The sequence below is a fragment of the Macrotis lagotis genome, chromosome 4, assembly GCF_037893015.1.
Source record: "Macrotis lagotis isolate mMagLag1 chromosome 4, bilby.v1.9.chrom.fasta, whole genome shotgun sequence".
Taxonomy (NCBI): Eukaryota; Metazoa; Chordata; class Mammalia; order Peramelemorphia; family Peramelidae; genus Macrotis; species Macrotis lagotis.
In genome coordinates, this window is record NC_133661.1 from 207,020,430 (window position 1) to 207,092,518 (window position 72,089).

General features: G+C 38.1%; 1 protein-coding gene across 1 annotated transcript; it reads right to left on the reverse strand.

Annotated features, from left to right (window-relative positions):
* Window positions 1-10,049: 10,049 nt before the first annotated feature.
* Window positions 10,050-44,751, reverse strand: SLC30A4 (solute carrier family 30 member 4). Its single transcript, XM_074235336.1, has 7 exons — window positions 44,345-44,751; window positions 39,723-39,869; window positions 25,506-25,659; window positions 24,080-24,293; window positions 22,039-22,144; window positions 18,063-18,197; window positions 10,050-14,472 (listed from the first exon to the last, which is right to left on the reverse strand). The coding sequence occupies exons 1-7, from the start codon at window positions 44,730-44,732 to the stop codon at window positions 14,318-14,320; spliced, it is 1,299 nt and encodes a 432-aa protein (XP_074091437.1). The 5' UTR covers window positions 44,733-44,751; the 3' UTR covers window positions 10,050-14,317.
* Between the last annotated feature and the right edge of the window lie 27,338 nt (window positions 44,752-72,089).

Consider the following 72,089-nt stretch of genomic DNA (forward strand, 5'->3'; position numbering starts at 1 on the left):
GTCTTCCTTAGAATGATTCCCTTATTAAAGGGTTGACTTAGAGGTGGGATTTGAACCTTTATTCTATGCTCTTCCCGCTATATTATAGAGAATAAATTCCTTATACTTGTTGAGTTACTTTTCAGTTGCATCTGATTCTGTTTGTTTGGTTTGTTTTTTTTTTGTTTTGGCAGAGATACTTGAATATTTTGCCATTTCCTTCTCCAGTTTATCTTACAGATGAGAAAAACAGGATTTAGTACCTTGCCTGAGGTCAAACAGCTAATAAGTGTCTGAGGCCCTATTTGAACTCAGAAAGGTGAAGCTGTTCTGACTTCGGACTTGGCACTCTTCTGTACCACATAGCTGCCATATCCTTGCTGTAGATAACAAATTAAGTCATTTATTTTTCTTAGACCTCAGTTTCCTCTTATGTAAAATGATGGAGTTCAATTGTATGGCTTGAGCTGCCTTACAACTCTAAATCTATTAACTTGTAGTATGTGAGATGCTTGAAAGCAAGGACTGTTTTTGCTTTTTATTTGGTCTCCTACTGCTAAGCAAAGTGATAGGCATATAGTAATTGTATAATAAATACTTGTTGATTGCTTATTAACATTTACAATAATAATAGCTGACATTTGAAATCTTCTACTATACTATTTCCTAACATCTCAAAATATTCCCTATGTTCTAGGAAAATTATTTTTCCAACTTTTCTCTAGCCCTGTCTTGGCTTTTCCCATTTCTTTCTATTGGGGGAAATCTCTAGTATCAATTGGTTTAACTCCATCTCCATTTATTGAAATCCTTATCTTGAAAAAAAAAGAAAAAAGAAATTCATCTCTTTATTCAAAGCCCACAGGGCAACTAGGTGGCCTAGTCAATAGAGTATGAGGTCAAGAATTCAGAAAGACTCATCTTCATGAGTTCAAATCAGACTCAGACATTTATTAGTTGGCTGACCTATACAAGTCATTTTTTCCCTCAGTTTCCTCATCTGTAAAATGAGCTGAAGAAAGAAATGACAAATCACTCTAGTATCTTTGCCAAGAAAAACCCAAATAGGATGACGAAGAGTCAGACATGATTAAAAATGACTAAAAAATAATTCAAATCCCATCTCAGGTATTAAGGGGATGAGGTGACATGATAAAAACCTATATTTTAAACTGAGTTTTCTTCCTCCTGAGATTTTTGGTACTTTTAGACTTTTTTCATCTAGTTCTTTCATTTAGTTTGATATGGATTTTTCCCTGAAGCTAGGCTTCAAAGATATCTGGGACTTCCACCATATTGGGAAATTGACATTTTAGAAGCCTCGGGTCTTCTTTCCCAAGTAACTTTTGGAGGAAAAAGAGGAAACCCAGTTGGATGCCAGTTCCCTTTCCTACAGGTTCAGTGCAGATACACATGCTAGAGATTAACTGAAGCATTAACAGAAATCATTAGGGACAATACCCTTTGGGTCATCTCTTTCTCAATATAAATTCCCTCAAATATGTTTAATTAGTCCATCATATCTTAAGGTTGAAACATCTCATGTCATACAGTTGTCCATTCTCTGAAACATCTTCTGATGTAGTCCTGTGCTCCTCTCTGGAGACCTCTCCTCTTAGGCATACTGGAATGAGTAGGGCTGCAGAGAAGCTTCTAGTGGATTTGCTTCTCCAGGTCATTTGCAAAGATCCCCTTTTCTATTAAAATTCTCTGACAAACTAGATCTTAAAACAATTATTATTATTATGACAATAACCAGTTTTCCTTGATAATTTCTTGCAAGATGCTGTTCAAGCTCTTTTTTAGATTATGGCTTTCAGGTAGTCTAATAATTCTTAAATAATCTCTTCTGGATCTATTTTCTGAGTCAGTTGTTTTCCAATGAAATATTGCATGTTTTCTTTTATTTTTACATTCTTTTGATTTTGCTTAATTGATTCTTGTCTCAGAGTCATTATCTTCCACTTGCCCAATTTTAATTTTTAAGGAATTATTTTCTTTATCTAGCTTTTGTACATCCTTTCCCATATGGCCAATTCTACTTTTAAGGAGTTATTTTCTTTTTATGTCATTGCTCCTTTTTTCATGATTCTTTTGTATAACTCTCTTTTCCCAGTTTTTCTTCTATCTCTCTTATTTCATTTTTAAAATCTTTTTTGAGCTCTTTCAGGAGGACTCTTTTGGGTTTGAGACTAATTCATATTTCTCTTTAAGGCTCCTCATTCAGGCATATTGATATTGTTGTCCTCTGATCTTTCCTGTCAGTATTAGCTTTCTATGGTCAAGGTTTTTTTTTGTTGTTGTTGTTTTGATCATTTTCCAGTTTATTTCATGACTTTCACAGTTGATCTCTGCTCCTGGGCTGTTACAGAAAGCACTGTCCCAAGCTTATTGCACTTGGGGCGGGGCATAGGGGAATAACAGGGGGTCTGATCACTGACAGTCTACCCCAGGGTCTCTAGGGCTGGTAGTTCTCAGCTATGCTGGGGCCACCTTGCCTAGTCTAACCAGTTGCCCTGGGGCCTCCAGGCTCATCTCCTAGCCTGCTGACATAAGCTGGGTTCAGTCCTTGATTACTGATCTGTACTGGGGTTAGGGGTCTCCTGCTAAAATGCACAAACACCACCTGTGCTCAAATACTGTGCTCTCTTTTTACCCAAATGAAACGGACCTTTCCTGTATTCCTTCTATCTTACATTGGTCTGGAAAATTGTTTCACACCCCCCCCCAATCCTTTTATAAGTGCTGTAATCCCAGAATTCATTTTTGAGATGTTTCAAGGGAAATTGAAGAGAGATCCCAGGTAACTTCTTGGTTTTTTTCCATCATTTTGGCTCCGTCTCCCTTTCCTTCTCCTGATAATTTTCTTTTACACACTTCAGCAAGTGATAGCCAACTAAGAGCACTTAATTATTGAGTCATTTTTTATTATTTATTATTGAGTCATTTTTCAGTTTGTATCCAACTCTTCATGATCAGATATAGAGTTTCCTTGGCAAAAATACTGAATTGGTTTACAATTTCCTTTCTCCACATCAGTTTACAGGTGAGGAAACTGAGACGAACAGGGTTAAGTGACTTTCCCAAGGTTATACAGCTTGTAAATGTATGAAGGAAATTGGAACTCATGAAAATGAGTCTTCCTAATTTTAAGTCCAATATTCTATTCACTATGCCCCTAATATGCTCAATAAACACATTGATTCTCTTGGGTAGAATCTTACCCTTAAACTGTATGTCTACAAAAATGTCAATACTATGTTGAGTAACAATTATAAATCTGCCTCATTTTGCTATAGTGACATTTGCCGGAAATTCCTTGCTGAATGGTGACTATACACTTAATATTTATACCCTTCTTGTATTTTTGCCAAAAGGTAACTAGATGGCTCAGTGAATAGAGCACTGGACCTAGAGTCAGAAAAACCTGAGTTCTTAGCTGTGTGACCCTGGGTAAATCACTTAACCTCTGTCTTAATTCATTAGAAAAGGAAATGAGAAACCATTCCAGTACCTTTGCCAAGAAAATTCCCTGATGTGTTATAACCATGGAATCAAGAAAATAAGGACATTACTGAAGAAGAACAATAGTTAAGGGAAAACATGTTTTTTAGAAGGACCTACAGAACATATATCATGTCCCTTTCCCCTTTTGTCTTCCATTATTTTAGCTCACTGGAAGAAGGCAGAACTGCCAGAAAGGTTCCCCCCACCCCGATTTCTTAATGTGGCCTGGTAGACTGGTTATTGCATTGGAATGATGGAGTCAGGACTTGAAGACATTATAGTAGCAGGAAAATTGAGTAGGGTCCAGATCATAAATCTATGGATCAATGTATGTAGCATATCAGAACTCTGAGGCTAATGGGTTTGGGGTGCTGAGTGAGCAGGGATTAAAATCCCCCTGTTAATTCTTAAGGTTCTTAAGCTTGCTGGTTTCTTCTCCTATGAAGGCAGTTGTATTTGTTCTTTGGGGATTTTGTGAGAGGATTGGAGAAAATATCTAGTCCTCCATATTCCTGGACATATGACCTGAACTGTTCCTCCACAAATACTGTTGAAAATTATTTGGTAGGGGGGTCATAACTGCCCTGAAAGACTGGCCATGTCTCAAGAGGGATGTTGGTAGCTTTCACAACAGGAGACAGTGAAGAAGTGTAAAAGAACAAAGGTAAGTGTGGTTGAGATGGAGATAGACCCTCCAATTGGCCATTTTGGGAGAGGATGTGATAAAGACCTACATTCTTAATCTAAGATGGTCACTCACTTCAGGAAACTCTGATCCTCCTTTTGGAAACTAACTTGAAACAGTCACCTGCCAGTTGCCTCTGAGCTCCTTGAATCTTGTTGTTCAGTGAGATCTGACTCTTCGTGACCCCATTTGGGGCCATTTCTTTCTCCAGTTCATTTTACAGATGAGGAAACTGAGGCAAACAGGGTTGAGTGACTTGTCTAGGGTCACCCACTAGGAAGTGTGTATGAGGCCAGATGAATCTTCCTGACACAGGATCTGGTGCTGCATCCACTGTGCCACTTCACTGTCCTCCTTGAATCCAAAATTGTGTTAATTTCATCCAACTCCATTAAAGTTTAATTTTGGCAGAATGAATAGCTACATAGTTCAGATAAAGCAAATAGAGAAAACATGGAGACATTCCAAATATGATTAAGACCTTAGTCATTCTAATCGGGTAGAAGTACAGTCTGGATATAGGACACTGAAAGAAATGTATGTGACTTTCCTACAGATACAGGAAGTATGTCAAAGTATTCTTTAGAACCTGCATCCCAAATGATGCTAAAATGAAACTGCATGGTTCCCAAATACTTAAAAATAGTTTCTCTTCTTAGGTCCATAATTCATTTAAAAAAATTGGCACTTAAAAATATGAAGTTTTAGGAGTAGTGGGATTTTCCCCCCACTGGACTTTTTCTCTCAGGAAAAATGTTTGACTATTTGCTAAGAATTGTGATAAATTTTTTTAAATTAGAGGTTAAGTTAGATTGTCTGTGAGATTGTGCCAAGGCAATAAACATGTATTAAACATTTACTATAAAAAGTATTATGCCAGATGCTAGGGATCCTAAAAATAAAACAACCCTTGCCTTTATGGGTGTGTGTGTGTGTGTGTGTGTGTGTGTGTGTGTGTGTGTGTGATATAATATGTACAAGTAGGGATAATAAATAGTAATAGGGTAATATGAGGAAAGAGAAAACACTAAAAGATTGGGGGGATTAGGAAAAATTTAAGGAGGTGTTAATTGAACTGAAAAGAATCTGAAAAACAGCATGGTGAGCACAATAAACAGAAATAGAAAATGGAAGATTGAGTTCAGAAAACTGATTAATAATTTGCTTTGGCTATGGCTTAAAGCACCTGAAGGATAAGACTATGAAATAAGGCCATAAAGGTGTGGCTAGATTGTGAAAGGTCTTAAATGCAAGGCTGAGTTGTTGAGATTTTATCCTAGGGAGTCTTGACAACTGAGCAGGGGAAAGATGTGATGAGGATCAGGGCAAAGTAAAGATCATTTTAGTAGTTTATGAATTCATTTGGAGAGACTGGGGGCAGGGAGGACAATCAAATGGCTATTAAAGAAGTCCAGATGAGAGATAAGGACCTCAACTAGTATGGCCTTGTGAATGAAAAGAACTAATTTGAGATGGCAAAGGCAGAATTGATAGGAGATTGGATACAAGGATGAGGGAGAAGGCAGAACTAAGATCAAACAAGGTGACTGGAAGAATGGGTATATTGGATGAGGAAGAGATTGAAGTTCCTTATTCAACATTAAGAGTTGAATTTGAGGAATCAAAACAGTAGATAATTGGAAATTGGAGTGAAGTTTAAGGGAAGAGTTAGGGCTGGATATATAGATTTTTGAGTCATTTCCATTTGTCATTCAGTTATTTCAGTTGGGTCTGAAACTCCTTATGGCACAGAGATACTAGAGCAGTTTGTCATTTCTATCTTCAGTTCATTTTACAGATGAGGAAATTGAGGAAAAGGAATGAGGTGATTTATATAGCTAGTAAATATCTGAGACCTTATTTGAATGCTGGAAGTTGACTTCAGGCCTAGTGCTCTATCCATTGAGCCACCTAGTTGCCTCCATTACTTACAGAGATTTAATAATTGAACTTAAGGAAGAAGATAAGAACAAAAAAGGTGAGAAGAAACAAGAACTGAGGGCAGAGATTTTAGGAATACAGTTATCCTATATCATAGAAGGATTAGGAATACATTACCACTGTGATCTGGAAAATCTAGGTAAAATTTTTTTGTCTCTCCCTTTGGACCAGAGAAGTCTAAATTATCATTGTATTAAAAGAAAAAATATGCTGATGTTATACAATACTATATATTTTATGCATTTTTGAGTTTCTAAACTTTTTTTCTGTTGTCTGTTGGCCTTCATGTGTCATCTGTGGCTTCTGTAATACCTTTCCAAAATTCTCATTTCTTTTTTTTCTTTCTGGTTTTTTCAAGGCAATGGAGTTATTTGTCCAAGATCACACAACTAGGCAATTATTAAGTATCTGAGACCAGATTTGAATTCAGGTCCTGACTCCAGGGCTGGTATTCTATCCATTGAGCCACCTAACTGCCTTCTCATTTAATTTCTTGTGCCAACTCACAATGTATCAAAACTGTAATGGGGAAAGTTGCAATGTGGAAGGAATAACTGCAAATTTACTAGTATTCAGGAGATAAATGATGATTATCCAACAAACAATGATGATCTGAAGGAATGGCCAGAGAAGCAGGAAGAAAATCAGGAGATCTAGAAGCCAAGGTGGGGGGGGGGGGGAGGGATAGTATCAGGAAGACAGGGAAGAGGTCAAAAAGAACAAAAAATGCAAGGAGTATTGGGATATGTAGTTAGTACTTAAGAATCAATGATAGCTTTTGAAGAAATAGTTTCAGTGGAGTGGTGATGTTGGAACCCAAAATTTGGATTTGAATGTAGATGCTTCTTTTTAGAAGTTTGACAATGAAAGGCAAGAGGAAATCTAGGTCAATCTCTTGAAAGGATGCCATAATCAAGTGAAAAACTGATGCAAGAAGCATAATAATCAAATAGGGAAGGATAATTGGACAGCTACACAGTGGTGAATACAGTGGAGAGAAAATGAATTTGTAGAGGACCTAGTCAGCATGGTTTTAATAACTTCCTCTAGCAACATTTAGCAGCTGAGCAGCTACATCAGCATAGGTTAAAGGTTGAAGATGGCAGGACAAGAATGGCAAAAGGTTAAGGTAAGTAATTAGAGGATGAAAGACAGGTTAATTATAGAACCAAGTCTATGAAGGGGGGAAAGCCAGGTCAAATCAGGAATGACAGATGGGGAGAAAGGGAGGATTGGAGAAACAGGAGGTTACACCAATGATACAGAAATAGGTTCAAGAGATGTGAGAGGGAGAGATGAAATCAATGGACATTGCAGTCAGAATTCAAGGTCACCAAGGTGGAAGTTCTGTGCAGCCACCTCTAAGGGAGTAGGGTAGAGCTATGTCACAGGGGCTGAGGGATCAGATGATTGGGAGGCCAGGGTGTTTGAGGCACATCAACATTAATGCTGAAGCCTCCCTGTGGTTGACGGTAGGGGTTTGGATGGAGAAGACTGTGAAGAAAATACTGACACTCAAGAAGCAGATGGCAGTCCCAAGGATCTGCACAGGATGCAGCAAACCTCACAGAAAAGGTTTGTTAGCGGAAAGCCACTCTGGGAGGAGTACAGCAATACAAAGTACCCCGACTCTGGAATATAAAGAACTGGGTTCAAATCCCAGCTCCACCTTTAAGATCGTTGGCACATTACAAACTTCCTGGGCCTCATTGGTCATTTTAAAATAAGTTTAGATCTGAAAGAAAGCTTGAGATCTAGACTCAATACCCTAAGAGGTAATGGGGAGCAAGAAGTCAGATTTTCCTCTTGGTGTGCAAAGGGGAAGGGAAAGAGAAGACCCAAGAGACCCAGAAAGGCTGACCAAAGCGAATATATGTTGCTCAAAAATCTACATTTCCCAGTGAGTGCAAGAAGATGGAAAGAAGAGGAAGATAACCAAGATAAAGGGCAATTGATTAATGACAACTCAGAATTGTGAAATGGGCGGGAAGATAATGGATGAGGGAGTAGTTCAGGGAGAAAACTTGGAAAAGGGGAACTATTCTTCCTTTTTGATGACTCAATCAGAGATTTGGGTAGCAGAAGACAGGAATTTGCTAAGCTTAGGACCAGTTGACCATTGAATGCAACTATCAAGATGATAACTGGAATCAGGCCTCCAGTCCTAGCTAAAATGTAGTTGTCATTCTCCCTCACACTCTCAGTGAAGGGGTGGTGACACTGGCATTTGGGACCATGTATCCCTACCCAAGGATTACTTAGTTGGTGTGGATAGAGCACTAGCCCTGGAGTCAGGAGGACCTAGGTTCAAATTTGGCCTCAGACATTTAATAATTGCCTAGCTGTGTGAACTTGTGCAAGTCGTTTAACCCCATTGCCTTGCAAAAAAAAAATACAGCTGGGAAGGTTTCTTTGATCTGTGAGAGGCTATGATTTTCTGGACAGGAGGTTGTATCTCAAACTCACTTCATGCAGCAGGTAACTGGATAGTAGTTGCACAAGGTCTCTTTCCTGCACTAATGCTGAAATAAATAATTTGTTGTAAGTAATTCAGTCTTGATGTGATGGGACAATGCTGCTTTCCCTAAAAAGGAATTAATTTAGCTGGAAAAGAATAACAAGGAAGATATCTAGTTAGGAAATGCATAAACTCTAGGGTGGATCCCCTTGTTGAAATGTCAAAATTATGTGACTGGATAAGCTCACTATCTTGCCCAATCCCTGTTTCAATAGGGAAGAGTATAAAAAAAAATATGGAAAAATTCAAGTCTTCCACTCCTGTGTTTTAGTCTATCTTTATTCTATCTCAGTAGGAAATTAAAAGGTTTAATAAAATAGCTATGGTAATTCTAGTAATAGGACAGTGAAAAGAAAACCCTTGGAAACTACAGAAGTTTATTAAATGCTAGCTGAACTTCAGAGAAAAAGCAGCTAACACAAGAATAAAGCCCAGTTTGGAAGTTGGTGTTACTGTTTGGAACTGTATGCTGATAAACTGTATCTAGAATCAAAGTCACCATATCATGGTGAAAAACATATTAAGAACACAAATGAGATGTTTCTATACAGAGGTAGTATATAAGGAAAGATGCTTATATTAGATATCCATGAAAATAACAAAAAGTCATATTGCCCAAGATCAAAAATTGGCTTCCAGTCTTTAAAAAAAGATTCCCTGTTTATTAGAACTTAATTTGGTGCAAAACCACCTGTATAGTCACTTTGTTATAGTTTACCCTACTTGAAGGACTTACGATTTCTAGTTGTCACATTTAAAAAGTCAAAGAAAGCAATATTTACTAAATAATTTTTTAAAAATGCAAGTTTTCATCTTTAGAACCCCATACAATATATGCCTTTAGAAAAATATAGGGTTCAACTATTTTTAGTCATCAAGCTATTCAGTATTAATATTCAACATAACCCAGGGATAAAAGATTTTTTGATAAGAATTCAAATCAGTTTTCTATCTCATTGCAAGTTCAGACTTGAAATCTCAATTATTTTTACGTGTTGAAAAACCCTCAAATACTTAAATGTGTTCTTCAGCACTTGCTTCTTCATATAGACACTTAAAATGGTTAAGAGTCCACCTGTCAGGAACATTACACTTCAATTTCATTCTTATCCCTCTGAGTTTCTAGAGCCACAAAGAAACAAACAATTCCTATGCAATTTTACGGATAGCCATAAAATGATTATCCAAAATTAACCCCCAAATGGATTCTTCATAATCAGTGGTAGTTTGAAATTGCTAACTAAATGTCTAAGAAGGTGCTGAAGTATAGAGGTTACTGACAGAATTAAAAAATAAAAGAATATGCCTTAAGGTTGCCAATAAATGATTGAGCAATGAATGAGAATATGTAATGAATAAAGACGAGAGAATTCTAAGTTTTTTTTATAAGAGATTGTTGGCTGTTTAATAAAGGAAACATTGTTTTGCCATGTGTTTTATTTTAATAAATGTTTAGGAAATTACAGTTTAAAAATTTCAAATACAGTAAATATATTCCATACTTTGATCTCCAATTACATGGACAAATCCCTATTTGAAATAAATCCTTCTATAACCAATTATGTGCAAAATACCCAGTTTTTGAAAGGGTCTACAGAAAAGTATAAACACAGTTCCATCAAACTGTGATATGGCTTAATGTTATAATTTTAAAATGAAGCAGAAGCTTCCCAAAGCCACTATACCTCTCTCACCTATAAAGGTCCCCATATGAACATTCTAATTTTGTGTTGTGATAAATTTATTTAAAATGAACTAAAATATTCTAATTTAGCACTGTCACAAAAGCAGAGAAATTCTCTCAAATAGTTATCAATCTTACCAAAATGAGACAGCTCAAATTTATTGGTCCTAATTATACATCTGCAACAGTATGTGGAAAATCTGGCTTGATAAAACCATTTAATTCAGACTGGCTAAGTTTGAGGGCCTGCAAAACCTCAAAGAGATCCCCTAAGTCTTTCTCTAGCTCATGTCAGGTTCCCCAAACGACCAGTATTTTACACAATGGAATCTGAACATTCTGTAAGAATCTGGAAGTAATGGCTGGCTAGAGTCATGAGGCAGGCCTGCAATAGGAATGAAGTGGATTTTGTTTATGTATGCATAATTTGAAAACCAGACTTCATTCCTTTTTACAACTGTGTGGACTTTTGTTTTTAAAAAAAAGTCCCATGATAAAGCTCACAGCCTTATCTGAGGAGGTACCTCTGTCCAGTTAGGACTGACGCTCATTTGGCTCTTCTGGAGGTCAAGTGCAATTAAATAGTTAATAATTGACATTCACCCCTTAGTCTTGATTGTCCTGCATGTCAGAAATAAGTTTGAGTTCAAAACCTTAATTGTCTAATACCAATCAAGTGCTCAAGTTTTTTAAGAAGGATTTTCTCCCCAATTTTTGATCCATGCTCACTATTTCAACAGATTAATGAGTCTTGTCATGGAAAACTCCCTCCATTCATGCATCTCAGTGTTAATTTATAGTTTTAGAGAGTTGCCTGAAGGCAGTGAAAGTTATGACTAGAATGTGGTCCTAGAACCATGTTGCCTCTCATTAAGAACCACCAATAAATACATTGGGGTAACGGGAGCTTGGAAAATCAAATGTCTTTATAATTGAGTAATTCTGAACCAGTTGTCTTCCAAATAAACATACATTGGTTGGTTGTTTTCTAAAAATAACTCTTCACCTTGTTTTAACCCTGAAGGAACTCTACAATCTGTCAACCCCAACTACACTGACACTATTGAGAAAGGGTACTATTCAGTGTGGGTTGGGATCAGAACAAAATTCCACCTAATCTGAAAATACATTTCTGATTGCAGAGTTACAGCTGCAAAAGACATTAATGATAAGGAAATTTCTTCTCCTATTCTTCAGTCTCAGAAAGGGCTTAGATTTTGTCCATATCTATCCTATGAGAAAACCCACAGAGGACATGAATACACACCTGGGGGTCTTGGAGGACCAGGCAAGAACTCCATGAGAAAGAAAATGTTGAGGAGCATAAAAGGGATACCAGAAAACTTCTGAAGATGGTGGCTTTCAAAAAGTCCATACATCCATAGAATGGAAAAGCCAATTCAGTGATATGACAAAGAAGCAATATTCTGTGCAGTTCTTCAAAACATCATGTAGTTTTACATGAAAAATGACTACAGCATGCTAGTCATAAGAACATTTTCAGAAATTACAGCAGTCCTGTCCTTCAAAGTCCTTTGAAATATGCCCCGCTAATACTTCAGATGCACCTCCATTTTACATTCCAAGTAAAAAAAGCATCAGTGAAACAAGATTTTACTGTTTTGAACTACAAAAACTATGTTCAAAGATAGTTTCAAATCTCAGGATATGCAATAAATTAGACTGAATAAAGGTTCTATCTAAGGCAATTTTCTCAAAACTGTGTGGATCCAAGGTAGCCACTCTATTGCAAGGCAATAAAGACTAGTCTGAATTGTATATTATCTGACCTGGGGGAGGGATGTTTAGTGTCTATACACCGCCCTATTCAAATAAATTCCCCAACAGTCTGATGTAAGTTCCTGGATACCTCCCTTAAGTCACTTACTTTCTAAAGGAAGCTTTTCTATGTTAGAAAAAGATTCCTTCCCATGTTATAAATCAATAAAATGCATTGTCCTTGTATATAAAAAAAGTTACAGAAAAATTTAGGCAGGCTCTGATTTAGGCAGTATCAAGATTCAGATTTACAAAGCAAAGTAGGTGCTTTCCAATTTTACAAAAGTTCACAATAAAATTCTTTTATATAGCAAGACCCTTGAATGTAATTTGTTAAGTCCTGCATGCCTCATTCAAGAGCAAACCTACCATGAAAAACCTGATACTTCTAAGTAGATTAAAAGGAAGACTAAGATTAAACAGTACAAGCAAAGGACAGAGATGTCACCATATTTTATCAAATGCAAGTGGAAACACCATGCAGCACGTACTTGTAATCCCCAAATACACAACTGTCCAGTCAAATACTCTCTGGGTACCACTTCTATATGCAGGATTACCCCCATATTGTACAGTTAATTTCTATAGACAGGTCTCATATCCTGAGATCTTCTGCCCCTACCATATTTTGGAATGAGTTTTCATTTTTGTTCCAACAGGAAATCTCTATTGACCAGGATTCATTAGGAGCTGATTACTTTAGAACCTGGTTTCCTGAGAAGAGAAGATAGTACTTCTCCCAAATGAAACTGGATTTCGAACGTAGCTTCTCATAGACCAGTTGCTTAGCACAGTACCTGAACAGAGCAGGTGCTGGATAAATGGTTATTTCCTTTTCTAGTTCCTTCCAGTAGTTAAAAGTTTGGTCATCTGTGGTTGCCTCCGTGATCCAATTTGAGCAAACAATAACCCTCACCTTCAACTTTTGTTTTAAACAGTGCAGTCTACAAGTCATACTCAAACTTGCCTTTAGTTTCATAATCTTCAATGCTTCCTTTTTGCAGACACAAGAATAACAACTATCATTCGAGTGCTTCCAAAATCATGTAACTTGGCTGTGATCTTCACAAAGTATTTTTTCCCACAGCATTCATTTTGGCATTTTGCTGAGGTTCCACCAAAGCACAGTTTCAAGGTTATTTATCTACCATGGAGAATCCCTGATTTTTAACATATTGGCCCAATATGGGTAGACTCAAATTTTAGGAATGTGGTTATTAATCTGCGTAGTAGCTACATCTCACAAAGGTTATAGACTATTAGAGAAGTTACATAATTTCCTGTGTTTAAGTAGGCAGGAGTCAAATAAATAGGATATATATAATGAAAGGGTCTAAAAGGGGTAGTGAATTATGGGTTCAGTTTTTACCTCTGGCCAAATTTATTAATTCACTTAACTACTTTCAGTACCAGCCTCCTATACCTTATTTCAAACAAGTCACACTTTAAAACTATAATTTCCTTAATGCAGATCACTGGAAATACTTCATAAATGATTTTAACAATAATAACCAACAAATCATATTTAAGTATGTTTTGCTCTGCTTTGGAAGATGACAAATAATTAAAATGCATTATACCTTGAGACTCAAAGCCCTGTTTCTAACATCTGGAAAAAATAAAGTTATAAGGCAAAAACAGACCAATGACATTCTGAATTATTTATAAAGGAAAACGTTTATGACACTCTTGGGAATATGTGTTTGCTTCTAATTCTTGATATTTTCCAGAGCTTCCTAAAACCTTGAGGATTTTTTTTAGTGACCCCAGTTCATCCTACTGAGCCAACATAGCTTTAAAAATTCAGTGCTTTAACCTTTTTTGATGCTCAAAGTAATTTGGCTTTTATTTTAAAAAATTTAAGTACTGAATTCTGGCTTCTTCTTTAAAAGCCTATGTGTCCTACATGATACAGTTAACAAAGAGAATCTTTAAGCTTTGTCTACGAGGTATCTGCAGATTCACATCTCATTCTGTAAACAATATTTTGGTAACATCCCTGTCTGAAAATCATCATAAAAATGATCATTTAATGTTGACCTTTCCCAAGCTACATGTGTCCAGGCTCCTCTAGCTCCTCTAAGGGTCTACAAAGGAGTCCTCATGCGGTCCTTCTTGACTCGGGCTCAGCCTTCAGGGATCCCCCATTGCTCATTCATATGGTCACTTATTGCTGCTCACTAGTGTTGTGTGATAAATAAGGCTGTAGCTCCCAAATTGTGGTTTAGGCACTGGCGCTTCGACAACTGCCACAAGTTTTGCTCACTTCTCGTCTGTAGCTCTGAAGCTGAACCGAGCATTTATAGACCCCAAACGTGTTTATCAGCAGGTGCCTGGCCCTGGACTGTACTTCTTCCCATTCAGATGAACTGCCTGGTGCTGCAACAGTAAAAAAAAGGAAAAGTTACTAGGATCACTTGATAATGATTAGTGACACCTTAAGGAATGAGTATATAGGGGAGACAAAAAGTTGAAGATGACCAACTCTGCTCTCTGGAGGAAGCATGCTTTGTTAACAGGAAAGTACTACATACCGTGGTAGTAGAAAAAGATTTTTTTTCAAACCTTAAAGTGTTATCTAAAATAACAGCTACTATTATCTTTTTATCTAGCCAATTATCTCCAAAAAATAAAACTGGGAACATTTAACCATTTTGACTGACTCCTCTTACTCTTCTCCTTCCAATGCTTGGACTATGTGAAAAGGATAGGAGATTCAGAACTGGAAAGGGCCTTGAGGTCACTGAATCCAATTCCCTCCTTTAAAGGAATAGAAGTCAGATTTTCCTGATTCCAAGTCCAATATTTTTATCTACTATGCCACACTGCCTCTGAGGCACAGTCAAAAGGTCACCTTAGGGCATGAATCTGCATCCATGAGACTGACTTTCATATTTTCACCTGATAAATTATATCACTGCAGATTACCTACATTTAAAAAACATATAAATTGCATGTGGTTTTTAAATCAATTTAGATAGGAAAGACTATATTCAAACAGTCAAGAAATCATCACCTTATCATTACAATTTCTTCTCATTCTAAATTAGATTTCAGATCAATGGTACTCTTCCTGTCAGTGTATAATGTACTGAAATTGCAAAACTCCACCAAAAATAATTTCAAATTGAGATCTAGGGGCTCCCCATTTTTATTCTGAACTTACTGCCAAGTAAGATAAGCACTTCCACATGCAAAGTGCATCAAAAAACATAATATATGCAGTTGTAAGCCTGTATCACCTAGAACTTGCTTCTCCTCTTCAAAAAAAAAAAAAAACCAGAGGCAGCTAGATGGCACAGTAGACAGAACACCTGCCCTGGAGTCAGGAAAACCTGAGTTCAAATCTGACCTCAGACACTTAACAAGTGCCTAGCTGTGTGATCTTGGGAAAGTCACTTAACCCCATTGCCTTGCAAAAAAAAAAATGAATAAACTATATCAAAAATAAAACAAATTTAACACTCAAAAAATATTTTATCTATTTGTTTTTCCAACTACATGAAACAGTAGTTTTAAACCAATCATTTTTGCAAGGCTTTGAGTTTTATACTTTTCTCCTTCCCTCCCCTTGTTGAAAGTATTTCAATAATACTTTGATAGCTATCATCATCACTTTCTTAATGATATGCTTTCTGTATTTCAATAAATGCTTCCATGACTTTTTTTTAAAAGTCTTCTCTATTTTGGTAACCCATCCACCATCACTATTCCCACTCTGAGAGTAACAAAAAAATAAAACCCTGAAAGGAAGCAAAAGGGGTAAAATAGAGAAATAACAACTATAACTGAAAACATCTCAACCTTGAATTTATCACTGAGAGGAGGTGGGACTTGTTTCCTCACTGTTCTCTCCCTTCTTTTCCAATCTATAGTCAGTTTCAATATAGTGATTATCTGAAAATTTTAGATTTGATGATATAGAAATTCAGGGCAAACATATCCAAGATGTGCTCATTTTCATCATCAGATTTAAAAACAGTAATATTTCTTGTTACATTGACTTGTACTAAGTGTTCTATTACAATCTAAATATTTCATCCATCTGCCAGGAGCCTTGCTCCCCCACTCTACTCTCTCAAATTTGTCTAGAGTGGTTTACAGGTTGTCTCTTCCATTAGTCTGTGAGCTCCTTAAGATCTGGGTCTTTGTCTTTTTTCTTCCCAGGGCTTCGCAAAATCAAGGTACACAACTGGGCAAATATCAACTGCTCAAGGATAGGCTGAGCTAATATAATAAAAATGGTAATTCTACCTAAATTAAACTACTTATTTAGTGCCTTACTAAAGAAAATTCCAAAAGATTACTTTGATGAGTTAAAAAAAATTCTAAGTAAATTCATATGGAGAAATAAAAGTCAAGAATTTCTAGGGATTTAACAAAAAAAAGTACAAAAGAAGGTGGCTTAGCCTTAACAGAGCTAAAATTATATTTTAAAGTATCAGTCATCAAAATTGTCTGGCATTGGCAAAGAAACAGAGTGGTGGATCAGTGGAATAGACTAGGTGCAAAAGAGATACCAAGAAATTATTATAGTAATCTGCTGTTTGATAAACTCAGCTAATAGGATTGAAAATACTCTCTTCGATAAAAACTGTTGGGAAAATTGGAAGTTATTATGGCAGAAACTTGGATTAGACCAATACCTCACATCCTATACCAAGATAAGATCAAAATGGATATAGGATTTAGACATAAAAGACAATATTATAAGCAAACTAGATTAAGGAATAGTTTATGCAAAGAGAAGCAGTTTATGACCAAGGAAGAGATGGAGATCATTAAAAACAACTAGAAAATTTTGATTACATTAAATTAAAAAGCTTTTGCAAAGACAAAACCACTGTAACCAAGATCAAGAGAAATATAGTAAACCGGGAAATACTTTTTACAAAAGATTAATTTCTAAATATATATAGAGAACTGTCAAATTTATAAAAAAGAACAAGTCATTCCCTAATTGACAAATGGTCAAAGGATATGCAGACACATGATGAGGATATGCAGAGGCAGATGAGGAAATCAAAGCTATCCATAGTCATGAAAAACTTCTCTAAATCATTACTGATTCGAGAAATGCAAATTAAAGCATCTCTGAGGTACCACCTCACACCTCTCAAACTGGCCAATATGACCAGAAATGATAATGATCATTGTTGGAAGGGTGTGGGAAATCTGGGACACTATTACATTATTGGTGGAGCTGTGAACTCATCCAACCTTTATGGAGAGAAATTTGGAATTTAAATGTGCATACCCTTTGATCCAGCAATACCACTACTGGGTCTATACCCTAAAGAGATCATGATTAAAGGGTGAAAACATCATTTGTACAAAAATATTCATGGCACCTCTGTTTGTGGTGGCAAAAAATTGAAAATTGAGTAAATGTCCATCAATTGAGGAATGGCTGAACAAATTGTAGTATATGTATGTGATGGAACACTATTGTTCTTTAGAAACCAGAGGGGATGGGAATTCAGAGACTTGCTCATTCCATCAGTACAACAATCAAGGAAAATTTGGGGGTATCTGTAATGGAGAATACTATCTGTATACAGAAAAAAAATTGTGGAGCTTGAACAAAGATCAAAGACTATTATCTTTAATTTAAAAAACATACAAGCAAACAAGCAAAATCTTATGTAATTTTGCTATCTCTTATATATATATATATATATATATATATATATATATATTTTTTTCCCCCTTAAGGATATTATTTCCTCTCTCAACACATTCAATTTAGTTCAATGTATATAACATGGAAACAATGTAAAGACTAACAGACTGACTTCTTTGGGGTTGGGGGGAAGGGAAGTGAGATTAGGGGAAAAATTGTAAAATTCATAAATAAGACATGTCTGAAAAAAAAATCAAGGTACACAGTGGGCGCTTCACAAATGCTACATGACAGCTATCCAACTATAAGAATCAGAAAACCCTCTTATATCATGGGAGCAACTCACCTAGTTGTAAATGGACAATGGCAGATGTTTTTCCTGAAGTGAGTGACCAAAGATTTATATCTTCGACTGAATGAACACCATCTATTTTCATCAAAGCTTCTTTGATATAGTCTATATTCAAATGACTTGGAACCCCTAAAAAAGTTCAGAATGTTTTATAAGTAGTTAGATTGTGAGGGACATGCCCCCCCCCACACACACACATACATAATAAAGTTACAAGAAAGACTGGGAAAGAAAATTTAGAGATACTCTGCATGAATTAGAAATGACAGTTACACTGGCTTTGATAAAACATGAAAAGCATTTGAAAGTCACCCAGAAAATTTACATAGTCATGCTTGATTTGAAAGAAATCAAAGAAGCAACAGTGGCTCCAAAACAAGTTGATGTTTTTTAAAATGTCCTAGATTGCTTACATATTGAAGCTTACAATTTACCATTAAACCTAACACAGTATTTCAAATATTTATTAAGAGCTAGAATCAAAGTTTAGACAAGATAGTTTCTGCTCCTGTTTTATGGTCTAGTTGGGGGAATTTTAACATAAATAACTATCAAACAAAACATTAAATGTGTAATAAACATGCAATTAAAGTTCTAGGTAAAGTCCAAGAAAAAGGTCATTGCCAAGGGGCTAGAGTGAAAGGAGAAATCAGGGAAGACTTCATGGAAGAGGTGAAATTTGAGTGAGAACCCTTAATAGATGGGTCAGGGAGTAGTCCTAATTTTGGTTGCATGGAGCAGTATGAGATGAACTGTATTAGTGATCATGGAAGATCACTGGACATTCGTTGCCTCTACTTCTTGTCCTCTTCCTCTTGGCTAAACCCTCTGCAATATAGCTTCAGAACCCACTCAGCCAAAACTGTTCTTTCCAAAGTTACCAAGGATCTCAATTACCAAAATTAATGGCCTTTTCTCAATCCTCATCCTTTTGGACTTCTCCGCAGCACTTGGCAATACTGATCATCCTCTTCCGGACATTCTCTCCCAGCTTTTCCCTTGGTTTTCCTTCTACCTGACTTGTTCTTTCTCAAGTCTCCTTTCCTAGATCATTATCATGCTCATTACCTGGATATCCCCAAAGACTGTTCTGAACCCTCTTGTTTTCTGTCACCTCTTGTAAGAGACCTCATCAGCTCCCATAGGTTTGATGACCATCTCTATGTGGGTGACTCTTATTTTTACACTTCTAGCCCTGGAGTATCCTTAGCTCCAGTCTCACATTATCAAATGTCCACTGGCTATTTCCAAAGGAATCGTCTATCACAACATCTCAAATTTGACATGACTGACACATAAAAGAGTTTGCAACAGATCCAATCAATCGTCAAGTCTTGTCTAAATCTGTTTTTATGATGTTTCTTAGATACGCCACCTTTTCTCTTCTCAGAGTCATTGCCCTGTTTTATGCACTCATAAACCCCTTGCCCAGTAGGGTCCCCTCCTTATCATCTCTCTTAATTCCAATCTACCCTCCATACAACTATCAAAAATTTTCCCTCTGACTTAATAAGACCCAGCAGCAACCTGTTGCCTATCAGTTTACTGAATATTAATCCCTCTGTTGGGTATTTGAAGCACTTCCACATTAGCTACTTGGCTGTTCCTCACAGGATCCTCCAACATTCATCTTTATGTCTGCAAATGGCTGTCCTTCCTCTTCTTGGAATGCCTGGTTTTCTTCAAAACTAGAATCATGTACCATCTTCAGGAGACCTTTCCTCATTCTTCTAGCAGCTAGAAGAATTCATTCTTCCTGAATAAGCACCATGCTAAGTGGTGAGAACATAAACAGAAAAGTCGGTCCCTGTCCTCAAGGACATTCAATAGGGGAGAGAAGATACATGGAAGGTTTCGGCTGTAAGTCAGATGGAAAAGTCCCATGGCTCTTGGGGGTATAGTGGCAAAGCAAACAAATGCTTCTTTTTTCAAGGTCACTGTTCCCAGGGCTCTTTGGTTCAGGGTGCTGGGCTGTGTCCATCATCAGGTCTGAAGGGATGGTGGTCAAGATGGGGAAGGGGGTCTGACATGCTCAGCAGGTGCTGCCTCCTGTCCCTCCCTCGAGGTCCCTCTTCCAAGGTAACTTTGTACCTATTTTCCATGGATTCTGGATATGCCCCAAAATGTGAATGCTTTTGCCATAATTAGAATGTAAACTCCTTTTTCGCCAAAGCCTAGTACAGGTCTTGGCCAATCCTGTGTTTGATGTCACATAGGAATCTGAATTTTCAACAAACAAGAGGAAATTTGTAGAATCTGGTGTGCTGTATGTACATCAGGAAGACCCATGTTCAAATTCCATTTTGGAGAATTACTTAGGTTTATAACCCTGGGGAAATCACTTAATCTTTCTCAGCTTCAGTTTCCTGAACTATAACGTGGGGATAACTCCCTGGGTTAGTGTGAGGGCTAAATGAGCTATGCACAGGACCTTGCAAACATAAAAAGTGTTATATAAATCCCATTTTATTTTAAATTATCACTTCCATTTTCATTGGGAGAGTTGGTAAAACATTAGAGCTGATCTGCCACAACCAAACTCTGGTCTAGGTGCAATTTTAGACTTTGGCTTCTCCTGAAGCTTTAATAAATGTAGCTCTTTAATTTTTTTCTCCCCCTCACTTGCCAAATTATCTCTAAATAAAGGTCTTTAACTACTTCTTTTTAACCCTGAAGTTTATGAGTGGGTTGGATATATCTTGGCACTTGCCAAGGAATCTCTAAACTTTTGGGAAGCAAATTAAATTAGCAAAGAGGTTCCTTGTCTCTAGTGCTTTGGTTTATGTTATATGTACAATTATTTCATTCTGAAACAATATGAAGATCCTTCAGCAAAGGTTCTGGATTCAAAGATACAATATTGACACTGTGTATAAAACAAGGGGGGGAAGGTGGCACAGTGGATAGATCACCAGCCCTAGAATCAGGACTTGAGTTCAAATCTTGCAGCAAGGAGGCACAATGGATAGTGTGCTGGGCCTGAAGGAAGACTCATCTTCCTGAGTTTGAATCCAGCCTCAAATATTACTAGTTGTGTGACTCTAGGTATTTAACCCTTTCTGCCTCAGTTTCCTCATCTGTAAAATGAGCTGGAGAAGGAAATGGCAAACCACTCCAGTATCTTTGCCAAAAAATCCCAAAAATAGGTCATTAAGAGTCAGATGTGACCAAAAAAAAAAAACCGAATAAGTGCATTGTATCAAACTATCTGCCTTCTACTGGGTAACAGCAAGTTACATTACAGCAAGCTGTAATGTAAGTTCTTCACCTACAACTAGCCTGATGAAAAGCTGCTCCAAATTTAACTGGGGAGGGGGGCAGTTAGGCAGCACAGTAGATAAAGTACTAGCCCTGGAGTCAGGAGGACCTGAGTTCAAATCCAGTCTCAGACACTTAATACTGCCTTAGCTGTGTGACCTTGGACAAGTCACTTAACCCACTGTCATGCAAAAATAAAAAATAAACAAATTTAATTATGTTGGCATTCAAATGATAGTCTGTCATGGAGCCTCAAACTGAATCCTCTCCAGTTTAAAGGATCCTAGAGATCCTGCCTTGATGTCATATCCTCTGAAAATCCAGGGAACCCATCCATGCCAAAAGGAGGCAACAGAAGAAAACTTCAATGGAGGGTTTTGTACACACAGTACTATTAGAATACAGGCTCTCTGATACTGGCTATCTTTCCCAGTGAGTGACAAAGAAAATAAAAGATCAGTAAAAGTGTTAATCAAATAGAATTTTACCAAGTAGTAGCCCTAGATCACTATGGGCAACTTAGGATTTGACCCATTCGTATTTGGCACAGTAACTTTCTCCCCAGGTGTCCAAAAGTTGCGAATCATCTCTTCTGAAATTACAACAGCCTAATCATCCTCCACAAAAGGATGTCAGGGTGCCAAACTTTGAAAAGTGCCCACTAAGGGTCAGATGACCATGCACATAAATGGGAGTTTAACATTGATCTTACCTTCCAATATAATAACCGTCGTGTCCCAAATGATTCGAAATGTTGTAAAAGCCACAAGTAATGAGAATATGTAAGTGCAAATGGGATCAGCAATCTTGTATTCTGGCTGAAAGGGAACATCAAGATTTATTACAAAATGTAGACACCTTTTCTTAAAGAAAAAAATATATTTCCATTTTTAAATGAACAAGATGCCAGAAGCTATAAAAATACACAAAATGGAAAGGAATTCAAGGTCATTCAATGCTGATATCTTGGGCAATGCAGCATTCAAACTACTCCAAACAAAATCCATTCAAGACATATCTCCAAATAAGGAGAGCATCCGTTCTACTTCTGGTAACATGTTCCAAAATCTCACAATAATAATAATAAAATTAAAGTTTCTCTGATGGAAATTTAAGTGCATTATCTTTGTCTTCCCATAACAGCATCAAAATAGTTGTTCATCATAAACCATAACTGGGGCAGCTAGGCGGTGGAGTAAATAGAGGTCTTGGAGTTGGGAAGAGCTGAGGTCAAACCCAGCCTCAAACACGTACTAGCTGTGTGGCCCTAGGCAAGTCAATTATCCCCAAAGGCCTCAAAAAAAAAAAGTCATATTAGAAGAAAAAGCCAAACCAACTTATAGACTAAGAGAAAGAGAGAGAACGGTGTCATGGAGAGTTGACCTAGAATTGAATTAAAGTCCTGTCTCTAAATAGATATCCTATGATCTTGAGCTCTAGGCAAATATAGATTAGATTATAAATTATAAGATTATATTATAAATTGGGAAGCTAAGGTGGTGCAATGGATACAGCATCAGGCCTGGAGTCTGGAAGACATGAGTTCAAATGTGATCTCAGAAACTTATTAACTGCCTAGCTGTGTGACCCTGGGTAAGTCACTTAACCCCACTGCCTTGCAAAATTAACAAAAGATTATATTATAAATTAACAAGATTATAAATTAAAGAATCATTGTCAATCTGTATTGGCAGAAGTCATTTTCACTAGGAGTCATCAATTCCAATGAAATCACTGGTCCAGGCCCCCTAATTTTCCCTCCCCAAATCATCTCAATTTCTGTACAATTCTCTCTTCCTAGTAGAGGAACCGACATTAACTAAATCCAAATTCTTTTAGCTTTTGCCTTATGGACAAAAACATGAAGGTGTAAGAGGAAATATTCATGGGAACTGAAAAAATGGCAAACAGCCAGAATGTCTGGGATGTAGAATATAAAGGAGAATACAGATAAGATTCATTTACCAGTATTAACTGGTTCCTAGAAAATGTTAGGCTACTCCATAAAAACAGTATTTTAAGGGACAATAGGCCAAAGAATAGGACATAAGAGTTTAATGACCTAACACTGAGGGGTTTAGTAATACATGGACAGCAATATTTGGGAGCTGCATTGTTTGGAAAAAATCTTATGATGGACACTGCTAAAAGGGAAAAAAATCCAAATAGTAAAAGAAGCTAATAGTAAAAATCTTAAATTATAAGCTAAGAAATTTGCATTTTAGATAGTAGTAATGAGGGAAGTCACTGAAGGGCATGAATATCATATTTTCCATATCTCACCTGATGGACATGACTGGTTCCTATGCCAATCACCCATATTGCTTTTCCTTCTCAAGTGAATTATCTTGTTTATATACAGCTTTTTCTTAATAGCCTGAAAGTTCTTTAACAATTTAAATCTAATTTTTCAAATCTCATTTGGCATCACTGAAAAAATGTACACCCTGTGGGGGTGGGAAAATGTTTATCTTTATTCATATTTAGGGAACTGTTAATATTATACTCAATGGCAAAATAACATATTTTAACACTAATATGAAAATTCAAATATAAAAATAAACCTGTTGGGGCAGCTAAGTGGCACAGTGGATAGAGCACTGGCCCTGGAGTCAGGAGTACCTGAGTTCAAATCCAGCCTCAGACACTTAATAATTACCTAGCTGTGTGGCCTTGGGCAAGCCACTTAAACCCCATTTGCCTTACAAAAAACCTAAAATAAAGAAATAAACAAAAATAAACCTGAGAGTTACCTTGAATCGAATGATGTAGGCAGCTACCAGCACCCCAATACTTTGCACCAAGTCTCCCAGGGCATGAACAAATGCTGCCCTCACTGCAAGACTGCCAGATCCTTGGTTATGCCCATGCCCATGCCCATGCCCAGGACCTGTGGTAGGAGAGTTTGCTGGAGGGGAGTGGGAATGGGAGTGATGATGACCAGACTGATTCAACAGAAATCCCATTCTGTTTAAAGAAAAAAATTTTTTTAAGAGAAAAAAGGTCAACTTTAGTTATTAATCTCTTATTAAGGGAACGCACAAAAAAACAATGTTACATTAATGCCTATGATATTAGACAACGACCAAAACATTAGTGAGTTTGCATATTCAAACTAAGAATTTTTTTTCTTATAGTAGCCTTCTATATAGTACATTCTATCACTAACAAGAAAGAGGAATTAGCAGGGAATATCACCTAACCTCAGATACTCCCCAAATGAGCCTGAAAGCTGGAGTCCCACCAGTAAGTCTAGACGTGAGGTTGATCCGGCATTGCTATTTTCAGTCTCTGCTTTCTCAGTCATTTCAGTGGCTTCAAAGATGGCTGAGATTGAAAGAAAAGCCTGAAACCTGTTGAACCCTCTTTTATTTCTGCCTCTTAGTTCTTCAGGAATTGGGGGTGTTGTGGACTGGAGCAAGAGTATTGCATTTAGGGTTGGAAGACAGGAGAAGAGGATATCCACTGCTACTCCTGCCCCTTCCTACAATCAATCACCTGTCGCTGGCAGGCACCTTAAGTGACAAGAACATTTGAAAAAATATATGGCTAGGCATGAGGCCACTGTATATTCTAATAGGTGAGATGTATACAGGCTAAGAAAAAAATAGGAAAGGAAGACAAATAGGGAGGTAGAAGACAAATGAAAAGGATGAGGTCTGGGGCAGCTAGGTGGCACAGTGGATGGAGCACCGGCCCTGGAGTCAGGAGTACCTGAGTTCAAATCCTAGCTCAGACACTTAATAATTACCTAGCTGTGTGGCCTTGGGCAAGGCACTTAACCCAATTTGCCTTGCAAAATTCTTAAAAAAAAAAAAAGGATGAGGTGGAAGAAAAGGAGTGGCAAGACCATAGGAAAAATGTTAAGGAGGAGAAAGAATGAAATGACAAAGGATGACAGCATACAATTTGGCAAATTCAATCTTTTTTGACACCCCTTTATGAACTACATTATAAGATATTCAAGACCAATTTCCTGATTATTTTGATTTAATTAAACATGTCTGAATTTGAATTCAACACTCCAGAGATTCTGTAACAGTTTTATTATCATTTTCTGGAAAAATTAGCAATGAACAATTTCAAAATAAAAAATCCAAACAGTTACTGACCATTTCTAAATTTTAAGATGTGGCATTTAAAATATTTAACAGAAGAAAAATAATAAATAAAGCTTACATAACATTAACAGCAACTCCAATGGCTGCAGTTATGAGCATTATATCTCCATTAATTTCATAGTTCATATGGATGGTTCTTTGCACAGCTTCATACAAGAGGAATCCCATAAGTATATAGACCAACAGAACACTAATGATAGCTGACAAGACCTCTGCAAAGAAAAAAAAAGTTTACATTGGCATATTATAGCGAAGTAAAATTTATAAAATTGTATTAACAGTCTTTTGTTTCAAAGACATACTGTAACATGTAGTAGGGAGGGCATTAGTTTGGGAATAAAAGGGTTGAATTAGAATCTTAGTTTTTTTTCCTTTTAAAAAATTTGTTAATATTTTTTTACATGATTTAATTTTTCCAAAATAATCTTTCCCCATCCCCTCCCAGAAAGCCATCTCTTATAGAAATGAACAAAATGGCAACAGAAGTTCAGCAAAGAACACACAGAAACACACACAAGAGGTCCACAATGGGGGAATAGAGATGGGGAAAAGGTGCCCTTCATTCTCTTCCTTGAGCCAAGCTTCATCATTCTAACCAGCTTTGTCTTTTATTAACTCAGATTCCTCATCTATAAATGAGGTCTAAATCAGATTATAATATAATTGAAATATTTAATGAAATAATTAAAAATATAGGGATCAGTGGCCCCCATCTCTCTTAAGTTTGACACCAATGACCCAGATCATCTCTAAGGTTCTATATCAAATGCTCATTCCTGAAAGGCCCGCTCATCCTTCCCCCCCTTCCCTATCTTCTTCCTATATAGTTAAACTTCAGTCTTTTGAAATTGTGGCTCTGGGGTTGTCATGCAATCAAAATCAAACTTGCCTGAAGCTTTGGATGAAAGTCTATTCTTTTGTTGTTGGGGCTCAAAAAAATCTTTGCCAAAAATATTGCCAGGGCACTATGATCAATCTTCTTTCCTACTGAAACTATGTGCAAGGTAATTTTCTAAGCTAGAAAGTCAAAAACAAAAACTACAAAAACAATCAAAAACTCATTTATGCCTTAAACTCTCTGCCTCAGTTTCCTCATCTGTACAATAAGAATAATAACACTTTCCTCCCAGGTATATTGCTACGATCAAATGAGAAAAATCATTGTAATGTGTTATAAAAATGCTATCTATTATTATTGTTGATATTGACATAGACCTGTAGTCTAAACATATACAGAAGTACAAAACAAATACCTAAGAACAAAATTTAAAAAATAAAAAAAAAGAACAAAGTTGAGTTAGGGATATCAAGTAGCAAGGATTTGAACATTTTCCAAATGTTCATGGTATAGTCAAGATTATGATGTAGTAAAAAGACCCAGGAATTCTAGTCTCCACCTGAAGGTGGCCTAGTGATTCTGTATGGCTCCTTCCTGCTCTAAAACACTAGGATGGACACCACTATAGAGTCATGGAACATGGCCAAGACCTTCTAGAGACCATTGTTTGGTACCTGTAGGAGTCAGGTTGTTTATTTTTTGCAAGGCAATGGGGTTAAGTGACTTGCCCAAGGTCACACAGCTAGGCAATTATGTGACTGAGACAAGATTTGAACTCAGGTCCTCCTGAGTCCAGGGTAGGTGCTCTATCCAGTGCACCTATCATGTACAACTTATTATTCCTTTTAAATATATAATACGATGATACTACTAATGAAGTATCAAAGTAGGGAATTTTGGAAGAAATATTAAAAAAATAACTGTGGGCTATGAATTAGGGGAACGGTTTTCGCAAGGCAAATGGAGTTAAGTGGCTTGCCCAAAGCCACACAGCTAGGTAATTATTAAGTGTCTGAGACCGGATTTGAACCCAGGTACTCCTGACTCCAGGGCTGGTGCTTTATCCACTGCGCCACCTAGCCACCCCTAGCTGTTATTTTCAATGTGTACATACAATGTATCATTCACTGATATAGGTGTTTCCCCAAAACATAAGCTCTTTAGTTCTTATTGTTCTCAATGTGGCAGGCTAGACCAACACTATTACTGCCTTTCCCCATTCTCATCTTGTACAGCTAATGACTCATAAGGTTTTATCCAACTCTAAAATTATAAGATTCTGGTGGGGATAGCTGGGAGGCACAGTGGATGGAGAATTAGGCCGGCAGTCAGGAAGAGCGGAATTCAAATGCAGCCTCAGACACTTAATAGTCATGTGACCCTGGTCAAGTCGTTCAATCTGTCTCAGTTTCCCCATTTGTAAAATGGGGCTCCTCACTTTGCAGGGTTGTCGTGAGGATCAAATAAGATAACAAATGCTTAGTACCTGGCCAGTAGTAAAAAAGACAGAATGTGTGTGTATGTGCTATTTTTTTTTTAGGTTTTTGCAAGGCAATGGGGTTAAGTGACTTACCCAAGGCCACACAGCTAGGTAATTATTAAGTGCCTGAGGCCACATTTGAACCCAGGTACTCCTGACTCCAGGGCCGGTGCTTTATCCACTACGCCATCTAGCTGCCCCATGTGCTAATATTTTTGCACAGCTATTTTGCAGATGGGAAAACATGATATGTTTTCACCTCACCAAATAGATGAGAAAGCAGAACTTATATACTATTTGTCAAGTGGAAATTCTTTTCCGAAATGTCTTTAATGAAAATGTTTGCTAAGACAACAAAAACGTATGGGTATGGAGCTTCATTAACAATTTTATTGCTGTGATTATCAAATTATGGAAATTCAAAAATCAGTTATAAAAAAAATGCCTTCCAATATCTACTATATGTGAATTTTTGGAAATCTAATTGATGCCCCAAAAGGGGTTTCAGTTGAACTGAACAACACAAAATCAAAATAAAAAGATTCTCCAAATATACTGCAAAAACTGGGAAATCTTAGTTCCTGTTCATAAATTAATCTTGGAAAAGTTCTCAATAGTATTTGGTCTCCACATCAATGGGAGAACTCCTTCCTCTTACTAAAAGTCTATAGTCTCCCAGGATAACTCTAAACAGCATAATTAAGTAGCACATGGGATCTTGCACTTAAAAATATAGTGCTTACAGTTAAAGCTTGCAGTTAAAAATATAGTACCTACAGCCCTTGAAGAAGGTCCTAAAGTGAGATGAGATAAAGTGACTTGATCATATGGTTACAAAGCAAATGTTGGAGGTGGGCTTGGCAAACCATAGTGGCGGCAAGTCCCAGGCTCTCAACCACATCATTCTACATTTTTGAGCCAAAGATATAGGATGATTCATGTTAGGGATGCCTAGTTTTATTATGTAATAATTCAGGATATGCTCTTTATAGCAAGCAGCCATGTTCCTTTTTCATGAATTAAGGAAATCATGTATGCCCTACAATCTCATTTCCTGGATTAATGGAAAAATAATTGTGAGTTTTTATTCGAATAAATCATCTATTGAAACACCTAAACACTGTACTGACAGATTCCAAATACTTATTATCTGTTACAGTATATATTCTAGAAACTAAGACTCATATTCAAGATCAGATACTACATAAGAAAACATGCTTTTTAAAAGTGTAAAAAGAAATTCAGCCTTGCCAAAACAAATGATTGTTTCTTTATATTTTAATATTAAGCTTAACACGAAGTACCATAAATATCTTAAGGTAGTTGAGTATTTAGTGGATAAATTCCAATGAAAATGAATGGATTTTTTTTTAAGTTTTAAAAGGAAAAATGTTTTCAATCAACAGTCAAATTATGACTTACTCAGTACTCTCATTCAAGCTCTAGGTTGGTCCCGGGTCACATAAACTACAATTAGGATTACTAAGATAAAAGGAACACATGAAGCCAGACTGAAGAGTAACATTTTTCATTTGCTAGAGGGGACCCAAGTGAGTTTCATAATGGAAAACTCAAGAGGAATCTGTGCAGTTTAATATTACCCCCATTAGTTCTTAAATAAACCTGAAAGGTCATGTTTCAATCTGAAGGGAAATTTTACTACATAATTAAAAACTCTTGAAAGAGCTGTTTTTAATGGAAATGTTGGCAAGCCTCTTATCATAGTAATCCTAAAAAGCTTTGCTACTGCCCTCTATACATTATTTGGTAGTCATTAAATTACTCATCCATGGTAAAACTAGGTGGGGGGGATTAAAGTGAATGAATTTAGTGTGTTTTTACACAAAAGTAATTGAAATTTAAATAGATCTTTATAATCAAAGATGCAGCCAAATTACATTCTAAGGTATTCAAACAAACCAAATATTTAACCAAACATTTAACAACTCCCACCCTTCGACCTTAAAAACAACAACAAAACACTTCACAAGATGATATGGATATGGAAGAATTGTAGACTGAATTGAGAATGAATTCAGGGCTCAAGATAAGACTCAAGTTAAAATGTTGTATGCCTGGTTAAAAAGATTAAGAAACATACACCCTGTTACCATTTGAAAAATTCAAGTTTTCACAGACACACAAATAAGGATATATGTAATTACAGATGGTTTTGGTTCATGAGGATGATTGGAAAACAAACCACACCGAAATCAGGCTGACTCTTCCAAGGGGGACTGCCTATACTACACAAAGCTATAATTAAAAATCAACTCCTTCAACTTCACAAATACACTTACAGGCAGTATTAATAACATGACTCCATTGCAATTGCAGATACATTTCTGTTAGCTCAAAGTACTTTCAACTCACAGAAAATAGGTTCTAGACAATTCAGGGTACTAACATTATACATATTTATTATACACATAATATGATGCATAAATGAGTTGCAGATGTGCAGGTCCTTTTTCTTCTCTTTTATTTTTTAATTTTTTTTTAAGGCAACAGGGTTAAGTAACTTCCCCAAGGTCACATAGCTAAGTATTAAGTGTCTGAGGCCACATTTGAACTGACTCCAGGGTCAGTAACCACGACACCATTGAGCTGCCCTCTTTTTTCTTCTCTTTGTTGCAACTAGGTTAATACAGTCGGAAAAATCCAAGTTCAAATTCATCCTTAGACACTGACAGTGACTTTGGCTAAGTTACTTAACTGCCTGCCTCACCTCACCTATCTCATGAGTTGTTCTAAGGATCAACCAACATCTGTCTGTGCTTGGTCAAGTGAATGGCACATCTCCCTCTTTCCTTCTGGGAGGAAAGTAGAGCTCAAAAAGAGAGACACCAGGTCCCACCAGTCATTGACTGTGCACTGTACACATGCTGGCCTGGAGAGTGACATATCTGGAAAAGGTTCTGATTTTATTACTCCCCAGATCAAAAGCCTTTGTGGGTCCCCCATCTGCCTACCAAATAAAAGTCCTTTGTGAAGGAAACCAGAAGGTTTAAGTGGCCACTTGAAAGCATGAAAGTGATGAGAAATCCCTTTTTTCTTGCCAAACAGAATTATGTAACAAATTATTAACTGCTCTGGAAAACTTACAGCCAAACAACAGAGGAGTATGGGCAAACTGGTGGATACTATTGATCTAGAAGTCTAAGTATGCTAGCTAATCAAGAAGTTTTTACCAAAACAATCTTGGTTCAGGTGGGTAACAATAGCTTATGAACTGCAAGTCTGGGCCACAGCATGTCCTATGAAGCACACCATCACTGGCCCCAGTCTACTCTGAGCCCTTTCTCTATAGGGTCATAACTCTCAAGGACCTGACTCCTTCTGAAATATGTTACTGTATCACTCAAATCTCTTTCCTATAGAACTGTAAGCTCCTTGAGGGCAGGAACTCTGTCTTGAATAACTTTGTACCCACACATCTGCCAAGTGGAACTTTGTAAATACTCATTTAGAAACTGTGTATTCACTCAAATACAAATAGCCTTTTAATTGTGTGGTACTATGAACTGTTGTTACCATCAGCCTTCTTGACTTCTACTGCCAAGTTGTTCAGCAACCACAGGATGAAGCCCCATGGGCCACTAGAAATTCTTGTGATCTAATCTCAACTGATCTTATCATCATATTCTACAGTCAATCCTCTAACTTCTCTCACCTTAAGCTGTTTCTTACCTAACAGCAGTCTCTCAGATTTAAGACTTTAGACATCTCTTCTAATTTCTTTCAACTCCTCTATTCCTTCTTTATACTGACTGAGGAAGAAGTGATGCTGCTCGTCAAGGTAAACATGTCTTGTGCCCTTGAGCCTATTCTTCTGGGAATTTATCCAGATCCTTCTCATTGTATTTTCATTTTTAGTCTCTGCCTATCTATAGGCTCCTTTTCTGCTTCCTACAAACACAATTATTTCTCCATCCTTAAGAAACCTTCACAATACCCTCAACCTAAATGCTTTTCCTTCTCTTAAGGAAAAACTCCCAAGAAGACATGTTCGTACTCACCTCTTTCCATTCGCCCCTTGAATTTGACTTCTGATTCCTTCACTTGACTGAAATTGTTCATTCTGGTGGTAACTGCTAATCCTCATGATCTCTTCTTGGTCCTCATTATTCTATTTGAATATTCCACAGCTCCTGGTCCCTGTTCCCTCAATATACATGCTCATCATCTTCTCTGCTGAATCCATCTGTTAGCCCTTTGACCTGGTTGTCATTCAAGGCTAAGCAGCAATCTTTCTTCTCTTTTGTTTAGACCAAAGGTTCTTATCCTGAGGTCCTTGATCTTGTTTTTAAAAATATTTTCATGACTATATTTTAATGCAATTGGTATTAAATTACAATATATTCAATTACAGCTGTATGCATTTATATGTATAAAATTATAAGGAAATCAATGAAATATTGCATGTTTTGTGCACTTATAAATATTCTGAGAAGGGGGTCTAAAGTTTGCCAGATTGCCAAAGAGGTCCATGATCTAGACCTGTGCTCTAGACTCTGCATTAAAAATCTTCTATGAATTCAGATTATCATCAAGTAGATGAGTCCAGACTTAATCTCTTTCCTGAACTCCAGCTCAAAGCCAAAACTGCAAGCCAATCATCTCCTTTTAATGTACCACTAAAACATGTCAAACTCAAACTCATTCTCTTCCCCAATAAGTTGGTCTTTTAAAACTCCCCTATTTCTATTAAGAGTACTACCATCCTGGGGTGGCTAGGTGGTGCAGTGGATAGAGCACCAGCTCTGGAGTCTGGAGTACCTGGGTTCAAATCTGGTCTCAGACACTTAATAATTACCTAGCTGTGTGGCCTTGGGCAAGCCATTTAACCCTATTTGCCTTCAAAAACCTAAAAAAAAAGTACTACCATCCTCCAAGTTGACCAAGTTCATAAACTAAGTTTCATCCTTCGTTCTTCTCTTTCCCAGTTTTCAAATCTTGTTGATTTTACTTTCACAAGATCATTAAAAAAAACCCACTTCTGGATCCTTGACAAGAAAACCACAAGATCATTAGTTTCCTTTTCTTTCTGCTCAAATGACCCACTGCCTTAACCCAGGTCATCATCAATAACATTTTGCACTGATTGGCCTAAACTTATTCTACTAGGGGTTCCTCAAACTTTACATTTTTAACTCTCACCTTTGCCCAGGTAATTCTCTCATAGGTAGAAGGATTTTTCTTTATCATTCCACACAAAATTCTTTTAAAGCTCAACTCAGGTGTCACTTCCTCTACAAAGCCCTTTCTTGACTTTCTTAGTTGTATAAAACCCCCATTTGTGTGTATTACTTATTTTATTGTGAATTGCTTATTGTGTATTACTTTGTATTATTTATGCATTTGTGGCACCCTCTTTAGAATTCAATTCTATTAAGGGCAGGGTCCATTTTTTTTACCTGCTTAGCAGAAACTTGTGAATGTGTACATGTTTATTTCCACCACAGCTATTCTCCATCAGGAAATAAGTATTACTAATTTATGCTAAAATTAAATACTCCTAAAATGAACTTTAAGTATATTTAAGAATTTGCAGCCAGCAGTAGTCTTTGCTAGAAGGAGACTACAATCTAGCAAGGGATAAGACTTAGATACCCAGGTAAGTATAATACAAATTGGAGATGAGAGTAAAGGAGAAATCTATACAAATTATTCTATTTCACTTTTAGCTGGAGATGGAGACTAAGATAGAGAGAAGAGGGAAGAGGACCTGAGCAGGGCCCTGGGATTTTAATAAATTACAGTGTGTAGATTGTCAAGGAGAATAGGTTGTGGTTGCTGGGTACCAAGTTGTAAAATAGATAGAGCTCTGGACTTGGAGTCAGAAAGACAAATTCCACTTCAGATACTTGTGTGATCCTGAGCAAAAACCAGAGAAAGGAAAAAGTAGAGTATAAACAGCAGAGCAAATTAAGAAAATTATAAAGATCAAGAAGGACTTGAATAAAGAGCTAAGAGAAGACACTCAAGGGTGTCCTGTTCCTGGAACTGAGAGGCCTGTCCATAAGGTTAACATAATTTTGGATTTTTTTTCCAATGTATGGAACAATTATACTGTTTTTTTCTCTCTAAAAAAATACCACTGATCATATGGGATGGCTCTCTGGGAAAATATACACAGACAAGAATCCAACTAAGGTCCTTTGACTCCAAATTCAGCTTCCTTCTCATTATAACACTATAGCACTATAACACTATGATCCTTGTCATTGGGGGTCCACTGCCCATCCACACCAAATGATGAGTCCGAGGAACAGATCACAAGCCTGATTACAAGGGACTGACTTATTATGTTCATTCCAGCTATTATACTAAGTAGTAGATATACAAATCTAAACCACCTGATTGGGTTGGGCAAAGGCAGATTGGCTAATAAATTATATGATGTTTTAAATGTGACTTCCTCATGTAAAAAAAAAAAGGTGGGGAGCCATAAAAATAAATTTCTATTTCCAATCTGAATTTCAGCAAAAAACAGGAACTAGTACCTGGGGTGGATATGAAAAGAATCTCACATAGAAGTCACTTTTCTCTCATAGGCTATAATTGGCAAGGAGAGCAAGTCAGAGATAAACTGAAATCTGAACAAATTTCAAACTGAAAGGATAGGGAATATCCTATGGAAATTCTATGGAGGAAGTCAGCCCAAGAGTTGGGAAGTCCTCAAAATTTTGAAGACTAAGAGAAATAATTCCAATGATGAAAAGGGGGAGATTTTACACAATACCCCCAAAATATTTATTTACAAATTATATACATGCATGTTCTAGTATGTACATTATAATATTTTTATAAAAGAAATTTTAAAAATAAGGAAAAAATGAGAATTTTTTAAAAAGATGATCTTAGTAGAAAAGGATTGGAGTGGTGACAAACCTGAGACAAGCAAATCAATGAGAATGTTGCAACAGGGTAGGAGACAGGGGTTGAACTCAACTGAAGAAGTGGATAGAAGCTACAGGAGATGGTGTGGAGACTCAAGGGAGAAGACTTTGCTACTCATTGGATATGTGGGGCAACATGGGAGATGAGTTGTTGAAGAGGACAATAAGATTGTGAAAACCTGGAGGACTGGCAGGGTTAGTGGTATCCTTGACCCCAAAACAGAAGTGTGGTAGAGGGGCAGGATGTTGAGGAATGAGAGCATGCTAAGATCTGTTATATATATATCTGTTATATATCCTACAACCCATCCACATCAGTCCATCATATTTGATATACTCATGCCCAAAATGAAAAAGGGAGAGTGTGGGCACTTCCTCACTGGTCACTGATGCATAGCCCTTCCTCCCAGGGCATCTACTGCAGCCCCAAAGTCAAGAGATAGGAAGGGAGTTTTCCAGTTGGCCCCTCACACTTACTGATAAGTTTGCCTGGCAAGTAGTTAAGTTATAACCCTGGGAAAGAAGTAGAATACCATGCAGAAGGGATGAAGAGGGGTACTATTTGAAGATAAAGGTAGCTGAGGCTGTGTCAGATACAAGTCCCATCTTTTCATTCCCTAACATATCTCATTCCACTTGATGTCAGACTATACCCTTCTTGGGATAAAGGTTACAGCTTCCAGGAGGGAGACCACTAGACTAAGAGACTTATACAGACATCCAAAGAACTCAAAATAATTTAGATATTGAGAAAAAGACATATACTGAAGATAGAAAGACAAGGAATGGAGGTTGCTGCAAAATCCTGGCTCATTCTTCTACTGAATACTATCAAATGTATAAAAGTGGGGGTGGCTAGGGGGTGCAGTGGATAGAGCACCAGCCCTGGATTCAAATCCAGCTTCAGACACTTAATAATTACCTAGCCGTGTGGCCTTGGGCAAGCCACTTAACCCCATTTGCCTTACAAAAATCTTAAAAAAAAAAGTATAAAAGTTCAGAATGAGTTGAGGTTAGCAAAGATAGTTTCAGGGGTGAGGCCCAAGCCCCCATCTTCTTTGGCTCCAAGACCAGCTCTTCATGCTGATAATAAGCCATTTATTTAGCATTAATATTATTTAGCATCTTAAATCTCCTTCCCAGGGAACAACCTAAGCTTCCTCCACTCAGCATACAAGTTTGTTATCTCCTGCTTTTCTGTATGGGTATTCCATCATCTCCAAAGTATTTTATATTATCTCATCTCATCCTCACAACAATCCTTTGAGAAATAGGTGCTATTAGTCCCACTTTACAGTTCAAGAAACTAAGACTCAAAAAGGTTACATGTAAGAGTTTATGGTGAAATCTGAATTATTTAGATCTAACAATATCTTCTCATTGCACCAGATTTTAAGATAAAGGAGTTCTATTTTGACCTAAAGTAGTATTATGCTGTCCCTTAATCTATCTGTCCTGTTTATTTAAAAGATTTGGTTTTAGGACCTTCTCTTAAACATAATTTTGTATGATTAAAATGTTAGCAAATAAATACAAATCAGGCAGTGAATAAGACCATATTCTTTTCACCTCTCAGGTAAGCTCTTTGAAACTCAGTATTTTCTTTAAATTTTTTTTAAAAAGCAAATCTCTATTTTGTTACTGTTTAATTTGCCCATACTTTCAATCTGTGTGACTTTTATCTCGCAGTTCCCATCTTTTTTTTTTCTTCAGTTTTTGCAAGGCAGTGGGGGTTAAGTGGCTTGCCCAAGGCCACACGGCTAGGTAATTATTATGCGTCTGAGGCCGGATTTGAACTCAGGCACTCCTGACTCCATGGCCGGTGCTCTATCCACTGCACCACCTAGCCGCCCCCGTTTCCCATCTTTTTAATGGAGGTTATATCCTGAAACTTAACTCTCAATATGTATTTGGAATGTTCTATTTAAAAGGGTTTTTTAACTTCCTTTTTGCCTTCTATCTACTCCACCTAACAATATTCCATTCATTTATTTACCTTCTTAACTTGGCAGTTTTAAAGGAAAAAACCCTTGACTGTAGAAAAACTTGCAAACATAATAAGACTGATCCAGTATGTGATCTTTTACCTTCACATATATGCTGGCATTAAAGGCTATCTGGGAAGGTAAATCTACCATGCAGGAACAAATCAAACATTTCTTTGATACTAAAAAATAGGATGTTCTAAGCTATAGGATTTGGCCCTGCCTAATGAGAAGTTGGCATCTGTAATCTTTTCAAATTAATGCAGAAGCCTAAAGAAATAGTTTTGAGATTGAAATTCTTCCTTGGGGCGGCTAGGTGGTGCAGTGGATAGAGCACCGGTCATGGAGTCAGGAGTGCCTGAGTTCAAATCCGGCCTCAGACGCTTAATAATTACCTAGCCGTGTGGCCTTGGGTAAGCCGCTTAACCCCATTGCCTTGAAAAAAATCTAAAAAAAAAAAAAAGAAATTCTTCCTTATAGAGTCACAGTTGTTTGTGGTTTGTAAGGTTTTCAAAGGAGCCAAGAATTTATTGGAGGAATCCCAGGCTATGGGGAACATCAGTTTGGGGAAAATTCTCCCCCACTACTTTGGAAGATGAGCAACTCATCTAAGCCTTGGACAGTTTCCCAGGTCACCGAGTGGTTAAGTGATTTGCCCATGGACACAAAGCTAGAATAAACATCCCAGTCAGGTTTAAACCCAGGTCTTTCTGAAGGCCACATGAGATGATAAGGACATGATGTCCCCACCTAACAGTACCATAATTTTAGGACTGAAAGGTGCTTTATGATGATCTAAGTCAACCTTCTTTTTCAAATGGGGGAAAAAAGTGTAAACTGTGAACTGCCAAGACTGTGTAGCTAGCTTGGGCTAAGTGCTAATACAGGCTCAAGTCTGATGATTTCTAGTACAGTTTCATATTGTGAGAAGATAAATTCAATAGTATTTGATGCCAAGGCAAGTTTGTTTCTGAAGAATCAATATTCTTTTTTTTTTGCCCCCAAAGAAAATTTGAAGTTTTAACAGGTCAACAGAAAGAATATTAAGGACATATTCTATAGATCTTCCTTCATTGACCTTCTAGATGTTGGTTTTGGGACACTATGTATATTAAGGGAAGGATTCTTAGGATGATTCCCAGATAAATTTTAAAATAATCTGCTCTCAAAGGAGTGCTAGATCTTCTCTATTAATCTCCCCCAAAAGAGCCCAGGAGATTCAATCAGCCCTTCTTACCTTGGGGGAACCTTCAAGTCTGTAGGTAAGAATGTGAAATTTCATGTTACATCCTCTAACCCCTTCTTCATCAGCTGGTAGGAGTTGCCCCAAGTCCTAAAGTCCTCTTGGACTTTGTTCATTTTTTAATCTTAGATTATATAAAGATATGAAAGACTATGAAGTTACAGCAATTTATAATCTTAAGTTTCTCGTGTTATCTTTTTTTATACACTTTTTAAAACTTTTTTTTTAATTTAGGGCAATGGGACTAAGTGACTTGCCCAAGGTCACACAGCTAGGCAATTATTAAGTGTCTGAGGCTGAATTTGAACTCAGGTCCTCCTGACTCCACAGCTGATGCTCTATGCAGTGCGCCACCTAGCTGCCCCCTCTATATATCTTTAAAAAAAAAATTTTTTTTAGATCCACCTTGATCAAATGGGCATATATTGCAAGTCAGTAACTGCTGGAGTTCCTATCAGTAATTCATCTCACTTCAATAATACAATGATTTAATAAGTGACATAAAAGGCTAAAATCTTCAGATCTCAATTGCAAAATGTGCTGAGAATGCAAAGGGTTAAGGAAGACTTTTATCTAACCTTGAATGGTTCAAGACCCCATCAGCTGTCTTTGAAAATAAACAAATAACCTTGAATAGCTATTGGTCAGTCAGCTAATGGGACACTACATGATAAAGTCTGTAGGGATCCAGACGGCCAGAAAAGATTAGCACAAAGAAAAAGGGAATTGCCATATTAGTTCAAAGAAGCAGCATCTCTATCAAACTGAACTGAAAGATGGTAACCACAACTCTTAAGGCAGCTACTGAGGGTATTAATTTAATTTAATTGGCAACCTCTCCCTCATTCTGTACCCACACCACTTGTTCATGCTGTATAATTAAGATCTATTGATTTTAATTTTATGTATTTTAAAAACAATTATAAACTATAATACACACTAATCAAATAAAGGCAATAAGAGAGAATCATAAGTATGCTTCACTTTCACCATAAGCAACTTCATCTTTTGAAGAAAGTATGTCTATAGTAAAAAATAAATGTATGATTTTCATTTTCAGAAGAAGTTAGTGGACAAATGTGCCATACTTGGAGGAGATACTTTTATACTGACATATCACAATGCTTTAGATTTACAAAGTGTTTCCTGTATAAGATGGTTAAGAGTTCTAAATCTTCTAAGATTTTAATTTACCAGAAACTTTCTGAATCTCATTTATAGTAAAAAAAAGAAAATGCTTAATCAGAATGGTAGGGAAATGAATCTTTTGATGTACTGAGGTTTTAACCGAAAATCTCTTTGAACCATCACTGAATTTTTTTAAAATGAGTATACAGGGGGGGCAGGTAGGTGGCACAGTGGGTAGAGCACCGGCCCTGGTCAGGAGTACCTGAGTTCAAATCTAACCTCAGACATTTAATAATTACAATTACCTAGGTGTGGCCTTGGGCAAGCCACTTAACCCCACTGCCTTGCAAAAACTAAAAAATAAATAAAACAAGTATATTTTTCTGTCTTTGGTAAGTAGGGTATGGAAAACACAACCAAAACTTCCTTTAAAAAGCGAAGATTCTGTCATGTTCCAGGATTACTAGAAAACATAACAATTTCTGTAGTATTATAGATGGAGAAGATACAAAGTTGTATTTATAAGATTTCATGACACACCTAGGAAGCTTCTTTTGTCAACCACAAAAATACTTTATCAGCATGCATATACTTCTAATAAGAACATTTTAAAATTTCATTTGGGAGTTTAGATTAATTGAACTACAGTTAATGAAATTATGCTATACTCTTCTAAACTGATTAATCCAATTCACCTACCTAAACGATGAAATCCAAAGGTGAATCTTTTGGTTGGTGATTTTGCTGAAAGCCACAAAGCAAACAGGGTAAGAATGATCGCACTGAGGTCAGTCAACATGTGAAGTGCATCCGTCATGATTGCTAGACTATTTGCAATATATCCACCTTTTAAGATGAAGTAGGGAAAAAAATCAGATTGAATAAGTCAATAATCACTAACAAAGATGAGCAAACCAGAAAGATGAAACTTTCATAATAAATTCTAATTAAATCTCTGAATGTAGAGTATAGGTAAAGAAAACTTTCATTGCAGGTGGGATTCTGTCCACGTCTTTCTCATCTACAAAATGTAAACTCCTTAAAACACAAAGTACAAATGAACTGTTCTACGTTAAGTATTATGCTGTTTAGGAATATCTATCAACATAGGAAAAGTGAATTTTATAAACTAATACTGTGTTATATTATTTCAACAACTGATAGGAAATTTTGTAATTTATTCTTTAAAAAGCTAGGAAGATTAATTTCATGTATAACATAGAGACTCACTTTGCAGAATTTTCAGACCCCTTCATTTTGGCTTAAACTAGATTTTAGTTTTTAATGTTTTTAAATTGATGCCATGCTTTCATCACATTCATCTGAGATTGTATGCCCTTCCCCAAAAAACAAAAGACTCCAACAGTATAATTGTCTCTCACCCCCGTAATGAAGGCAATAGGAATGAAGGGAAGGAAACTTACTGGATGGGACTCTTTAGAGACAGCCCCAAAATGATTAAACATACTGTTCAATTTCATTTTTTGTTTTTTTCTGTGGTTGTCTTCATTGTCTACATATATACTCTGTTTTCAGTTCATACAAGTTTTCCCATGTTTCACTGAATTCTTATCCTTTCTTGTTGTTCAATCATGTCTGACTCTTTGCAACCCCCATTTGGGGTTTTCTTGATAAAGAAACTGGAGTGGTTTGTCATGTCCTTCTCTAGCTCATCTGACAGATGGGAAAAACTGTGGCAAATAGGATTAAGTGACTTGTCCAAGGGTCAACATAGCTAGAGTCTTGAGGTCAGATTAGAACTGAGATCTGCCTGACTTCAGCTACAGGTGCTCTATCCGTTGTACCCTTCTACAGTGGGTTGATCCAAGAGCAGAAAGGGGGGGACCCTTATTATTTTTATTTGCATTTATCTTAGCAGTTATTTGGAGCAGTCTTTTATATATGTCTGTAATTCTGAGAATTCTTATCCTGAGACCACTTATCCTTTGGGGAATGGCTCTTGGTTTTATTTGTGTTGATTTTTTATCTGGTCCTATTGCATAATGAAACTAATAATTAAGAATTCCTTACCAGAGATAACTGTATTTTGAATTGCTTCCTATGCTACTGACATGTTCACCCAATCCCCTGATCCAACTCTTGGATGAATATATTCACTTTCAAAGCTCACTTCTAGGGCAACTAAGTGGTACAGTGGATAGAGCACCAGCCCTAGAATCAGGAGGACTTGAGTTCAAATCCAGCCTCAGACACTTAATAACTGCCTAGCTGTGTAATCTTGGGCAAGGAATTTAACTTCCCTTGAAAAACCCCCCAAAAATAAATAAATAAAAAATATAGTTTTCTTCTACAGGACATGAGTTTGAGCAAATGAAAAGATGCATAGGAAGTTTTTCAGTGAGGTGCATTGTTTAATAGCCAATTCTATGACTTTTATCAGAAAAGTTTTTTAAGTAGGCAAATAGAATCCTTTTTAAATTTGATCTTCTCATAAATCAGGGGCCAAAATAATTCCAGAGAAATAGATCTTAGATTTTATTAATTAAATCCAATGGGAAGACAGGTTCGGTTCTATATATTCAGAAATTTGCTTTTTTTACAAAAAATATGCTGGGGTTTTACCTACGGGGTTTAGAGGATTAAAGAAAAAAAAAGCAAAGTTTAATATCACTTTTCAGAAGGAGATGAGAAAAGGGAGTATTTTTCAGAATGGTCCGTCTGATCCTCTCAAATCCCTGAGTCAGATGCATTATTCCCATTTACAAAAGGAGGTTGAGAGGTTAAGTAACTTGTTCAGGGTCCTACACCTAGAATATCTGAGGCAGAAACTGGAAGTCAGGTCTTTTCCTCCTCAAGTTCATTTGGAGATGTTCTATCTATCCACTAGAAAGTATAGGTCAAGTCAGCAACCATTTATTAAGAGTTTTCTTGCTAAGAACACACAAACTTGTAAACGCTCAATTAACCATGATAATGGAAAAACCCAAAGAATACAAATGAGAGTGGGGAAAAAAATTCTATTTGCTCTCATAATTTTAATAGTAAGAGAAGGTCCAATTTCAATCACCAGTATTGAACTATGGTCAGGGATCTAGGTTGTATTTTTTCTTCTTTTTTGGGGGGGGGGGGGCAGGAAGGATCTAAGGGAGAGAGAAGAGGCATTATAAACTATTAGCCTTTTACATTTAATATTCTAGTTTCTAAAACAGTTTGCATTGTAAAGTCCTCTTTCTACTCAGTATTTGAGTCATTTTCCAACAGTCAAAGGATATGAACAAATAATTCTCAAAAGAACTATCATGTGTTACCATGAGAAAGACTGCTCTAAATCAATTATAAGGAAAAATGGAAATTTAAATCTGAGGTTTCAGTAAATTGGTAAATATAACACATGAGAATTATCAGTGCTAGAGGGGCTGGGAAGAAAGGCATACTGATAAACTGTTAGCAAATCTATAAATTGATCCATCCATACTGGGAAAGTAACTTGGAATTATACTTAAAAAAAAAAACCCACAACTGACAAAAATGTCTTTGACCCACAGGTGCCACTGCTATTTTATCGAATACATATAATACACATATTCCAAAGACATTAAAGACAACAATGAAGGGTCCTATATTACAAAATCTCTGCAGCTTTTTTGTGGTAGCAAAGAACTAGAAACACAAAAGGTGTCCTTTGACAAATGGCTATGTGAATAAAATGAGATATTATTGTGCAATGAGAAACAAATAGGATGAATTAAAAGAAATTATCTGTGATAATGGAGAAAATATAAGGATAGTATATAAAATGTATTTCTATTGCATCATAATATGAACATGGAAAACTGGTGAGAAGATTATACTGCATTCTGATTTAATCCCAAGGATGGAATACATACACACGCACATACATGTATATTTATAAGTATATGTATATGGACATTTTTTTTTGCTATATAGTAAGGATAAGATGAATTTAGAAAAATAGTTAATAGACTTATAGGAACTTATATAGCAGGAAGTAACTAGAATTAGGAACTATATACATGAATGACTGCAAAGTAAGTGGAAAAAATAAAATGCAAACACTAAGAGACCAAGTTTGATCTCAGGATAGAGAAAATGCATCTCCTATTCAACTGTGGATGGGAGACTGAGTATGAAATTTTGTGTAGACTGATTCTTATAAAGACAACCTGGGAACAAATCAACTCTGGGAATTTTCAATAGTAAACTTTACTCAATAGTAAAATTACTCAGTTCTCACATTCTGAAACAGAGTAGTCTCAAAAGATCAGAAGATAAGTGAGAAGTCATTTTAAGTCCATGCCTTTCCTCAGATGAGCAATTTTTTTTGATAAAATTGTCTTAGAAAGAGCTACTCGTGTCAAAATAAAATATGAGAAAATTCTATGACAGTTTGATAAAGGAGTGCCTTTAAAAAAAAAATCCAAGTAGTAAAGTGCCATTCTTCAGATTATGTATCAAACTTAACTCCAAGCTAAATGACTGACATAGTCAAATAGCTGCTGGAGTTATGAGAGTCAACTGTGTTGGAAAAATTTTTATCATTGGGCATTTATTCTATGCATCATGGCTCATAACATGGGAAAATGAAATCTTTTTCACTTGTGTGACTAGACAATTTATTTTCATTTGCCTCAGTTGCTTATCAGTAAAATGTTGATGAGAATAGGAGTATGTACTTCCCTAAGTTTCTTACAAAGCTAAATGGAGATCACGTTTGTAAAAAGAGCTATAAAATATAGAATTACCTTTTATAATGACATTGACCAATTAGTACCATTTAATCGCTAGTAGTATACTAAAGAGATCCACCTCTTGGATGAATTAGTAAGATCTTGTACTGCTTTAAGGAGTTCTTGTTCTACTGAACTCAAAACAGTAGGAATACCATAAATCAGGGTGTGGTGGAAAGCTGTGGAGACGGATGATATGATTTCTAAGGTCCCTGCCAGGTCTAGACCAGAATTCTGCCATGATTAAGTCAAACTCTGAAATGACTTCCTGCAACACTAATTCTTCTTCAAAGACCGGAGTCTTGAAAGATGAGGGGTTTGAGAATCATTTATGCTTCTAAATATTGATCAGGATGTAGAAATTGTTCTTTAACTATCTTTAAATAGAAGAAAAAGTTGTCAAGTCTCAATACTTTTCATCTGACTATAAATGTGATCAAGAAAAATGTCCTCTTGCAATTTATATCTCCCATTCTTTTGGGCTCCTACAGTGCTATCTGTGATGATACTCCCTTGAGGGGGAAAAAAAAAAACATGATTAAAACTTCAAGTCAGGAGCGATCAAGTTCTTCTACGTGGTTTGAGAACAGCCCCGAGGGGGGCACAACTCACCCACAAGTTCCCCGATCATGAAGAGCAGATACAGGACCCCGGCTATGGTGAGCCTGGTCTTCACCTTCTTCAGTTTCAGTAACTCCCGCCGCTTCCGGCAGCTGTCACAGGGGTCCCCTTTGAGCCCGGGCTGGCCGCCGGGCAGGGCCAGGTCCTGGTCCAGGAGGGAGTCGTCGTCCGTGTGGAGGGCCAGGGGAGCTCCGTTCAGAGTCTCCGGGGTCTCGGGGCCGTCGTCGGCGACCACCACTCGGAGCTTGTTAAACCTGGGGAAGTCCTCGTCCCCCACCTCGTCGGAGAAGTCAAAGGCGCTGGAGTCGTTGAGGAAGGGGGGCGCGTCCTCCCTCTTCCACCAGGCTCTCAGGCGGCTCCAGGCCAGGGCCCGGGCCATGGCTGAGGCCGCCGGCCGGCCGCTGCTCCTCCCGGGGCTGGGCTCTAGGGCGAGCGTGTGCGCTCGCCGCTGCCCATCTGGGGAAAGTACAAGAAGAAGTCAGCGGCCGCGCTCTGCGGCTCCGGCCCGGCCGGGGGCCCGCCTGTGCCTGTGCCCGGCCCCGGCCCCGGCCCCGGCCCCGGCCCCGGCCCCGCGGCATCCCTGGAGCGGGGGGCAGGCGCCGCACGGGGCGCGGGCCGGGGCCGCCCCGCCAGGGAAGAGGCGCCGCGGCCGTCACTCACCTGCACGCCGCCCGCCCGCCTCCCCGGGGCGCAGCCGGCGCGCCCGCCTCGCCCCAACTCCGGGGCCCAGCCCGCGGGGCCCCCCGGCGCGCGGCTCCCGGCCCCCTCCTCCGGGGTCCTCCCCAGCCGCCGAGTCCCGCGTCCCATCACCAAGCCGGGGCCAGATACCTGGGGCGCCGGCGCCGCGAGCTCTCCCGCCCGCCTCGCTGGGGGGCCTCCGCGCGGGGGAGGACGCATCGCCCCGGCCCGCCCCGGCCCGCCCCGGCCCGCTCCGCGCCGCGCTCCGCCCCTCTGCAGCAAGGTCAGCCCGGGGCTCCGGCTCCCTTCTCCGGCTCCGGGCCGGGGAAGCGCGGGGGGCGGGGCGCGGGGGCGCGTCTCTCGGCTTCGCTGCGCCGCGCGCCGCTCCGGGCTCCCCGGGCGTCGGACGGCGCCGGCGCGGGCGCAGCCTCGGGGTCCTGGGCGCCCGCGGCGCTCCCGGCGTCCCCACCCCCTCCGCCTCTGCGAGGGGCAGCGCGCCTGCGCCGGAGCCGCGGAGCCCAGCCGCACGAGAGAGGGAGGGGTCTGCACGAGATCGGGCCGGGGAGGGCGGGGTGCAGCCCGGAGGGGCGCGGGCGGGAGTCCGCGCCGGGGCCGAGCGCCTTCCCGCCCCGCCCGCCGGCCCCGCCCGCCGGCCCGCGGCCTCCGCCAACCCGTCCGACCGGCCGGGACGCCCGCTCCGGCGGGGCAGGGTCGAGGGCCGGTGCCCGCTGGGTCCTCGCGGCCCGTTCCGGGGCAGCCCGTGCAGCGCCCCCGTGCAGCGCCCCCGTGCAGCGCCCCCCGTGCAGCGCCCCCGTGCAGCGCCCCCCGTGCAGCGCCCCCGTGCAGCGGCCCCCGTGCAGCGCCCCCCGTGCAGCGCCCCCGTGCAGCGCCCCGGAGCCGGGGCCGCAGGGCGCGGATGCCCGTGCCACCCCGAACCCAGACGGTCCCGGCAAAAAGTCTTGAGCCGCGCCCCCCTCGGCGCTGGCAGAACGGGCCGCAGGCGAGCCCAGGAGGACGCCCGGCCCGGGCCGCCGGCCGCCTCGTCTCCCGCTTCAGCCCGGCGGGGTCCCCGCGCAGGCCCCCTCCCCGCGCCTCCCCCGAGCCACCCCCGGGGGAGGAAAGCGCCAAGTGCCCCCGCGAGTCCAGCGTCGCCCCCGTGCCGGACGCACGCACGCCTCCAAGTTTAGACCCAGCACCCAAAGCCCAAAGCGCACTCGCGGATTCTGAACCTAAAATAGTGTGGGGTTGAAATAAAGGGAACGTCGGGCGCGAAGCCTAGAACCCGAGCCGAGGGGCGGCAGAACCTCCAACTTCCCGCCAGGTCTTTCTACTGCCCTAGACACAAGCATCCTCCTCTGTGCCAGCCCACCCTGGAGGCCACCTTCCCACCTGGAGGGCAGGGCAAGGAAGGGACACGTCCCCTTCCTCGCCTTGGCCAAGAAACCAACACTTGATCAGGAATATAGTCGTGGAAAACGTATAGTAATTGTTATAATTAGACTTTGAGGATACGTTCATCTTATTGTGCCAGGAGATAAGATGTGCCATCTTCCAGACAAAGCCTTCCAAAAGCAGATTCTTTCATCACCCCCTCTCCTTGGGACCCCCCATCTCTCACAGACACTCAAATCCACAAGGTAGAAACCTGGGAATGGGATTATCTGAATCCAACCTCATTGCCCCATCCCCAAACCTCCAAGACATTAGATAACCAAGGACTTAGAAGAATCTAGGAACAGGGGCTAGGTGGTGTAGTGGATAGAGCACCAGCCCTGGAGTCAGGAGGACCTGAGTTCAAATTCGACCTCAGACACTTAGTAATTACCTAGCTGTGTGGCCTTGGACAGGTGACCCTATTGCCTTGCAAAAACTAAAAAAAAAAAAGAATTATGAAGAGATACAGAAACATAAAATATTTTAAAAGGTTATTAGACTCCCTCAGGAAGGTAAACAGATTTTGGGAGCTAATGAACAATCAGTCCAATTCACATAGAACTAATCACACTTAGTAATGCATAGAAACGGAGAAAGATTAACAAAGTCCAGATCTCTTTCCTACCCCACCTGGTCAGCCCCCCTACCATGGCTTGTTTTTTGTCTCCAAATGCCTGAATTCTCTAACTTGGGAGCTCTTGAATTTAAAATTACCAGATGAGTAACCCCTTAAAAGCTAGAAAACTCAAAGCTCAAGATCTCCCAGGCAAGCACAGGTTGGCTGCTGGCCGGGCCTTTTCTAGGAACTCTATCAACACTTTGGCTGCTGCCAATATCTTAAGCATGTAAAGTCAGAAGGAAGCATGACTTGAGGACCAGGAACCTGAGGCAGACACCTTCCTTTCCCTGAGAATGAAGATTTGCTCTACTCTATTAGGGTCTGGAAGTATGTGGACCAGAAAGCTAAGTGAGACAGGCTTTTATAAACCAGGGTGAGAGGGTGAGGTTGAGAGATCATTTCCTACCCCCAGTCACAGTTATCAAGCATTTTGGATATAGCTCAAGTCAATGAGAAACAATTAAAGGAGTAGTAGCCCGTGTCCTTTTTGCACAGTTCAGGGGTTCATGCCATTAGAGATGCCTTTAAGATATTGCTTGGGAAAACTTGCGCAAGGACTCCACTTTACACCCCTTCCCTCCACTCCCTTACAGTGAAATAAAGGCAAATGAATTCCTAGGAAAACCAGGGTTCCTATTAAGAAGTTAGGAACTTTTCCTCATTGCAGATTTTCAAGAAAATCGCCTCAGATTAGAGGAACTTTGTGAGTCATTAACTTTGCTCATCAACCCACAATGACATATCTCCTTCACTAAAAAAAAGATCCTTAATCCACAAAGCAAAATAAATGACAAGAATCTCTTTTTATAAAAGTGTAGATAGTCTCATAGATGATCACAGCATCTGTGAGCTATACTTAATACATGTTTGTTGATTTGACAAAGAGAGGATTTAGCTCTTGTAGCAGTAACCCCAAACGTTTATTCCATTATGGCAGCTACAAGAAGCCCCCAAACTGAGATTAAATTTGCATTTTTGATTTTTTAAAGGTTACTCAGAGCCCCTAGGCCCAAATTCTCATCTGAATTATGATCTGAAATTCCTTTTAATTCTGTCCTTTCTATTGTTAAAGTATAATTTAGGTACAAGTTTTTACAACTATTCCTGGTCAAAGGTCTATTTTTCTTAACTATTGTGAAGAAGGGAATGTGTCCTCCTTAGACTTTGAAAGGAAGACTTGTCCAGCCCCTCTTAATCCAGAAAAGAATTGCATCCTTTATAATTTGAAAGAAAGATCTTGTCCTGCCCTCCAAATCCAAGAAAGAATTCTGTTATCCTTTAGACTTGGAAAACAAGTACTCCTGTCCTCCTGGTACTTAAACTCCAAAAATAGAAAATATTACCTCCCTCAGGCAAAATAGCCTGGTAAAAGACCTATCTTTTTGATATTAAAAATAAAATGATCTCTAGACAAATTTTAAAGTTTTGTCTTCTCTTGTTATGTATATTCTGTTCCCCTTCTCTTCTTACTGTGTAAATTTTCTGATCTTCCTCAGCTTGACATGGTTATTACTAGAATGATCTTCACCAAAGGGGTAATGAATGGTAAATCCCAGGGAATAAAACTTGATGTCCAATTCATATTTTATATTGTTGTTGTTGTAGTAGTTACATTATTTTAACCCTATCTTTGAAAGTTCTTGTAATTTTAGGCTTAACACCATGTTTCTCCTTCAAATCATCCTGAGATCTTCACTTAAGCAAAACTGCAAAAAGAACTTGGGGGGACGGGTAAAACTTTTTTCACTCCCTCAAAATGTTCTGGTTGATACACAAATCAACTCAGCTGCAAGACTGAAAAGGAGTTAAGACTGTGAACCTATGCCTTATTTTTCACAAACAACACAAATTCACTGACTCTCTCCACAGACCAAGCATTTAATCCCTAGTTTTACCAGGCAAACTCCTGTTAATTGACAATATTGATGGATGGGGTGTTTAATTGAACATTTTGAGTAACTGAACTTTACTATGATACACATTGTTTAACCACTATTCAAACTGATTAAGTAATGATATTAAAGAAGAGATATAAACATCTGCTTTGAGGCTGAACCCTAAGTTAAACCTTGGGGCTTTTCCATTTGTTTTGCAAATTAAATCTGTTATATGTGTTGTCTCCCCATTGAAGTGAATGTACCCCTGAGAGCAGAGATTGACTGACTTCTATTTGTGTTCTCAGCTCTAAACCCTATGCTTTGCAGATGGTAGTTAATTGAAAAATTCCTCTTTATTCATTCAAAACTAATTAAACTAATTTATCTAGAAAACTTTGTGTGTGTGTGTGTGTGTGTGAGAGAGAGAGAGAGAGAGAGAGAGACAGAGACAGAGACAGAGAGAGACAGAGAGAGACAGAGAGAGACAGAGAGAGAGAGAGATAGTGGGTGATAATTGTCCAGAATAGACTAGTGATTTTATCTGCATAGTGGACTCTGTGACAAATTCCTCCAGCAATGCATATTAGCAACTCTATAGTCTTAGAAACTTACTGAAACACTAAACATCACTTGTGTATTGGAAGAAGGAATGTACCCAGGTCCTGAAGCTAGTTTACTCACTCTCATCATTTAGAAGGCAGCTTGGGATGTTGCAGTTTCTGGAATATTTTTAATTATGTAGCTCAGATAGATTACATCCTAGACTACTGAAATAATTATTAGGTATGAGTACTGAGCTGCAATGGATGATCTTTGAAAAAAATTATGGAAAATCGTAAATGAAACAATGGATTAAAGGTCAGATGTCCTGGTTTGCAAAAAGTGAATAGAATGTCATCTTTATGTCATAGGTCGCTGACCTTGACTTGGATAACTAGGGAATTTCTAGAGAAACCCTGGGGTATGTTGATAGAGAACCAACCCTAGAAAACCTGCTTTCCAGCAACACTTACCTGTCATGTGACTATAAGCAAGTCATTTAATTTCTCATCACCCCCAGGAAACCCTCCAAAACTCTATACAAGTAATAGATCAGATGCTGATATGTGTTGGTTTTGAAAGATTTAGTAATTTGGGAGGGTAGGGCATAGTTCCATGTTGCTTTCTAGAAGGTCTGAATCACTTGACTTCACTAACAATGTATCAATATGCTAGTTTTCCTGCAACCCCCTCAAATATTTGTCATTTTCATTTTTGGTCAGTTTTGTCTAGAATGCATTATTAAAAGTTAGTGAATTTCTTAAAAAAAGGAAGCGCTGATCATAAAGAGCCAACATGTCTAAGAACAGATCGTGCCAGATTAACCCTCTATTCTTTTTTTTTTTGAAACTGAATCAATAAGCATTCAATTAAAAGGATTTGGTAGATTAGGAGAAATTTACCTAGATTTTAGCAAACATTTGCTCTCATGTTACTGTGAAAAACATGAAATATTGTGGGCTAGACAATAGAACAATTTAAAATTCTTCAAAACTTGGTAAAAAAAAGTAGTCATTAAAGTCAGCTTGAAAGGATGACTTCATTGGGGCATCCCAGAACTCTATGCTTAGGTGCTGTGATAGTTAACATTTTTATCAGTGACTTGGTCAAAGGGATGGATGGCAGGCTTATCATATTTATACAAAATCTTGGACTTGAAGGAATAGTTAGCATACTTAACCTCAGAGTCAGGATGAAAAAAATATCAGGACAGGCTAGAATGTTGGGTTGAATCAAGTAAGATGAAATTTAATTGGAATAATTATAAAGTTTGATCAAAGGTTTAAATAATCCACTTTATAAATACAAAGTGGAAGAGATAGTAGTTCAAGAAAAATTGGGGGGATTTCAGTAGACCATAAGATCAATATGATTAAATAGTGGGGGAGGACTGCCAAGAAAACTAAAGTGATATTGGGCTTCATTGGGAGATATAATTTTGAGGCCTAGTGAAGGTCTAGTGTACATAGTAGCACAAAGTGAGTGTGTGGAAAAGACAAAATGAGCTAGTCTCATAGAGAGGACAAGTATTGACTGATTGAAACCTCTGATGGTCCATTGCTGGCCATCATCTCATTAAGAAGGAGGCTCTCACTGTGTTGACTGGACCTCCCCTCTTGGAGGATTTATAGGACGCAGGACAGGTAGGCCAGCATCAGTTTCCATCTGTATCATTGGAAGGATCTCTGATTGATGAGAGCATAAATTTGATGAAGTATTGATAGACTAAGTTCAGCTAAGTGGTGCCTGGAGTCAGGAAGGTTCATCATTCTGAATTCAATCTGGTCTCAGAGACTTACTGACTGCGTGACCCTGGGAAAGTCACTTAACACTCTTTGCCTCAATTTCCTCATCTGTAAGTTGAACTGGAGAAGGAAATGGCAAACCACTCCAAAATTTTTGCCAAGAAAACTTCAAATGGGGTTATGAAGAGTTAAACATCATTGAATCAAACTGAATGACAAAGCTGATAGTCTGGTGGAAGGGCCTTCAATCCACACCCTAGGAAGATCAGGTGAAGAAATTTGGGCTGTTTATCAAGACAATTTAGTACGAACATGACAGTTGTCAGTAATTATTTTTAAAACTATCATATGAAGAGGAAACAATTTTTTTCTACTAGTCCCCTAAAAAGCAGAACTACAAGTAAGGGCTTTAGATTATAAAAAGGCAAATGTAACAATTTAGTACTATTTGGAAGTGATGTGTGTTGCTTCTGGAGATTCCTCTTACAGGATATTATTAAGCTAAGACTGACAGGACTACTATATCTATTTATAGATAGGATTCTTGTTCAGTTGGGACCAGATGGCATCTGAAGTTCCATCTCACTCTGAGATTTTAAATCTATGATTATCATGATGAGCATGACTAATCATGTGATGACTACAGTCCCTAATTTGAAATAATTTTTGATAAGAGTTTCAGTTATATCTGACTCTTCATAACTCCATTTGGGGTTTTAGTGACAAATATACTAGAATAGTTTGCCCTTTTCCTTCTCCAGCTCATTAGTTAGAGAGTAAGTGTCTGCAGCTGACTTTGAACTCATTAAGATGTGTCTTACTGATACCAAGCCAGTACTCTATCAGATGTGCGCCCAGGCTGCTCAGTTTGAAGTAAGGAAACATTTTATCTGGAGGACTTGGTAGAGGCCCTCATCACTTTATCCCTGGACTATTACAATAACCTTATACTTGGTCTCCCTGCCTAAGGTCTCTCCCCACTATCCTCTGTCCTCCTGTTTAGCCATCAAAATGATCTACTTTAAAAGACCTGACCACGTCACTACCCTTTTTATTTTTGGTTTTTGGTTTTTGAAAGGCAGTGGGTTAAGAGATTTCCCCAAGGTTCACACAGTTAGGTAGTTATTAAGTGTCTGAGGCTAGATTTGAACCCAGGTCCTGCTGCCCCCAGGACCAGTGTTCTATTCACTGCACCACCTAGCTGCCCCCACTACCCCTCTGATAAACTCTCTTGGCTCCAGGATCAGATATACAGTCCACACTATGTTAACATTTTCATAACCTAGAGCTCTTCCTACCATTTCAGGCTTCTTAAAACTGAACTTCCCACTGCATTCTCTATGATCTAGTGACACCAACCACCATGTTGTTCTTTGAATATCATGTACTCTCTCTAACATTTTCACTGGCTGTCCCCCATTCCTGGAATTCCTTCCCTCCTTATCTCTGCCTCTTGACTTTTTTGACTTTCTTCAATTATCAACCAAAATCTTACCTGCAGGAACTATTTTTTTGATCCCCCTTAAAGCTAGTTCCTTTTCTCTTAAATTATCCACAACTTTTCCTGTATATAAGTATATTAGGCTATGATTTCCTCTACTAGGACAAGGAACTGTTTCTGCCTTTCTTTGTCTCCCTAACTCTCAGCACAGTGCCTGGCCCATGGAAAGTTCTTAATAACTGATTATTGACTGACTAATTGGTTTTTCCTCAAGAATAATGTGACTAAAGCTGATCTTGTGAGTGTTTTTGACTAAAGCTGATCTTGTGAGTGTTTTTGAGGGGTTCAGTGCCCCACAGTTTCTTGGGCCTTGATTTACTATCCTGGTGAGTAAAATCACGACTTCTGAAGAAGATTCAGCTTCCTCATCTGTAAAACAGAAGATCTCTCAGGTCCTTTCAAGTTCTCAATTTCCCATCCTATATATTGATTCTCTACAGTTTGGCTCAATTAGGAAGAACTGTGACATAGAAATCATATGGGGTTAATATCAGAAGGCCCTCATTATAAAATTATTGCAAAGAAATGCTCTGGGATACTTAACTCCCATATGTGCAAAATATTGCAAGCTAAGACAAACTCTCTGGAATACTTGGAACCTTCCTTTAGTTTCTCTGTCATACAAAGGACAAAAATCAAACATACCTCCACCCCCAAAATGTTTCTACTACCTCCCAAGGAGGATCATTTCAAATATCCCCACCTAGAACATGCTTATACCCTGATACAGCTTCATCCTAAGACCAAATACTTACAACCTTCTGAAAGTGGTTGCAATTTAAAAAAAAAAAACCAAGAAGTGGGAAAATTTATGTTGTAATTTTAGATGGAATAAGGAAGTAGGATGCTTTTTTGATAGGCATAATTCTTGTAGGCAATTTCACTAAAAGAGAGACAGTTGGTTTTAGAAACTATATCTTATCTTCCTCTTCAGCAATAGGGGTATACTTTTCCTATTCTAATAAATCTTTCTTCACTGGAATATACTTTCAAAAGATAATATGGGAAAGTGATGTTGTTGTTCTTGCCAAGACAGACCCCCTAAGGTCAGATTTGAACTCAGGTCCTCCTAACTTTAGGTCTGGAAGTCTATCCACTGTATCACCTAAGTTTCCCCAAGACAAAATTATCTAAGTGTAATTATTTCTTTTGAACAGTTTTAATGCCAGTTAAGGTTTAAAATAAGGCCAAGTCAGAAAGTATTTGTAAGCTAAGCCTCAGATATACAAAGGAAGGCAACCCCCCCCCCCAAACAAACAGCTTATGCCCTTAAGGAACAGAGGGGATGATACAGAGAATATGGATAAACATGATATATACAGGATATGGTGGAGTTGTGAACTGATCAACCATTCTGGAGAGTAATATGGAACTATGTCCAAAGAACAACAAAACTGATCATACCCTTTGACCCAGCAAAACCAATATTAGACTATATAAAAAAAATCATAAAAATGGAAAAAGTCCCACTTGTTTCAAAGTATTCATAGCAGCTCTTTTTTGTAGTGGCAAAGAATTGGAATGGGGAATGGCTAAAAACATGGTATATGAATGTTATGGAATACTATTCTATAAGAAACCATGAATGCTTGGACTCTAGAGAAGCATGAAAGGAATTATGGGATCTGATGCTGAGCGAAGGGAGCAGATCCAAGACAACAATGTACACATTAACAACAACATTGTGAGTTGATCAACTATGATGGAGGCAGCTGCTCTGATCAGAGACCTATTATGGAAAATGCTATTCCCATACAGAGGAAGAAAAACAAAATAAAAGAAAAACCTATAGAATCTGAATGAACACTATATTCACTTTTTAAAATTTTCTCTTATGTTTTTTCTTTCCTGTCTCATGTTTTTTTTTCTTTTCCCTTAATCCTAATTCCTCATACAGAAAATGACTAACTTGTAAACATGTTAAACACAAATGTATATGTACAATGTTCACCAGACTGTTCACCACTTAAGAGAGGGGGGGTGGTAAGGGAGGGTGGAAGGAAATTATGTAACTTATAAATATGCATATACATGTGGATGAATTTGAAAAACTTTCAAGTATGTAACTGGAAAAATAAAATATCAATTGAGAAAAAACTTGCTTGGCAGATCTTCAAAGTGTCATATAAAAGCTAGTTATTATTATTATTATTATTATTGTTTTATTTTTACATTGCCTTTTCTCCCCCATACTCTTCCCTCCTTCTTCTTCTTCTTAGGAATCATTCCTTATAACAAAGGATTAAACATTGTAATTCACTTTAAGCACTTTATTTTTAACAGTATTTTTCTCCATATAGACAAATCAGGAACATGATAATCTTAGAGAAATTAAAATGATAAATATTCCAAAGGGCAATGGAAAGATGCCTGGTGGGTACAAGTTGAGTGTACATATTACTAATAATAACTTGCTCAGAAAAGTGTCATGAGAAGCATCATCAAAGACATGTATGACCAGAAAAGGAGACGCTTTAGTCACATATTGGGAATCAGACAACAGATGGATAGCTCAAACAGTTGGTACCATGGTGATATGAAAAGAACCAGAGGAATTCATCTGGTAGACAAGGATAAGTATAGAAAAGGAGGAGAAATATAAGCTGGGCTACGTTCTGTTAGGAGCACCCACTGGAATTAGATCACAGATTCATCAAAGGATGAGACAGCCAGGTGGTGAAGCAGTGGGTAGAAGGAGGCAGGCCTTTAAGTTAGAAAGACTTGAATTTGAAACCTGCCTTTGAACATGCCCAAGCTATGTGACCCTGAGTGAGTTATTTAACCTTTCTGTACTTCAGTTTCCTCATCTATAAAATCTAGATCGTAAATGATATGAGGATCAAATGAATTAACTTATCTTAATGACTGTTGCTTAGAAAGACCAAGGTCCAGTTATCCTGATATATATCTGGCCCCTGGATCCAGATGACTACAGAGAAGAAAGTGAATTTGATGACTTTGCACAGCACCCCCCCCCACTTAAATCCAATTCACCTGCATGTTATGTTCATCACCTCCCTGATGTCATGGTCCTTGTCCAGATCAGAGGACAAAACAGCAATATAATGCAAACCTTAGATCATTATATAAATGCTAACTATTAACATAAAAATATTAATGATTTTTAAATGTTAAAATACAAATAAAATCAAGAATGAAATCTCAATTAATGTTTATTGGTTTCTTCCTGAAAGAGGCTTAAGGCACTAGGCAATTAAACATCTATTATTCCATTGAGCTGGAAAATCATGAAATCTCTGGTTTGGTACCTCACAAGTATTCAAGGATCTATAGAGAAAACAAATTTACCTTTCAGTTTTAGAGGAAGAAATTTTAAATTATTTTCAAAAGAAACTAAAGGTAAATGATAGAAAGCAAAAACAATGAAACTCAGGAAAGTCATGTGAAATTAAATCATATTTCACCTAGGTCTTCACAGCTACTAGGCTATCCTTTTATTCTTTCTTAACTCATTATTCCAACTCCCTCAGAGTTCCAAACTTTCTTCTCCCTTCTTCTCAGTTGCATACTTGAACAAAAATACCATCCATAATATCCTTGAATGTTGACAAAAGATCAATACATTGACAAGTGTATTTTATTTTGGACACTAATTTTTAGGAAAGGCAGAGGATATATTTAAATCTTTTAAATTCATCTGAAAACATTAAGAAATAGTATTCTCTAGCCTAAATCCCTTTTCCAGACCTTTCCTTTTAGGAAAAGTACCTTAGAAGATCAAGAACAATGAAATAAGGATGGTAATCAGACTTAAAACAAAAATACTTCTTAGTGACTGGGACCTCTAAGTGATTGGACCCTCCTAAGGGCTGTGCTCTCTGCTCTCTTATCTCTTCATAGGAATCACAAAGACTGTCTAGATGAAGGAGGCAGTTAGATGACTTGATTGCTGGCCTGGAGTCAGGAAGACCTGAGTTCAAATCCAGACTCAGACATTTACTAGCTGTTTGTTCCTGGACAAGTCACTTAACCTCTGTTTGATAATTGGCTGGCGAAGGAAATGGCAAGACCACTGCAATATTTTTGTTAAGAAAACCCCACAAACAGCATTGGCTTGCTGCAGTCCACCAGGTCATGGACACAACAACTCACCAACTGCCAACAATCACCACCACAGAGATGAACCCCTTTCAGTCCTTGAGGGAAGAAGGAAAAATTAAGTAATGATCATTCTGCTATTCTGGCTACATCCCAAACTTTATTTTAACATATTGTGACATTTTCCTTGTTCAAGATTGCACTAAGTAAATTGTTTTGGAGAAGAGAGATGTCCAAGTGACTGAGGGAGAATGGTGGGGAGGGCAAAGATACTATGTCAGTTCTGATATTTCTCTAAGCTAGAATTGTTTGAATTTAGAATATTATTTTGATTTTTTTATTTTCAGTTTTACTGGTGTTTTTGTTTTTATATCACATACATTTGCATATTAATATTCACTTCAGGGGAAGTGTCTTGTAACAAGGTTGTTAGGTAAAACTAATTATATCATGACCTCATCTGACTCTATTTATATTATGAAAAAATTTTTTATTTATATTAACAGAAATGTGTATTCTTTCTCTCTTTGCTTCCTACCCCATAGGGGAAAAAAGGAAAAAACTAATTTCTTGTAACAATTATGCAGTAAGCTAAACCATTTTCCTCAGTTATACCCTGTAATCCTTGGCTCAAGGGGTCAGCTGTATGAGGTTCTCCACTTATTGGTAGAGACTGATTATTCAATATCCATGGCAGTGTGAGGGGCAAACAGAGTTAGAGCCAGAGTAAAGAAATCCTGGTTTTTCTGCCTTCTAGTTTTGAGATCTGACATTCCAATCTCTCTTCTTCTTTCAGAAAGGCAAAAAAGGCTCTGAGAAGAAGGGTACAGTCTATCAAGTCCCTTCCCAGTTTGTGTCCCTAAAAACTTTGGAAAATTACCTTTTGAGTGAGATATGAAATTCTCTTTGAGTTGGTATGAATTATCTCACTCCCAGTGGGATACCTAATTTCCTCTGTATTGTTTGACATATATAATTCTCAGGTGTATACTTTCTCTTATTTCTGTTTGTAAACTTGAGCCTAAAAATTACTTCACTCTAATAAGTAAGAACAGGTAAATATAATTTTAGTCCAGTACCCTCTTTCTATAAGAACTGAGTGACCAGCCCATGATCTCAACCTCCTAACTTTCCCTCCTAGCAGAAATCAGTTTTCTTTGGATAAGGGTAGAGACAAAAGATGCCATAAATATCTATTCTTGCCACCCTGCAAGCCACATCTCCTCAGACATCTAATTTCTTACCTGAGCATACTCATTTTGTACTCTGACTGCTAGCTACTTTCATTTTGAACTTTGATTTCTCTGATCTGGCCCTGTTTCCTCATTTCTTTTACCACAACTTATATAGTCATTTCTCAATTGTTGGATATCCTCTTAATTGCTATTCTTTTTGACTATAACAAAAAAGAACTGCTATAAATATTTTTATAAATAAAGTACCTTTTCTCATTCTCTGATCTCTTTTGGGTAGAGGCATAGCAGTGATGCAACAGGGTCAAAGGACATGTACTGTTTAATAATTTGTTGGGGACAATTCCAAATTGTTTTCAAGAATGGTTGTACTCATTCATAGGCCCACCAACATTGCATCAGTGTGCCTGTTTTCTTGTAGCCTCTAATATTTTTCACTTAACCTTTTTTGTTATCTTTATCAATTTTGATAGGTGTGAGACAGAATGTCAGAATTTCTTTAATTTACATTTGTTTAATTAGTAGTGATTTGCAACATTATTATGTGAATATTGAAAAGCTGAGGGGTTTTTCCCCCTTGAAAACTTCTTATATCCTTAGACCATTTATCAGTTGGAGGATAGCTTTTTTTTCCTTATAAATTTGAATGAATTCCTTATATATCTTGGAAATAACTTTTATCAGAGAAACTAGCTGCAAAGATATTTTTCTCAGTTAGTTGTTTCTTGATCTTAGCTTTTTTAGACTTATTCATGCAAAATCTTTTAATTTTAAGTAATCAACTATCCATTTTATCTTTTATGATCCCCTCTATTTCTTGTTTGGTCATGATGTTTTCCTGTTCATGGATCAGATACATAATTTTTTTCTCTATCTCTAATGCTAAATTCTTAAAATTGCTTCTGGTAGACTTGTGGTTAAAGTGCAGAATGCATTATTAATATATTTTTCCTTAGTAATTCACCCGTTAGTCTTAAGCAGAATTAGTTTCATCCCTATTCCACGTGGATTCCTTCAAATGCCAAAAGTAGTGATTATATCTTTTTCAAATGCCTTCTGTTCCATTCTCTACTCTTTTCCAAGTTAAGCTCCTTCTAGTTACTTCAACAAATCCTCTCATCTCCACTGTCTTCTATCTAATTCATTCTTTTCAAAGTAGGAAAGGTGCATCAAAGAAAAGAAAAGTTCTCAAGAGCTGAAAAAGGTTTTTTTTTCCCCTTGACAAGGTTTAAAATAAAGGCAAGGAACTAGAAGGTGCTCCCAAATTTGGGTTAATCAAGTCAATATGAAATTTTAAGAATTTCCCATTTCTGCAAATTAAAGCTTCTCTGAGGTACAACCTCACAACTCTCAGACTGGCCAATATGACCAGAAAGGATAATGATCATTGTTGGAAGGGTTGTGGGAAATCTGGGACACTGTTACATTGCTGGTGGAGCTGTGAACTCATCCAACCTTTCTTGAGAGCAATTTGGAATTAAGCCCAAAGGGCAATAAAAATGTGCATACCCTTTGATCTAGCAAAACCACTACTGGGTCTATACCCTGAAAAGATGATGAAAAAGGGTAAAAACATCACTTGTACAAAAATATTCATAGCAGCCCTCATTATGGTGGCAAAGAATTGGAAATCAAGTAAATGTCTTTCAATTGGGGAATGGCTTAGCAAACTGTGGTATATGTATGTCATGGAACACTATTGCTCTATTAGAAACCAGAAGGGATGGGAATTCAGGGAAGCCTGGAGGGTTTGCATGAACTGATGCAGAGTGAGCTGAGCAGAACCAGAAAAACACTGTACATCCTAACAGCAACATAGGAGCGATGATCAACCTTAATGGACTTGCTCATTCCATCAGTGCAACAATCAGGGACAATTTGGGGCTGTCTGCAATGGAAAATACCATCTGTATCCAGATAAAGAACCATGTAGTTTGAACAAAGTCCAAGGACTATTCCCTTTAATTTAGAAAAAAAAACCTGATATCTTATTGTCTGATCTTGTTATCTCTTATACTTTATGTTTCTTCCTTAAGGATATGATTTTTCTCTCATCACACTCAATTTGGATCAATGTACAACATGGAAACAATGTAAAGACTGACAAATTGCTTTTTGTGGGGGGGTGGAGGGAGGGAAGTAAAATTGGGGGAAAAATTATAAAATTCAAAATAAATAAAAATGTTTAATAAAAAAAAGAATTTCCCATTTCTGTACTTTGATGGTTTTACTTTTGTTTTAGGGTTTTTTCCCATAAAAAACTCTAAAAATGTTTTGAAAATGAAAACATAAATTAGTTCCCTGAATGTATCCTTGAGAATACAGAGGCGGTTAATGCACCCCCTAGTGGCCTCATTTGTTGGTGTCCCTGTTCTAGGTCCCTGATTGATTTGGTAGAAATCTTGGAATCAGCCTTGGTGGCTGTTGCTAATTCCCCACATGCATGTTACTTTTTGCTTTTGTTTTTGTTAATGCCTGAACTCTCTTTTATGAATATACTTTCTTCTTTCTTCTATTTCCAATCATTTTGAAGTCAATTATAACAAATTAATAACAAATTTAAAAGCCCATCAATATCACTAGAGCTATATTAAAAATTCCTAGTCATAATTAAATGATAAGTTAAGGAATGAGTAAAGATATTTTTGTTGCTTTTTTTAAAATAAAAAATACTGAAAATTTTAGAATAGAAGAATTTCAGAACTGAAAAACATTTTAGAGATAATTTAGTCCAATACCCTTAATTTAGGATGAGGATACTGGAGACCCCCGAAAGTGAAGTAACTTGCCTGTGGTTATACAACAGAGCCAGGAGTAGAAAGAATTAAGCCCTTCTTGTAGCCGATAGAATTTGGGTCACCAATTAAAGATAGAAATTGAGGGTTACTGAAAGATGAAGGAATTTGTGAGCTCCCTGAGATTTTAAGCCTACTCAGGATTTTCTTATAAATTATTACAAATTAAACAAGTTAAAACTTTTTCTCCTCCCAGAGAAGCACCAGGCACTTTAGGACAGGTTGAATAACAAAAGGCCAGATGAGGCTGCTTGGGAGACAGAGACAGAGAGAGATGGAGATAAAGAGAGAAGACAGACAATCAAGGAGGGTTGACTGGGCCAGGGATCAGACCAGCCCCGAGAGGGGGTCCAAATCAGGTTTTGTAGCCTTGCCTATTATCTGGGCACTAAGGGCAAAAGGGAAAATCCCTCCCTTCTTATGGGACCCAAAGCAGGTAGAAGAAGGTTGGAAGCTGGGGGTTGGGAATGAAGAGATAGGATACAAATTTTACATTTAACAATGAAACAATAGAGGCCAATTTATATCTCAAGAACAATGTCTTCCACCCTTTAACAAGATTTAAAGCTTTAAAAATTACAGAACTTGTTTCTGATTATAAATTTTCTTCATTCATAATTCTCTGCATCATTCTGATTTCAAGGATACTGCTCTTTTTACTCCATAATGCTATAGCATTGGAACATGAATTGAACTTAGAGTCAGAAGAGCCAAGTTTTTGGCATTGCTACTACTTATTGATACAGACTGAGACAGTATGGAGTTAGAGTCAGGAAGACATAGATTTGAATCCCACCTTAGTCTAAGTTGTGTGACCCAGGGCAAGTCACTTATTTTCTCTGTGCCTCAGTTTTGTCATCCATAAAGTCAAGGGATTGGACTAAAAGACTTAAAATTTCCTTTTTATTCAAAATCTATGATCTTTAGTCCAGAATTTGTTAGAATTATTTTTGGGAGGCAAAAAATCACAGCTAATTGGGTAGAGTTTCTCTGAAATGCCCTATTTTTTTTTTTGTTTTGTTTTTAGGTTTTTGCAAGGTAAATGGGGTTAAGTAGCTTGCCCAAGGCCACACAGCCAGGTAATTATTAAGTGTCTGAGGTTGGATTTGAACTCATGTACTCCTGACTCCAGGGCCTGTGCTCTATTCACTGTGCCACCTAGCCGCCCCATGAAATGCCCTTTTAAAATTAATAGACATCAGTTAAGAAGGACATATAATTTGGGCAGCTAGGTGGCATAGTGGATAAAGCACCAGCCTTGGAGTCAGGAGTACCTGGGTTCAAATCAAGTCTCAGACACTCAATAATTACCTAGCTGTGTGGCCTTGGGCAAGCCACTTAACCCCATTTGCCTTGCAAAAAAAAAACCTAAAAAAAAAAAGGACATATAATCAACCTTCTGGCCATTAAGAAGGCACTGACACAAATCAAAGAATTACACAAATTGTCAGAATGTGAAAGGAATTTAGAAATCATATAGTTTTAGATCCATTGTTCCTAGTTCTACCCCTTGGGCCAAGCAGGAGATGCCTTGTAAGGGGTTAATAGACAGAGTACATGGCCATGAGGAGTTCATCCTGAGAGTCATTGAGACCAGGACAACAGGAATGTCCATACCAAAGTGCTCTGAACTCAGGAAGGAGCTCTGGCCCTTCTCTCTGTTCTCTGCCTTTCATACTTACCTTGTTGAAGATTCTCAGGAAGGAGCTTTGGTCCTTATCTCTCTGCCTTTCATCCTCGTCTGGTTTAAGATTTGACATATTCCAGGATACACACCTTTTGTGGCATGCCCATTACTCTTTCACAGTGCCTGGAGATGAGGAATGCTGATAACAAGGGGACTATATACCCTTACTCAACTATGTGAGTTAGAGATGTAGCATCTACCTGCAATAAACTCCTTGCTTATCTCTCACTGGCTGACTTTCATTATTGAACGTGCTGGCATGTCTGGGGCACCCCAAAGAACTGTGGAAATCCAGGAAGAGACCCGGCTGCCCAGAGTGAGATGCTGCAATGCCTAATTCTTCTTCCTGCCTGTGCTCAGGGTTTTTTCCTACCATGTCCTAGAAGCTTCCTGATCCTGGATACTCACTCTAGCCCTTGGAATTTACACACTGCAAGGACCTCTATGCCTGATCTCCCTCTGATTGGATGGCTCTTCCTGGAAACCTCTGTTTAAGAAGGGCGCCTTGGTCAGTTGTGTTTCATTTCTCTCCAGGTTGTATTCTATTCATTCTTTACCAGGTCTTTGTGTTGGGACCCCTCTCCTTTCTTTTTCATATTTTGTCTTTCTCTGTTATAATATAACAGGGGCAGCTAGATGGCACAGTGGATAGAGCATCAGCCCTGGAGTCAGGAAGACTTGAATTCAAATCCAGCATCAGACACTTAATAATTGCCTAACTGTATGACCTCGGGCAAGTCACTTAACCCCATTGCCTTGTTAAAAAAAAAAAGAATGTAAGCTCCTTAAAGGCAAAGACTATTCCTGATTTTATTTGTATACGTGTACAGTGAGGATAGAAGACCAGGCCTGAAGTCAAGAAGACCTGAGTTCAAATATAACCTCAGATACTTGACTCTAACTAGATGTGTGACCTTGGACAAGTGCTGATTGCCTCTCATCCAGGGCCATCTCCAGTTGTCCTGATTCATATCTGGTCACTGGATCCAGATGGTTCTGGAGGAGAAAGTGAGGCTGATGACTAAGCACAGCATCACTCATTCAAATCTAATTCATATGCATGTCAAGGCATCACCTCTCTGATGTCATGGTCTTCTTTGAGAATGAAGAACAAACATCACCAATTTGTATTCCTAGCACTTAGGATAGGGTCTGAAATTTAATAAGCACTGGATAAATGCTTGTTGATCAACTGTTGTTCCTTTGAATACTTGAAGAGAGGCCCATGTCCTGTTTGGTTTGAACTGATGAGTGGAACATTGCTTTAGAACTCATTGTTCATAAAGACTGGTTAAATTTCTCTTTCATATTTATCCAGATTCTCTTTCAGATTACAATAGTTTTTAAATGCTTAGTTTGCTTCTCCATTGATCATCCATCTCTTTACTACCACACTCCCCAATTTCCTTTGGGCTTCTTGCCATCATTGCCATGCTATTCTCCACTCTAGTTACTGCCCAGATCAATTTTTCTTGACTAGTAATCCAGCAGAATGATTATGTTAATGCCTCAATTGGCAATGCTTTACTGTCAAGTCCTCAAGAGGTCAGAATTCTTCAGGCTAATTTGAAACTCTCCATTATTTACAAACACCAGGGATCCCACAAATCTATTTTATACACAAAATCTTTTCAGATGTCATTGCAAATATTGATTCTACTCAACCAAGTCTTTGTTTTCTATTCTTGGTTAAATTGGGGTGAATTTATTAGTTTATTTCCTCATCCTCTGGATTTGAGGTGATATAATTATAAAGCATCTTTCTAGGCTCTATGGGGTTTGGAAAAGCCTTTAGTCTCTTTTCATTTGTCTTTCTGACTTTAGCCTTCCTCAGAGTCAATTGGACCAAGCTGTGCAAATTTCTCTGGGCTATTTATCAATAAATGAAAGAGATAATGGGAAGTAAGAAGGGGTGAATAGGGAACTGGTAGCTTAATTAAAATAAGGGAGAAAATCTTGCTTGGATGGTAAAGTTCTATGTTCCTGATACATCATTTTCTACAAACTCCTTGGTATTTCATAGGTAGATTCAAGACTTGGAAATTGATTTGGATATGTGAACTGAGGCAAAAAAGGAGTCAAAGATGACTGACCCTGAGTCTCAAGCTAATTGATAGGAGGATGCTATTGTTAGGAACAGAAACAGAGAAGTCAGTATGAGGAGTATCAGAAAGATGATGGATTCAGTTTTGGACAATCTAAGTTTAAGATGTTGGCAAGACATTCAGGTGGAGGTATCCAGCAAGCAGTTGAGATGAGATTGGCACAAAAGGATGTAGCTCTGGAAATCTTTTGCATAGCATTGAAGCTGGGAAACAGCAGGTGAGATTAATGGGAGAGGGTATAGAAAAGAAAGAAAAAGTCAAGCTCTTCAGATTTGCAACAGTTGGGGTTGGGAGAAGAAAAAAGTAATTGAAGGAGATATTAGTAGCCATGGTACTCATATACACTTGTTGCCGATTATTAAAGATTTAGATGTTGAAGACAGAAGATTTAAGGCCACTGAAAAGGCAAAGGAATTCTCATGCTCTCTATGGGATATTACAACTGCTCGGGAATTTATCATGGCAAAATATTACAAATATATAGATTAAAACTCCTAGAAAATCAGTAACCTCCTTAAGAATAGGCTAGGTGAAGTTTGAGTGAAAGTGAGAAAGAGAAAGAGATAAAGGGCGAGAGAGAAGGGCAGGCAGCCATGAGGCTTGGCTTAGTCTGGCCATATGACCCAGGAGAGACCCATGCTACTCCTCAAAAGGCTAAGAAAGAGTTTAGGGGAAAACCCATCTTGCTAGAGTCAAAGAAGAAGGAAAAGAAAAAGAAGAAAAAGAAGCAGTTCCTATTAAGTAATCTTCTGTTGTAGGTTGGGCATGGGGAGGCATTTGGGGAGTGGTCTTACACCTTGGGTCAGGTATCTTCCAATGGCAAGGTCTAGTGGTCCTTCCTGTCCCAAGGTGCTCAATCCCCAAATTCAACATATCATTTCCTGTCATGCCAACTCTACAGTCAAGGTTGGGTGAAAGGGAAAATGGGGGACAAGAAACAAAACAACAGGGTCAAGGGGTGACAGGATACAATCAACGATCAAGGTTAGTTTACATCTCAGGGGCAATCCTCCAAAATTAAGAAGATTTTAACATCCTTAAAGCTACATCCATAATTGTCTACATCATACATTCATTCTCTCTCTCTCAAAGCTACATCCATAATTCTCTACATCATACATTCATTCTCTCTCTCTCTCTCTCTCTCTCTCTCTCTCTTTTAGACACACATAGAGATCACCTACCACAAGTATATATCAAACACACTTTCACAGAGATACACATACCCATGTCCATACAAGGACTCATGTTCCCTTTATATCACTCTCCAAGAACTAATATAGCAACAAGAAAACCAAGGCAGAGCCCTCTTCAGTTATTAGTGTCCTATTCTGTTCATCCTCTTCAATGAGTAGGTAGTTCCATAAGTGGTTAATTGATAGTATGGTGGGGAAGGGTGTGTATGGAATACAGTTAAGTAAAATGAGAGCTTTGAAAAGCTTTTTAGCACTTCAGTGGAAACCAGAAAAGAAAAAAGATTTTAGGAAAGAGAAGGTGGTTGATTGTGTCAAAAACCAGAGAAGTCAAAGAAGTTAAGGAAAGAATAATAACCCTTGAGTTTTTTTAAAATCAAAAAACTTGCTAATAGAGCTATTCAAAAGTCCAATGGCATCCCCCAGAGGGTTCCTCCTCACTGGAAGTCTTTAACCAAAGGATGTATAATCATTTGTTGGACATGATAGAGAGGAGATTCTTTTTCAGGTGTGTGGTGGACTGGAGCTTCTGAAGTCCCTTCCCACTCTGAGAATATATAATCCTGTGATTGGATAATGAGGTCACCAGTGAGATGAATTTTAGGAGTAAAGGAAGGATGAAAGTCAGATTGCAAAAGGTGAATTGTGAGAAAATGGAATCATAGATCACTCCTTTTTAAAGAATTTTGCTAGTGAAAAGACGGAAGAAATAGAACAGTGGAAAGGCTATTTGTCTTTCCCTACAAGCATAATTCCCTAGACAAATGGCTAGAAGAGAGGGAGCCAGATTTGAAGGTGTAAGAGAAAAGTATGATAATGAAACTATCTGGTAGAAGTTAAGAGGTGGTCAAATTGAAAACACAAGTGGAAAGACAGACTGGGTTAGAATGAGAATGGACTGAGTGAAGGTTGAGTCCCAAAGCACTTACTGTATTTTTTTTTTTTGCAAGGCAGGTGGGTTAAGTGGCTTGCCCAAGGCCACACAGCTAGGTAATTATTAAGTGTCTAAGACTGGATTTGAACCCAGGTACTCCTGACTCCAGGGCTGGTGCTTTATCCACTGTGCCACCTAGCCGCCCCCTTTTTTTGTTTTTTTTTGTTTTTTTTTTTTTCCAAAGCACTTATTTTTAATGAAGCCCAGTATTGTGTTTGGGGAATCAGTGCAAATTAAATTGAATTGAAAAAATTTACTTAATTATGCAAAACCATGTGTTAAATACTGGGAATACATACAGAAAACTAAGCTCATTTTCCTTCTGTGAAGGACTTGACATTCTAATAGAAAATAATACATTTCTGTCAGACTACTTTTCAGTTTTTGCAGTAGTTTTTGTTGAATAATGAGTTCTTATACTAGTAGCTGGAGTAACTGGGTTTCTTCTAGGTTATGGGTGAGGTTAGTTTAGTTTGGCATATTGTAATTGATTAATCTCTTTTAATGTAAGTATCAAATCACTTCGATGGTCATTATTTTGTAGTGTAGTGGGTGAGTTTATTCCATTCACATTCAGTGATTGTAATTATATTCATTGTAATTATATTCATAAATTTGTTATACTTTTCCCCCTCCTCGCTGGCTCTATTATAAAAAAAGTCTGAGCTCAGTGAATGGAGCATTGGCCCTGAAATCAGGAGGACCTGAGTTCAAATCCAGTGTCATACACTTTTAATTACCTAGCTGTGTGACTTTTGAGAAGTCACTTGACTCCATTGCCTTGCAAAAACTTAAAAAAAAAGAAGAAAGCACTGAGAGAGGAGCATATTTCACATATTGTTCTATGCTTTATGTAATCACAGATTCTTAATCTTGAATTCTCTTTAAATTGCTCTATATATCCTAATGTCTGAAGTTAGGGTTTATTCTATTTATGATAAAACACTTCCTTTAAATTCTCTTATTCCATAATTCTTTCTTCATCTCTTTCCATTTCCTCCTTTTCCGCCATTGAGTTGAATTATTTTTCTATGCCTGACTTTATTTGTTCTGCCTCCATTTTTAATGAAAAAGTTTCAAATTTGTTTAGTGTTCTACTTATATACCCACCTTTTGTGAGATAAGATCATCCTTTTCCCCCTTTCTTCCCTCATCAGTTTGCTTTCCCTTCCCTTTCTTTTCTTCTTTTAAGATCATCATTAGAAAACTATCCTAGACCTTGTCTCATTTAATTTCCTTTTATGACCCCCTGATTAGGATTCTGAGAGAACACTTTTATCATTGCCCCATGTTGGAATATACATTTTTTCCATCTTTGTATATTTCCTTCTAATTGCACACTTATATTACCATTTTTTCTTTTGACTACTCTGCTTCTATTTACTTCTTTTCATCCAAAAGACTTCGAAGTCTACTTTATTAAAGGTCCATTTCCCCATTTTTTTTTTCAGTTTTACTGATCAAGTTATTTTTGGATTTTTTTTTCTTTTGCTGTTTGGAATGCTGTATTCTAAGCTCTATGTTTCCTTTAGTGGTAGCTGATAAATCTTATGTAATTCTGATTGTGATTCAACAGTACTTGATTTCTTTTTTCTGGATGTTTGCAGTATTTTTTCTATATGATCTGGATATTAGCTATAATGCTCCTTCAGTTTGGGGTTTCTTTCTAGAGGTGACTGGTAGTTTCTTTATATTTTCACTTTGCTTTCTAGTTCTAAGAGAGTTGGGCAGTTTTCTTTCATGATTTCTTGATATATGATATCCAGATTCCATTTTTGATCATGGCTGTTACATCCAAGTCTAGTTTTCACTTTTGCCCAGGTGAGCCTCATTGAGTATCATTTCCTGAGAAAATGAATCTTAACCTCCATAGAAACTTCAAACAACTCTCAATCTCACTTTGGTGACCCCAAACAATTCACATCCTCCATGGAGACCCCAAATGACTCTCATTCTCTATGGAAACTTGCTTCCTATATCCTATACCCTATAAAAGGCATTCTCTCCCCACTATCCACTGCTGTAATCTATTCTGACTCAGCTCCCTATTCCTTCAATAAATAGTTTTACATTCCATTTGCCTTCATTGATATCCTCCTTAAACCAGCAGGCTTTCTGACACTACCTTTTGACCTTCTAGTGCCTTACAATGATTCTTTTTTTTTCACCTCTTCTATTTTTTTTGTTAATTTATTTTATATTATTACAATAATCTTGTGAGAATAATCATAAGCCCCACCCTCCCAAAAAAGAGGAGAAACCTCAAGAATAGGAGAGAGAAAAAAAATGTACTTTAGTCTGTGTTTAGATTCCAATGGCTCTGTCTCTGGGGTGAGTTGCTTTCTTTATCATAAGTCCACTAGAGAAGTTGCTTCAGTATCTTTCCCACAGTTGCTATCACTAGCTATATTTCCCTACAGGCTATTCCTCCCCACTCTCATTTATTCCATTCTTTCTCTTTTAATCCTGTCCCTGCTCAGAAGTGTGTTGTGTCTGAGTACCCTCTCCCATGATTTTCCTTCTCATCTATCACCTACTCCCCCCATTCCCCCTTATCCTGTCCCTTTCCTCTCATTTTTCTCTAGGATAAGATAAATTTCTACATCCTATTAAGTGTGTTATGTTATTTCCTCTCTGAGCCATTTCTGATGAGAATGAAGGCTCACTCATTCCCTCTCACCTTCCCCGGTTCTGCTCTATTATAAAATCTTTTTCTTGACTCTTAAGTGAAATATCTTAGCCCCTTCTTCTCCATTCTCTTCTTCCCAGTACTTTCCTTTATCACCCATTGACTCCACCTTTTTACAATATTATACCATTATATTCATCTCCTTCCTGTGCCTTGCCTATATATGCTCCTTCTAACTGTTCTTATAAATGAGAAGATTCACATGAGTTATCAATATCTTCTTCACATGCAAGAATACAAACAGTTCAACATCATTAAGATCCTCATAGTTAGTCCTTCTCATCCACCTTCTCGATGGTTCACCTGAGTCTTGTACTTGGAGATGAAACTTTCTGTTCAGCTTTGGTTGTTTCAATAGGAAAGTTTGAAAGTCCCATTTCATTAAAAGTTCATCTTTTCCCCAAAAGAGGATGTTCAGTTTTGCTAGGTAGTTGATTTTCAGTTGTAAACCAAGATCTTTTGCCTTTTGGAATATCATATTCCAATCCCTATGAGCCCTTAATGTAGATGCTGCCAGGTCCTGTGTAATCCTGACTACAGAGCCATGGTAGTTCAATTGTTTGTTTCTGGCAGCTTTTTAGTATTTTCTCTTTGACTTGGGAGTTTTGGAGTTTGGCAATAATATATTCCTGGAAGTTTTTCTTTTGGGATCTCTTTCAGGAGGTGAACAGTGAATTCCCTCAAGTTCTAGAATTTCAGAGCAATTTTGCTATATTATTTCTTGAAAAATTAAGCCTAGGCTCTTTTCTTGGCCATGACTTTCAGGTAGCTCGATAATTTTAAAATTATCTCTTCTGGATCTATTTTCAAGGTCAGTTGTTTTTCTAATGAGATATTTCACATTTTCTTCAAATTTTTTTTGGGGGGTACAGTTTTATTTCTTCCTGAGTTCTCACAAAGTCATTGGCTTCTTTTAGTTCCATTTTGCATTTGAAGGAGTTGCTTTCTTCAGAGAGCTTTTTTATCTCCTTTTCCAGCTGGCCAATTCGTTTTAAGGCATTCTTGTCCTCATTTGCTTTTTGTGTTGATTTTTCCATTTGGCCTAAACTGGATTTTAATATGTTATTTTCTTTAGGTTTTTTTTGCATTTCTTTCATCAAGTTGCTGACTTGGTTTTCATGATTTATGTGCATCGCTCTCATTTCTCCTCTCAATTTTTCCTCTACCTCCTTAATTGCTTTTCAAAGTCTTTTTTGAGTTCATCCATAGTCTGAGCCTATTTTCTATTTCTCTTGGAGGTTTTGGGTTGAGAAGCTTTGATTTTGTTGGCATCTGAGTATGTATTGTGGTCCTCCATGGGACCAAAGCAATTTTCTATGGTCTGATTCTTCTTTTTCTGTTGTTTGCTCATTTCCTCAGTCTATGACTAGTTTACAGCACTTCAAAGGCTTTTGGGGGGGGGGCTTTGTGACAACTCACAGGGCCCTTAATTCCTCCCAGGTCTTAAAAGAGTCTCTGATTGTTCTCTTGCCTGTGCTCTGGGATGTGGATGACCACAGACCCTTCCTTCTACCCTGGAGCTGAGAGGAGAGAACCTGTTCAGCTATGGTGGATATGGGATCCAGATTACAACTTGGATCTAAGTGTGGGCACACAGCAGAGTTCTGCCCCAGGGAGAGCAGAGAGACCTCTGCAGTCTCCCCCAACCCCCTTACTGTCTCTGGGCTGAGAGCTCTGGACCTGTTGGGTGGCTCTGCTGATTCCTGCTGTAGGTTCTCACCACAGAGCTGCTCTGAGGCTGGAACTCTCTTCCACAATCACTCTGGTGTGGCAGAGTTCTCTTACCACCCCTGCCAATGATCCCTGGGCCAAGTGGTCTGGAAACCACCCCCTCTGCCATGGACCCAGGCTCCTGGCCCAGCTGTACTGTGCTTGAGGCTGTGCTTCAGCTTTTTCCAACCCCTAGTCCCCGTGGAACAGACCTTTCCTGTGGAACTTCTAAATTATCTTGGACTGGGAAAATGTCTCACTCAGTCTTTCTGTGGGTTTTGCCCTCTAAATTTTGGCTAGAGTCATAATTTGATGGCTTTTGGAGTTTTGGGGGGAACAAGTTTCCTGGAATTCCTGCCTTCATGCTGCCATCTTGGCTCTACTTTATCATGATTTTTTTTTTGCTTTTTTTTGCCTTTTTTTTATTAAAGATATTTTTTGAGTTTTACAGTTTTCTCCCAATTTTGCTTCCCTCCCCCCACCCCCACTTTGTTTCCATGTTGTACCTTGCTCCAAATTGGGTGTGATGAGAGAGAAATCATATCCTTAAAGAGAGCAGAATTCTCAGAGGTAACCAGATCAGACAGTAAGATATCTGTTTTTTTTTTTTCCAAATTAAAGGGAATAGTCCTTGTACTTTGTTCAAACTCCACAGCTCCTTATCTGGATACAGATGGTACTCTCCTTTGCAGACAGTCCAAACTTGTTCCCAATTGTTGCACTGATGGAATGAGCAAGTCCTTCAAGGTTGAACATCACTCCCATGTTGCTGTTAGGGTGTACAGTGTTTTTCTGGTTCTGCTCATCTCACTCAGCATCAGTTCATGCAAATCCCTCCAGGCTTCCCTGAAATCCCATCCCTCCTGGTTTCTAATAGAACAATAGTGTTCCATGACATACATATACCACAGTTTGCTAAGCCATTCCCCAATTGAAGGACATTTACTGGATTTCCAATTCTTTGCCACCACAAACAG

Excerpts from the sequence above, each read along its gene's own strand:
- SLC30A4 (XM_074235336.1), bottom strand. The coding sequence starts at position 44,732 with ATGGCCCGGGCCCTGGCCTGGAGCCGCCTGAGAGCCTGGTGGAAGAGG. Across the intron at positions 24,294-25,505 it reads GGAGTTGCTGTTAATGTTAT|AATGGGATTTCTGTTGAATC; the intron begins GTAAGCTTTATT and ends TTCTTTAAACAG. Across the intron at positions 14,473-18,062 it reads CATTGTCCATTTACAACTAG|CACCAGGCAGTTCATCTGAA; the intron begins GTGAGTTGCTCC and ends TTACTGTTGCAG.